The sequence below is a fragment of the Benincasa hispida genome, chromosome 1 (genome assembly GCF_009727055.1).
Source record: "Benincasa hispida cultivar B227 chromosome 1, ASM972705v1, whole genome shotgun sequence".
In the NCBI taxonomy this organism is placed as follows: domain Eukaryota; kingdom Viridiplantae; phylum Streptophyta; class Magnoliopsida; order Cucurbitales; family Cucurbitaceae; genus Benincasa; species Benincasa hispida.
The window spans coordinates 68,881,241-68,953,329 of record NC_052349.1 but is presented as its reverse complement, the minus strand read 5'-3'; the positions used below and the strand labels follow the sequence as shown (position 1 = coordinate 68,953,329).

General features: G+C 34.7%; 1 protein-coding gene across 6 annotated transcripts; it reads left to right on the top strand.

Annotated features, from left to right (window-relative positions):
* The first annotated feature begins 29,402 nt into the window (after window positions 1-29,402).
* Window positions 29,403-37,158, top strand: LOC120084039 (polyadenylate-binding protein-interacting protein 3-like). 6 transcript variants are annotated; one of them, XM_039039945.1, is made up of 17 exons: window positions 29,403-29,692; window positions 29,890-29,951; window positions 30,112-30,224; window positions 31,110-31,267; window positions 31,344-31,505; window positions 31,640-31,776; window positions 32,017-32,204; window positions 33,151-33,328; window positions 33,441-33,674; window positions 34,486-34,613; window positions 34,771-34,828; window positions 34,922-34,958; window positions 35,199-35,503; window positions 35,658-35,810; window positions 36,013-36,111; window positions 36,299-36,361; window positions 36,533-37,158. In XM_039039945.1, the coding sequence occupies exons 4-17, from the start codon at window positions 31,129-31,131 to the stop codon at window positions 36,560-36,562; spliced, it is 1,911 nt and encodes a 636-aa protein (XP_038895873.1). In that variant the 5' UTR covers window positions 29,403-29,692; window positions 29,890-29,951; window positions 30,112-30,224; window positions 31,110-31,128; the 3' UTR covers window positions 36,563-37,158. The 6 variants fall into 6 exon arrangements, with proteins under 6 accessions (XP_038895873.1, XP_038895878.1, XP_038895887.1 ...); XM_039039950.1 differs by lacking the exon at window positions 29,890-29,951 and having other exon boundaries at window positions 30,142-30,224; XM_039039959.1 differs by lacking the exon at window positions 29,890-29,951 and having other exon boundaries at window positions 34,925-34,958.
* The last annotated feature ends 34,931 nt before the right edge of the window (window positions 37,159-72,089 follow it).

Sequence of the window (72,089 nt, the reverse complement as noted above, 5' to 3'; positions counted from 1 at the left end):
AGAAGTGGTAAGGAGCTTCCATCAGCCAAGACCTCCTCTGATGATCCTTCTTCAATCGGTAAGACAAATGAAGAAACTGGAAAAAAATGATGGTGATTCTGAGAAACAACCACCTAAGGTAAGTACCTCTCCTACGCCTTCTCAATTCGTGGTCCGATCTTGTACAAACCCTTTTGCACAAGGAAACCCCCACTCCTCATGTCCAACATGAACGAATTAGGATCATTTCGTTTGTAGCACTTTACAACTCCTTGTAATAACTACAGAGCGGGCCATATCCAATAGTGTTACTAGAATAAGGTACCCAACCTTATTCATATACTATAGATCATTTTGACTATTTACTAGAACCTGATCCACCTTTATGTCTCCACATAAAGTTCAAGTACTCATCTAATAGACAAAGGAATTTTAGGTTTATTGGATTTCTATTCAAGCAATAGATCTATACAATAACACCTTTATTGAATTTTCAGAATAAGTTCTATTGTTTACATACCACGAGTTTTAGGACATAAAACCCAACAATTTTATCATTAAAAATCCTAATTATTCCAACTTTTGAGAGACAATAACTTGTATTTCTACAAGTTATCAGATACATAGATGAGTAATCTCTTAAATAAAATGCAATACAACAACTAAAGAATTGAAGAGATAAGGTAAGGGATGTTGTTAGTAATTTCTTGCTTCCTACAAATGAATGTCAAGGTTGTTGATGATATAATGGTTGGGTGAATGGAGAAGGCCCTCTCAGATTCTTGCTCCAACAAAGCTCCAATGAAAAATCAAGTTGAAGTATGGAAGTGGAATTTTCTCTCGTAAAAATCTCTCTCTCTCCATCTATAGATTCCCTTTCTTCATGGCATTAAGGCCCTACTTACAAGTCATGAGCTAACAATTGGTGGGATTCCCACTCTGATAAATCATTGTCATCTGACGTGGTAGGTGAGAATGTCAGCACTGCTATCATAGTCAATCTTCTGAATACTTATCAGGCAATCTACTGGTGCTGGCTCAGAGATCCCTAGCCATGCAACCAATTGTTTATTCATTGGATGGGGTTCCACGTATGCGACGAAGTTCTGCGATTTGTCTGTAAAATAGACACTTTGGCACAATATAACTCATGATATGTGATCAACGAGTGTTTATGAGATACTTCAGCGCAAGTTTAATATGTAGCATGAATTCTTAAAAAAATTGACGCATATTCTTTTTATCTATCCTCATTATTCTAAGTAAAAGACTATAATAACTTGTCTTTCTACAAGTTATCACAAAACCTAATACTCAAAGCTCAATAAATCCACTATTAAACCAAAGAAACTATAATTATAAACTTAAGTGCATAAGAATTCCAACGATTCAACCAAATTCCTTTAATAACCCAACAAAAACAAAGTCAAATCAAACAAAACCCAGAAACACAAAAGGGAAAAAAATCATATCTTAACCCCCGAAAATGCCAAAACTCCAAAATTCAGTTTAACTATCATTTCATAGTTTCTAGATATTTACCTTGCTTTTCTCAGCATCATAATCATCATTAGTTTTCTCTACATTTTCACCTTTAATCTTCTACAACAAAACAATTTGTTATTGTTTTTTGTCTAAGATAGACACTGATAAAAGTCTATCAGTGTCTATCAATGATAGATGGTGATGGACTTCTATCAATGTCTATCAATGATAGAAATTGATAGAAATCTATCATTGTCCATAAACATTAGAGGAAACAAGTATTTTAATAAAAGAATCAAACCTTTTCTTTTTCTATTGTTGGTATCTAACCATCCTCCAACACTTGTTTTTCAGAATTTCTAAATCAATTGTTGGAATAGGTTCCAACTCTTGTGTTTCAAGTTGTTGAGTTTGGATGTTAGATTCCTAGAACAGGATGTCAGATTCCTAGGACAAAAATAAAAAAATCAAACACAAAGTTAATGAAACGATAATATTCCTATAACAAAAAAACCCAAATCAAACAGAAAGATAATAATGACAAGGAGAAACAATAGGCAGTGATTGACACATATTTGTTAAGGTTTATGCCTTAAATATGAAGTCTTGTAGTTTATAGACTTTATTGATACAAATAAATTATTTATTTAATAAAATAAGTATTATTTTATTTGATATGTGGTAGCATTAACCCAAAACTAGTCAACTAAGATTTAAGACTATTTGATGAAGCTTAAACATGTAAGTGTTATTTAATAAAATAAGTGTTATTTTATTTGATATTTGGTAGCATTAACCCAAAACTAGTCAACTAAGATTTAAGACTATTTGATGAAGCTTAAACATGTAAGTGTTATTTAATAAAATAAGTGTTATTCGATTTGATATTTAGTTGCATTAACCCAAAACCAATAAACTAAGATCTAAGGTTATTTGATGAAGCTTAAACATGTATGTGGAGACATACAGGTGGATCATGTTTAAGTAATAACCTGAACGATCTGTAGTAAATGGATAAGGTTGGGTACCTTATCCTGGTGACACTATGGATACGACCTGCTTTATAATTATTAACAATTGTTGTAAAGTATTATAAATGATCTTATCCTGATCATTTATGTGGAGACATATGAGTGAGGGTATCCTATATAAAGAGTTGTATAAGACTGGACCACAAAATGAATATTCTCTCTTTATAACATCGTTGCTAAAAGAGATGTACATTTCACCAGGATGACCATAAGTGACTTGATCATAATCCTAAGTGAGTTGTGAACTTCTGCCTATGAAGGTAGTCGTTTTATCTACATGGGTGAGAGTCACCAATTTCGCCAACTCAATAAGCCTACATTTTTTTAGATTCGTATGATTGAGGAGCTAGGAACACAACTACATAAGAAAGAATTCACTCTTTCCCATTGTTAGGGTAAGTAGATAAATTGCTCTCCTAAGGGCTGATTCCGGATCTTGAACAATGTGGTGCCACACACTCTCCTGGCCTGAAAGGGGTTGACTTATAGTTGGACTATGATTAATTATTCATGAGAGGGATTAGTGGTACTTAGGAAGTTATGTAGGATTATATCAATTGCAGCGGAAGCACAAGGATCATCTAAGCATTCAAATTCACTAATTTTGGCATAACATAAAGCATGCTTCTGCAGAAAAATGAGTTTCAAGACATACCTCTTGTATAACTTCTTCAAAGCTCCTTATCCACGTGCAATNCAAGATATACCTCTTGTAGAACTTCTTCAAAGCTCCTTCTCCAGCTGCAATCTTCTCCAAATCTTGTTGTAGACCACCTCAAGTTCTTCCCCACTATTCTCTTGGTGCTCTAGATTAATTTGTATGACTCAAAACAAGCTTGAATCAAGGGATGAAGGAGAAAAGCTCATTGTAGCAATCTTTGTTGAAGAACCATTCTTCAAACTGAATTTTCTCTCAAAATTCTGTAGATTGCATGCCCGATTTTCACTCCAATCTTCTCATTTTATTGCAGATCAACATGCAAAGAGAAGAGCTACATGAGTTGTAGCTCATGCTTAGAGAAGACAAGGCAAATGGTTGCTTCATGTGTAAGTTACTTCAAAGATGGATAATGGAAAAACCCATTTTTCCATTTGTGTTTTAGTTTTCTTTTCCTTTTTCAATTTTATCTAAAAATCAAATTTTGATTTAAAAAATCTATTTGATTTTAAAAATGAAAAATTAATTAATTTCATAAATTAATTATTAAATAAAACTTAATTAATTTAATATCAAATATTAAATTAATTTTAATACATATCTATCTTTATATATTTAAATCATATTTAAATATATAAACTCTCCTATTCCGTTTAGTTCTAAAATTAAACATATAATTATATTTCATATAATTACTAATTCCCTTAATTCTAATTTCAACGTTTCAAATTAACTTATCACGCTATTCTAGAGCTAGTCTGTTATGAGCTAGTAGAGGGACCTCACGGACCTATAAATCATGGGCTCTAACGATCCGAGATTGATTGGCTAAACTCATTAGATCAAATTAATCTCTATTCGTTAACTAATGGGTCACTCCACTAAAGCCCATAGTTGCACTCCCCTCACTGTAGATATATTATGTCCACATGATTTAACCATAATCAGCAAGTCGACCCTTCACAGATTGTTCGTAATAACGGTTGGGTCAAATATCTGTTTTACCCTCGAGATTACGTCTTATTCCTCAAGTCCCAACTGATCCTCTAATGAACAACTAATTTGTGATCCAATCACTAAACCAAACTCTCTCAGCCCAGTGAGAGGGTGGGAGCCCTTGTTCAAGACCTAGATTCAGTACTTGAGAAAACAACCTTTCTCCTATCCCTAAATCGAGTAGGCATGAACTCCGTCTTACACCCTATGTCCCTAGCTATCTATCTGGTCTTACCCCTGAAATAGGAGTCTTATTGAGCTAGCGCTATTGAGCCAACCCTCAACTATGCAAATCTAAAGACAATCCCAAATAAACAGGAGTACATAGATAGCTCAAGATTAAGATCGAGTTACCTAGGTTATCTAGGTGAAATAGTCAGTCTTAAACAGTACACAATGTTATAAAGTAAGAGTGACTTATTTCTTGGTCCTGATCTTATGCAAACTCATTGCATAGGACGCCCCCACTCCTCATGTCATAACATGTACAAATTAGGATCACATCGTATGTAGCACTTTATAACTCTTTGTAACAACTACAGAGTAGGCGCATCTAATGGTGTTACCAAAATAAGGTACCCAACCTTATTCATGTACCATAGATCATTTTGACTATTTACTCGAACCCGATCCATTCTTATATCTCGACATAAAATTCAAGTACTCATACAATAGTCATGGGTCTTAGTTTATTGGATTTAGACTTTCATACAATTTATGAGATCAATAACAAGTATATTGATAATAGAAAATGTTTATCATTTTACAAACTGCGAGTTTTTAGGACATAAAATCCAACAAGTTAGATGTGACTACAATGGTAAAACGGTCATTTTAACCCAACTGTATTTACGAGCAATTTGTGAAGGGTCAACGTACTGTTGATTGGTTATATCTAATGGACACAGAAATATATCTATAGTTTGAAAAGTGTAGTTGTCGGTCTTTAGTGGATGACCGATAATTAATGAAAGGGTATCAATTTAATTAAAAATATTAATTAATTAATCTCATACCATTGGAGCTTTAATCTATAGGTTCATATGTTGAGTTTTGTGCCCTAAAACTCGTAGATAGTAAATGTAAATAATTGATTGTCATCAATAAAGAGTTATTGACGCTATGTCAATAAGTGTTATTGATTTTGTTGTATGCACTTTGTCTTAATAACCCTAAATCCGATAAACTAATATCCTAGGTTGTCTTATGAGTCTTGAATTGTATGTAGAGAGATACGAGGATCAATGTTCAAGATACAGCCTAAAAGGCCTATAGTACAGGGATAAGAATGGCTACCGTATCCTGGTGACACTATTCAAGTCCTGGAAACACCACTTAAAGGAACACCCATCTACTTATTCTAAAGTAGAAAATGAGTGAAATCCATCTTGTATAATTATGTTCCTAGCTCCCCACTCGGCCTTGTCCACAAAATGATAGGCTTATTGAGTCGATGAACTGGCCACTCTCACCCATACAAATCAAAAGATAATCCCTCTGTCCATGATTCCCTACAATACAGTAACAAACATTTTCAGTAATACTGACTTTTTATTATTTCCCTGTGCCTAAGAACATACTAACCTCTCAATGCATTCCTAATGCATTGTACTCCTTGAACTTTAGCCTGTAGATTTCACCTGAAACTCGTAACTCTATTCTTGTGACTAATCCCTGGATTTCATAAGCCATTTAACTTCCTAAGTCCCTTTCTGACTCAATTGACTCTTACATCTCCCAATTTTTTCATAAACCATTGACCTCTCTCTTTGTTTTACTCATCAGGTTTCCCTTGAACACATGATCTTAGGCCTTCCCTAAGCTTAAACCCCTCAGGTTCCCCATGAACACATGATCTTAGGCCTTCCCTAAGCTTAAACCCCTCAGGTTCCCCATGAACATCTAACTTTTAGACCTTTATTGAGCGTATAACTCTTCAAGTTTTCCTAAACCTGGCTTTGATACCAACTTGTCACACCCACTCCCAGACTTATCTCCTTCTCTAGGAGGAAGATGTAATAACAGTAGATATCAATCCTCTTATTGTTGGGTTTTATGCCCTAAAACTCGTAGGTAGTAAATGTTATTAATTGTCGTCATCAATAAAGTATTATAGATGTTAAATCAATAAATGTTATTGTTTGTATTGTTGTCTATTTTGTCTTAATAACCCTAAATCCAATAAACTAACATTCAAGGCTATCTTATGAGTCTGGAACTGTATATGGAGACAAACAGGGATCAATGTTCAAGATACAACCTAAAGGGTATATAGTATAAGGATAAGGTTGGGTACCTTATCCTGGTAACATTATGAATACAATTAACTTTGTATTTGATACAAATGTAATGATCCAACGCGTTCATGTAGGTGATATATGAGTGGGGGTATCTTATGCAATGAGTTTGTGTAAGATTAGACCGTGAAATTGTAACCACTACATGTAACACCATTGACTAGTTTGGCTCCTATTTCAATAGGATGACCTACTAGGCGACTTAGTCTCAATCCCAAGTATATTATGAACACTTTTTCAGGAGGGATTTTCCTTTGATTTGCATGGGTGAGGGTGGCTAGATCGCCGACCTAATATGCCTATCATTTTGAGGACAAGACCAAGTGAGGAGCTGGAAACGTAATAATGCAAGATGGAATTCACTCTTCCCTCCTTGAGGGTAAGTAGATGAGTGTTCCCTTTAGTGGTGTCTCCGGGACTTGAATAAAGGGCCTACCTCTCATTGGCCTGAGAAGGTTTTTGTTTATTGGTTGGACCATAAACAGGTTGTTCATTAAAGGAGCATTGGTACTTAAGGAGCCAGAGGTAACCCAAGGGTAAAACGGTACTTTGACCTAGTTGGAGTTATGAACACTCATAAAAGACTAACTTACTGGTATTGGTTTATATTTGTGGACACAGAAATATATTTGTAGTGAGAAGAATGCACATGTGGGTCTTTAATGGAGTGTATCCACAGTTAACGAATATTGATTAACTTGGTTAATGAGTTTAACCAATTAATCTCATATTGTTGAAGCTTCTGATCTACAGGTCCACAGGTCCCCTCGTTAGCTCGCTAGAGGATACTTAAAAGGGACAATTTGAATTTTTCAAATTAATTTGAGGAAACTATATATTAACGAGATTAATATATAATTAATTATGAATATGATATATAATTAAATTGGAGAGCAATATTTGAATAAGATTCAAATTAACTCAAGTGAATTAGAGTCACAAAGAATTAATGTGAATTAGAGTCACAAAGAATTAATTAAATAGAGAGGTTTTGCACATATACATGAGATATATATGATAACTAAATGTATACATTAAATGGCTTTGATGTATAAGTAGTTATTTAATTATTGTACAAATTAGAATTAAATAAATGTTATTTAATTGGGCTAATTAATTGAATAAGTGTTATTTAATTAAATTGACTAATTAATTAAATAAATGATATTTAATTAATTATAGAAAAGAAAAATATATTGGGAAAGATCATTGGTCATTCTCTATATAAAGACCTCCCCATGGCTCTTTGGGAATGCACAACACTGAATACACAATTCTCATTGCAGAGAAACTCTGATAATACACAACTCCTTAGTGTTATTGTGCAAAATTTTCTCTAAACCATAAATCCTTTCTGCTCTCCAAACCTTATTCTCCTCTCCCTCTCCTAATAGTTGGATACCATTTATCTCTATATTGGAATCCCAGAGAATAATGAAGTAACTCTCGTGGTAGTGTTCGAGATCACTCAATGAGTTGTTCTTAATCAAGATTGTTTGGAGATCCGTTCATTGGAACCTTGGAGATGATTGTTCGTGGCACTTTGGGAATCTACAAAAGTAAGAATCGTTCTAACCCTTTCCCCTATAGCATGCTAGTTTATGTGTTTATCTATTCTATCTAGTGTTACGATTTTGTTAATTGTAAAAATTGAATCGCGGGACGCAAGGCGATCTCTAACGAGAGAACCCTTCCGCTGCTAGATTCGATACCTTCAATTGGTATTAGAGCCAATTCCTTGCATCTTCATTCTTCTTATTTTTAAAAACAAAATCATTTAAAGGTGGGTTTATTTTGCATTATTGAATGTTTGAATGGTTGGTTTGCAAAATTGGATGTTTTCAATTTTGGCCCTAGATTACTTTTTAATTTGATTAAATTATAAGGGTATGTTGTATTTTGAGCATTTTAATTCTTGTTTCAAGTCTATAAGTTCGTGTTGATCGATAGAACAACGGTTGCAAAAGAGATCAGGATCAAATAGAGGTGTTCAGGACAAGTTCGGAGCCAAAAACGAGGAGAATTCAGTGTCAAGACATTGCAATCGCAGTGTTGCAACGCTGTAAGACATAGGCATTAGGCTGCAGTCGCAACGTTTCAACGCTGCCTACAACATTGCTTCGCTCCAAACATGGACGGAGCGTGACAGCGCACGCAAGGCTAAAGATTGGATGCTGTGACGTTTAACTTATTTTCCTTCATATGTATTTTTCAATTATTTATTTATTAATTAATTTATTAATTATATTAATTTAATCAATTAATTTTACATTATGGTATCAAAAAGTGGTCCAATTAGTGTTGTTTAATTTAATTATGCATTGAATGTATACTTTAAATTATTTATTGAATTCATATTACATATGGTAGGTCATATAGATTAAAAAAATACCCACCTTAGGATAAACATGTACATGCATCATGATTAAATATAAAGAGTTATATTTTATAAATGCATGATTTAATTAGTATGCTCATGCATCATAATATAAGAGTTATGTTAGTGATGTACGATTAGCCTAAGCATGTCGATGCATCATACTATATATTAAAATTATTCTATTAAATAATGGAATGATGTATGTAAATGCTTGATGTGTTTATAGATTTAAAGACTTCACATTAATTATAAATTACCAAAGGGGCATATTTGCAAAGGAGATGTGTGTTTCGTTAACACCTTTCTCCTAGTCAAAGACTTATCGGAAGAAGTGATCTTAGGAACACCCTTCCTTACTCAATTATACCCTTTTCATGTTTTTGAGAAAGGCCTACTAACAATTCCATAAGTAGCACCGTTCTCAACCCTCAATGACATCAGAGCCTTCAAGCTCAACTTTTCTTCTATTTCTCTCTCTATGGAGTAGTCGCTCTCTCTAGAGCCTTGGGGAAAATGAAGCATGAAAGTTAAGGTTGTCTTCAAAGGTATGGCTTTTAGTCATGATCTTAAACTAACATTCCAAGAAATTTGAATCAGAAGTCTCTCTTATCCTTGAAAGTCTAGAAGGTATATCATATTTAGTGATTAATTTGTATTATATCCGAAAGAAGGCGTAGTTAACCTTGATGGAAGAATACAAATTATCACAAAATGTGATGTATTCGTTTAAGTCTTACAAAGATTAAAGATCGATCGATTGAAGATTCTAATTTGTTTCAACGTTAGCTTAATATCATTACTTTTGTCACACTTTTGAAGAAAGTTTTGACAGATTGCTTCAAAACTCCCAAGGTTCGCTCTCTCTCTCCCCATGCTATCTAAACTTCTCTCTAAAATCTCTCGCCCCTAGATGATTCTCGACAATACTGCCTCTTCCTCTCAATCCAAAGAACCTTAAAGTATTGATGATCCGCTAAACATCATTCAAAAATACAATACAGCTGAAGCAGAAATTGCTAAGGTTGAAGATCGTCTAAAAAATTGGACCACTCCTAAGTTGGATCAAGATTGATCTACAAGATCAACAACTTTAATTTTTCTCAAACTGACATAATTGTCATCACCGAGAAAAATCTCACAATGAAGGATGAGTTTATCAAAATCAGCCTTCTTCCAAGAGAATCTATAGAGCAAGCTATAGATAAATACAAATACCTATACATCGGATGTGTTCAAGTTGCCCTTAAACCCCTATTCAGAGAAGGATTAGACGTCCCAATCTATCTTGCTCTCAGAGATAAGCGGCATCTTCGATTCTCACACTCTATTTTGGGAATCGTCCAATCAAACCTTGAGAGAGGTCCGATTTACTTCACATGCAAACCAGGATTTACTATTTCTCTTCAAGACGCAAATCTCCGAGATACCCTTAGTCTCGATGTCCATTCTTAAGGCCTTGAATTAAAAGATGGATCTTTGGCATTTGCCATCTAATATCATTTTTATTTCAAATCGATGCATACAAATGTATCACCAAGAGCCTTAGGAATATCTCCTAAGGGAAGCACTATGCTTACGGAAGTCAATATAAGTAAATCCTCTATACTGTCCCAAAGCTTCTACAATGGAATGAACTCATGCAAAAACCAGTTTGGAGAATTCCAGGAGCAAATACTTCTGTTACAAAGCAAAGTGAGGATGCTACGATCACTGATCACCATAATGGGGATGTTGAAATTCAGTTATATTCAGAACCAAGATATCCCAGAATTCAAGAAATTATGAGTAGTAGGCCAAGAACTTCTTCCGAAACACGACCAACTAGCAACACTTCCAGATCTATCCCTAGATCTAGGTCAATGAGAACGTCTGTGGATTTTGATAGATCTATTCCGAACATTCATTATGAAAGGGACGAAGGTTTCTTATCTCCTACCCAATTCGACATGGAAAGAAGATTGGAGCCAATTTACAACCAAATTAATGTACTATCGACGTATGAAACTCCTAAGAAAAGATACGAGCGAAAGTACAGTCAATATATAGATCTCTATATATCTCTGCCAAAGGAGACCAGAGGAGTTTTCATTCTAAAAGGAGATTTCTTCAAAAGAATGAAAGAAAGAGATGAAATGGCAGAACGTTGTTGTCTCACTCTCAAGTAAAATACCACTTGGATTACAAGTAGTGGAAAACAGATAGTTGCAGATTATCCTCCTGAGGAAGAATCTTATTTTCCCCATCCGGTAGTCTCAGCCATCAAGATGGTATCTTCTCCGTACAAAACCATCGATGAAGAAAAGGTCTCGAAGGTTGGAGTACGAGAAATCAAAAACATTCAGCATCAACTGAATTATTCAAACAAGATGTTAACAACCCTCTCTCAGACAATTGAGAAAATAAAAGATCAAAAGGCAGCCCCAAGTCCAAGTTCAAGCCTAAAGGGTATACCAAAGATTGATCCAGACCGACCAATCTTCCAACCAAATACCTTTCCTATTGTAGACTTGAAAGGAAATCCAGAGGAACTTCTAGCTAAGATTAACAAGAAATTATCAGCATTCAAGATTGACAAAGGAGAAGCAAATTCTTCAAAGAAGACTAAAGTCTCAAAAGCTGATAATATGATAAGGGAGTCCAAAGAGACTTCTACATCTTATACAAAACTCCTTCCCGTAGTCTCTTATAGCATGGAAATGAAGAATCATTATGCGAAACTCTCTCCTCCAGATCTACGATGGGATGATTTTCGTCCAGATCAAAAGACTTATGATGGAACCTCCATTATAAGCTGGAATATTAACGGTTGATCCGATCAACAAATGATGAATATTTTCCAAGAGATGCTTTTAGCTGCTACCGCATATAGCACTAGAAAATCTGTCTTAAGAACAGCTCACATACTGGTTTCAGGATTCACAAGAAATCTGAGGAGCTGGTGGCATAATCAACTTTCTGAACAAGAAAGGCAGACTATCCTAACTGTCACAAAAACGGTTACGTTAAAACAAGAAGGAAATCCAGGAGCAAGAATGGCGCCAATGGAGATAATGCAAAATGAACCAAATATGGTTAACTCATTAGTATATACTACAATGAAACATTTTGTAGGACGAACAGTCATCTACAGTAATCAAGCCACTGAAGCACTTCTCAAGATGCGCTGCAAGAAGATGAGCGATTTCAAATGGTACAAAGACGTTTTTATGGCACGTCTTTACAACCTTACATCTTGTGGAGACGAAATCTGGAAACGAAAGTTCGTAGAAAGATTACCTCCTTATATCGCTGAAGAATTTTATCAGAAGATGTTTGAAATCTTCGAAGGAAATCAAATCAACTGGAATTCTCTCACTTATGGAGATATTACTAGTAACATTCAAGCTTTATGCTTAAGTCTTTGCAAAGACAACAAGCATAATTAAAGAATCATCAAAGATGTAGATTATCAAAAGGAACTAGGGACTTTCTGCAAACAATACGGTGTTGAACAAGATCTACCACCTTCAAAGAAAAAGAAGAAATTTTCAAAAAAAAAAAAACCTTACAACAAAGGTCAGAGAACAAAGGACGAGGAAAAACCTCGAAAGAGGAAGTACTACAATAGAAACAAGAAGTATTCCAAGAAGAAAGGAACTACTTGTTTTCGCTGCAACAAATAGGGACACTATGCTAACAAATGCCCCTTGATAAAGAAGATAAATAACCTAAAGATTGACGATGACCTAAAACAATCTCTTCTCTTTGCCATTCGGTCTGAAGATGAAACCTTTATTTCAGAAGAATCATCTTCCGAGGGAATAATCAATGAAGTTATTGGAGATTCCTTCTCTGAAGGATACTCTTCTGATTCCTCTCAATTTTCTGAAGCAGTTGTCCCTTGCACGGGATGTATCAATGTTCTAACAAGAGATCAAGAAATCCTACTTGATCTGATAGAAGAGCTTCCCGATGAAATATCTCGGAAAACGATCCTTCTAAAGCTCCGGGAGTCTCTAGAAGAACAAAGCTCGAAGCCTCAAGTCTTGAAACCAATTCATTATTCCTTTCAGGAAATACTCAATCGGGTCAATAATGAATCATTCCAAGAACCCGCAAGAGCTTCTAACCTCCACATGGAAGTCAAGAAACTCAAAAGGTAAATTGCAATCAATAAGCAACAACTATCAATTCTGGAAGATGCATAAAGCAATTTCCAACAGAAGTCCTCAAACGTAATTCCTCTAGAAGAAACCTCGGGAGTTCAAAAGGATGATATAGAAGGAATTAACTATATCAGTAAGGTCTACAATAAAAAATGGTTATCTAAGGTCACTGATTAAGGTCCAGGATTTCAAGTTCGAAGAGCCTTACTGGATTCTAGAGCAGACCAAAACTTCATTCAAGAAGGATTAATACCATCAAGGTATTTTGAAAAAACAATGGAAGTCCTGAGAGGAGCCAACAACCAGAGACTTCACATTAATTATAAATTGCCAAAGGCACATATTTGCAAAGGAGATGTGTGTTTCGTTAACACCTTTCTCTTAGTCAAAGACTTATTGGAAGAAGTGATCTTAGGAACACTCTTCCTTACTCAATTATACCCTTTTCATGTTTTTGAGAAAGGATTATCATCTCAGAAATTTGGAAAAGTAATGACTTTTGAGTTCTATCATCCGATAACTCCTAAGTACATTTCAAATATTGAAGAAGAAATCCAGCAGTTTATCAATAGGATTTCTAAGAAAAAAAAGCAAATCGAATTTCTTCAAGATGACATTTAGAACAAGAAGGTTGCTGACCAAATTACTAGACCTTTAGTCCAGAAGAAAATCCAGCATTTTCTAAAGAAAATGGAAGCCGAAATTTGCTCGGACATTCCAAATGCATTTTGGGCTCGCAAAAGGCATATAGTTGAGCTCCCATATGTTGATGGATTTGACGAAACGTAAATTCCCATAAAGGCCAGGCCCATTCAAATGTCGAAAGATCTAATCAAAATCTGCAAAGCAAAAATTGATGAGCTCCTCCGAAAAGGGCTTATTAGCCCATCAAAAGATCCATGGTCATGTGCGGCCTTTTACGTCAATAATCAAGCCGAGAAGGAATGAGGAGTTCCAAGATTGGTGATCAACTATAAGCCCCTTAACAAGGCTCTTAAATGGATTAGGTAACCAATTCCTAATCGACAAGATTTATTAAAGAGAATAACCTCAGCAAAGGTTTTCTCAAAGTTCGATATGAAGTCTGGATTTTGGAAAATCCAAGTATCTACAAAGGACATATATAAAACAACTTTCAACGTCCCCTTTGGGCAATACCAATGGAATGTCATGCCCTTTGGACTAAAGAATGCTACTTCGGAATTCCAAAATGTCATGAATGACATATTCAATAAATATCAGGATTTCACCATCGTCTATATCGATGATGTCTTGGTCTTCTCAAATACAGTTGAACAACACTTTAAGCACTTGTAAGTGTTTTTCAACATCATTAAGACAAATGACCTTGTGGAATCTTTACCAAAGATCAATTTTTTTCAAACAAAATTAGATTTCTTGGTTATGATATTAATCAAGGAATAATCAAACAAATCCAACGATCGTTAGACTTTGTGGATAAGTTTCCAGACACTATTCAAGACAAGACACAGCTCCAACGCTTTCTTGGATGTGTAAATTATATTGGAGACTTTATTAAAGACCTCCGTATTATCTGTCTCCCCCTTTATACCAGACTGAAAAAGAATCCAAAGCCATGGACGGACGAGCATACTCGAGCGGTCCAATCAATAAAAGCTTTAGCAAAAGGCATCCCATGCTTGTCATTAATGGATGAAAAAGCTTATCCAATTGTGGAAACCGATGCATCTGACATTGGTTACGGCGGCATTCTCAAACAAGAAATTAACAGAAAAGAAACAGTAGTCTGTTACTATTCTGGAGTCTGGAACGATACTCAAAAGAACTATTCCACTGTGAAAAAGGAGATTCTCGCAATAGTAAATTGCGTTCAAAAGTTCCAAGGAGATCTTATCAACAAAGATTTTCTGGTGAGAACAAATTCAAAGGTCAGTAAATACATCTTTGAAAAAGATGTAAAGAATCTTGTGTCAAAATAAATCTTTGCAAGGTGGCAAGCGATCTTATCTTGCTTTGATTTCAAAATTGAGCCTATAAAAGGCACAGAGAACTCTCTTGCAGACTATCTAAGCAGAGAGCACCTCTCAAGCAAAAATATTCCTAGAAAAGAAAAACACATCCCCTGTAATTTCCTAGAAACCCATGGAACCCCTCGGCCGTCTGCGACCACCAAGGCGGCCTCCTCCATCACAGAACATCTAAGCTAGCTCCTCTAAAGCTAGTAGCTCAAAGGGCAAATAGTTCGTATCTCAATCTTTTACACCATCTCCCATGAGTGCAGAAAACTACGCCATGGACACTGACTTTGAATTCGTGTCCAGAAGACGTCAAAGCAATGCCCAAAAGGCACTATCAATACAGTCAGGCTCATTAAGCCTACCTCCACAACCCTCATAGACACTGTTACGTCCCTCGGGGGTAAGTAGTTCAAATAAGAGACCTACAAGGTCATCTTCAACCTTAATCCCAAAAAATCCGTCAACATTCTCCTAGGTGGTGAAGCCAAAGGTTTTCCAACCAAGGCCACCAATTTTGGGATACTTCACAAAGACAACAATAGTCGATCTAACGAGCCAGAATTCGATGGACCATCCATTCAGGAAGTCTGCTCTCAAATATTCCCCCATGGATTCAATTATCTTCCGGAGAATGTATCAAAAACAAAAACCTTCTACGAATTCATCTTGGTAGATACCAAGTCAATAGCAATTACTCATGTTCCGGATCGCTTGGATCCTTCAAAAATTGTATACTCAAAGCTGAGAATTTTCAAAGTGCTAACACCATCCTATTGGAATCAAGGGATGTTTGTGGCAAATAAATTCTCGAAACCTTTCAAACCACAAACGTATACATACCGTGACTATATGCGTGCATGGTATAATGTTTTTTCGTTTCAAGCTTACAACCATTCCTGGTTTGTGACATTTTGTAAGCAAGCTTACAAAAGGCACTTTCCGAATTGGTTTCAATCTTGGTGGAACTACTTTGGATTATCTGAAGACATCTTTCCTGTGGAAATCCAAAGGTCTTACCACCTCTTTCAAACCAGCATCTATGCATCGCCTCTCTCAAAGACGTTTAGATTTGCACTATACTTTCAAATTCCGTGGATCTTTTGTTGGAATTTCCAACTAGAACCATATGGAAACTTTAAAGCCTTAAGCAAGGCATTAGGAATCAAGTGGTGGGAAAAGTTTGATTACTCCCACCTAGAAGCGTCAAAGTTGAAGGATTGGTTCAAAGCCAATGTTCATCTACAGGACTTATCTCGCCAAGAAGATGAACAATTAACTTTGACAAAAAATTCAATTATGAGTTCTCTAGCTGGAGTAGGATCACATGCTGATTTTACTTTAGTCCTCAATACAGTCGTCGGGCAATTATCAGACCCTGACGAAACTCAAGAAGATGCAAATTCTTCTGCATCTATGAACAATGAAGTCGAAGACGATGAAGACGACTACGACCCCTTTGCCAATTACAACATCAATGACCCGTTTTTAGACTCACAACCAAATTAGTCTAAAAATGGTTACTCAAATTATTATTTAAATTTATGTAAATTATTTAAATGTTTTTGTACATAGGTGTGTAACCAGTCTGCAATTATCATCGCCATTTATGAGAGACCTACATTTGAGATGAAGGTGGAGATAGTATGTTCGAGTGGACTAACCAACCACTGGCCACAACGGTTAGCTAAAGATTGGAAAGCTCAGACAGATCACTATAAGAGAAATGACTATAATATCCCATTACCTCATAAGGATTACATTGGGTAGTCAAAAGTAGGCGAGGTAGCCGAAGAAGTAAGACCCTGGATCATAGTCCCAAAAGAGTTGATACGGTAGATATATGTAATAGTCGTTTCAATCCAGGCCATTCAGGAGAAACTGGGTGACATCATCAATAGTTATCACTTGAAGATCAGGCATGCTTGAGGATATTTCAGACATATTCCATCTATCTTTATCTAATGTTTGCATTATTGCTTTACTGTTTGTTTGTATTATTGCATTATTTCTTTTAAGATAAGATAAAGTCAAGTGGGGGTCCTGTCCCACCGAGAAAATCTTATTGTAATCTTTTCTTTTTAAAAAGAAAGATTCCAAAAGATATTTTGCCAGTCAGGGGTCCTATCCTGTCGGCCATATTTTGGAATTTTTCAATCATGTAATCTTTATTTGTTGGGACGCATGTCAAAATCTTATCGAAATTGTTAGTAAGCAGAAGGCCTAACAACAATTCTATAAGTAGCACCATTCTCGACCCTCATTTTGCATTATCTCTATAAGGGCCATTCCTGGTTTGTGACATTTTGTAAGCAAGCTTACAAAATGCACTTTCCGAATTGGTTTCAATCTTGGTGGAACTACTTTGGATTATCTGAAGACATCTTTCCTATGGAAGTCCAAAGGTCTTACCACCTCTTTCAAACCAACATCTATGCGTCTCCTCTCTCAAAGACGTTTAGATTTGCACTATACTTTCAAATTCCGTGGATCTTTTGTTGGAATTTCCAACTAGGATCATATGGAAACTTCAAAGCCTTAAGCAAGGCATTAAGAATCAAGTGGTGGGAAAAGTTTGATTACTCCCACCTAGAAGCGTCAAAGTTGAAGGATTGGTTCAAAGCCAATGTTCATCTACAGGACTTATCTCGCCAAGAAGATGAACAATTCACTTTGACAAAAAATTCAATTATGAGTTCTCTTGCTGGAGCAAGATCACATGCTGATTTTACTTTAGTCCTCAATACAGTCGTTAGGCAATTATCAGACCCTGATGAAACTCAAGAAGATGCAAATTCTTCTGCATCTGTGAACAATGAAGTCGAAGACGACGAAGACGATTACGACCCCTTCGTCGATTACGACATCAATGACCCGTTTTTAGACTCACAACCAAATTAGTCTAAAAATGGTTACTCAAATTATTATTTAAATGCTTTTGTACATAGGTGTGTAACCAGTCTGCAATTATCATCGTCGTTTATGAGAGACCTACATTTGAGACGAAAATGGTGGAGATAGTATGTTCCTGGAGTGGACTAACCAACCACCGGCCACAGCGGTTAGCTAAAGATTGGAAAGCTCAGACAGATCATTGTAAGAGAAATGATTATAATATCCCATTAACTCATAAGGATTACGTTGGGCAGTCAAAAGTAGGCGGGGTAGCCGAAGAAGTAAGACCCTGGATCGTAGTCCCAAAAGAGTTGATACGATAGATATATGTAATAGACGTTTCAATCCAGGCCATTCAGGAGAAACTGGGTGACATCATCGATAGTTATCACTTGAAGATCTTATCAGGCGTGCTTGAGGATATTGCAGACATATCCCATCTATCTTTATCTATTGTTTGCATTATTACTTTACTGTTTGTTTGTATTATTGCATTATTTCTTTTAAGATAAGATAAGGTCAAGTGGGGTCCTGTCCCACCGAGAAAATCTTATCGTAATCTTTTCTTTTTAAAAAGAAAGATTCTAAAAGATATTTTTCCAGTCAGGGGTCCTGTCCTGTCGGCCATATTTTGGAATTTTTCAATCATGTAATCTTTATTTGTTGGGACGCGTGTCAAAATCTTATCGGAATTGTTAGTAGGTAGAAGGCCTAACAACAATTCTATAAGCAGCATCGTTCTTGACCCTCATTATTTTTAAATTTTTTTAAAATTGATTTGTCTTATTTCTAATGAGATTAGGAATAGATCAATCTTTTTAATTTGTTTTAATAGGATTAAAAGGAATTTTAATAAAAGATTAAATTTATAAAATAATTGCCCATAAGGGACCTTTGTCTAAGGAATGATGTATGTGAATGTTTGATGTGTTTATGGATTTAATAATTCATTAATTTATAAAGAGTTATAGTATTAATAAAATTGATTGAAATCTATAATCTAGATTTCATGCAAACATTGGTCAAATTTTTTTAAATTGTTTAAAATTGATTTATGTTATTTCTAATGAGATTATGAATAGATTAATCTTTTTAATTTGTTTTAATAGGATTAAAAGAATTTTTAATAAAAGATTAAATTTATAAAATAATTTCCCATAAGGAACATTTGTCTAATGAAGGTTCTATCTAGAAGGGGTATTTAAGCTGAAGAAAATGAAACATCTCCACCTGGGAACTGACCTGGAAGGTGAATTAGACAAATATTTTATAAACATGCAATAAATGATTGATTTTATTAAAAGATTTTAATTAATAAAATCAAGTATTGTTAAACTATTCAACATAAATGTTATATTGAGCAAATGTAAAGGACTTAGAAAAATTCATTAGTTGGGGTTTTAACTAAGTAAAATAAAATCCTAATAAAAGATTAGAATACTTCAGTGGGAGGATGTTGGTATATATGATATATCAAATTTCAGCTCTCACGTCCCCAAGAGTTGACTATGTGAGATCCATGCTCGGCTTCGTTTGCCCTGGGAGTGGCCTCCCTTCGAGAGTGTTTATATGAGTCAATAACAAGATGAATGGGGAAGTATTCATAGTATGTGGCTGAGGGACGCCTGTCAACATACCCCGGGCTCCACCATTAAGTTGCACCATGAGATTCCTATGGTCTACCTGCGTGTCGTTTTAGAGTGACCATCCCTTCGGAGGGCCTTGTCATAGGGGTCGGAACAACGCAAACTTCAATAATGGACATGGTTTCTTAGGTTAATCTTCAACAGTTGTTTGTTGAGATTGTCTCAATTTAGGGGAGGAATAGCTGATCACCCTTCGGTAGTTGTTGCTCTAAGCATTTGAAGTATCATGGTAAAAACTGAAATCAATAGTTTAATTAGGGTTATATGATTGCATGTGTTTTTGCTAAATTGATTGGATAATTAAGTAATGGGTAATAACAAAGATAACTAATAAAGTCAATTAATTGTTATATGTTTCAGCATGTCTTTCACAATCATATCTTTGCTTAAAAAAGAGAAATTAACCGATGAAAACTATGCAATGTGGAAATCTAATTTGAATATGATTCTGGTTGTTGATGATTTGTGGTTTTTCTTGATGAATGAATGTCTCCAGTCCCCGCTCGAAATGCATCTCAAGTGTTAAAGGATGCTTATGACCGTTGGACAAAGGCTAATGACAAGGCTGGAGTCTACATCTTGGCAAGTTTGTCTGGCGTTCTTACCAAAAAGTATAAGGTCATGATGACAACATGTGAGATCATGGAGTCCCTCCAGAAGATGTTCAGACAACTGTTCACTCAGACCCAGCACGAGGCCCTCAAGTACATTTATAATGTGCATATGAAAGAGAGCCAATCAGTGAAAGAACATGTTCTCGATCTAATGGTCCATTTTAATGTCGTCGAAATGAACGGTGCGGTCATAGACGAGCAGATTTAGGTGCCTTTTATTTTGGAATCTCTTCCAGAATTTTCTTTAGTTCCACAGCAATGCGACAATGAACAAAATACAGTACAATCTGACTACCCTTCTGAACGAGTTACAGACTTTTCAATCTCTTATGAAAGATAAAAGACCATTAATAGGAGAGGCAAATGTTGCCCATTCCAAAAAGTTCCATAAGGGTTTATCCTTTGGAACTAAGTTTGTTCCTTCAACTTCTAGTACTAAGAAGATCCAAAAACAAGAAATGAGGGAAGGGGAAGCCTCCCAATGCTAGAAAAAGCAAGGGCAAAGCTAAGGTTGACAAGAAGAAATGCTTCCATTATAATGTGAATGGTCACTGCAAACACAATTGTCCAAAGTACCTTACTGAAAAGAAGAAAGAGAAGGTAAGGTAAATATGATTTATTAGTCCTAGAAACTTGTTTAGTGGAAAATGACCATGATGCATGGATACTTGATTCAGGAGCCACTAATCATGTTTATTCATCTTTATAGGGAATTAGTTCCTTCCAGTAGCTAGAAGAGGGTGAAATGATGTTCAAGGTTAGAACAGAGATGTCATTTCAGCTCTTGCAGTGGAAGTTGTTAAGTTATCTTTTGGAAATTGATTTTTGTTTTCAGAAAACTAATACATTGTTCCCAAGATGAAGAGGAACCTTGTTTCTATTTCTTGTTTAATTGAACAATCATACTCAATTTCTTTTAATTAAAATGAAGCGTTAGTTATGAAAAATGGTGTGATTATTTGATCAGCTAAACTAGAAGACAACTTATACGTGTTAGGACCAATTGGGTTGAAAGCACTTTTAAATCATGAGATGTTTAAAACTGCTAATACTCAAACTAAAAGGCGAAGATTTTCTCCAGTTAACAATGATACATATCTTTGGCATTTGAGATTAGGCCACATAAATCTCAATAGGATCGGAAGATTGGTAAAGAATGGACTTTTAAGCAAATTAGAAGGTGATTCATTACCTCCATGTGAATCATGTTTTGAAGGGAAAATGACTAAAATACCTTTTAGTGGAAAAAGTTATAGAGCCAAAGAGCCCTTAGAGCTCTAACGAGCTCAAAACTTACGTCATTAATAAGCTTCAAACTTGATAAAAAAAAAATTGTATATAACGAACTACTCCTATTACTACTAAAATGTAGCAACAGTAGTAAGTCCAAGTCGATCCGCATGAAAGTTCAATTTGTTTCGTTAAGTTAATTTCCTAACTAGAGCGGTGAATGAGGGATTTTGGTGTGAAAAAGATAAATGTGTGAAATTAAAATAAAAGGGGTAAATATAATCTAGAATAGGAGTCTATCTAATTTCTAAAGCAAGAGAGAGAATCCTATGTAATTTCTTTCAGTAGGTACCAATTAATTGCATTGAACCTGTCAACCCCTAAACCTATTAGAAGATCTAACAGCCCAATTAGTCAAATTCAATATTAAACCAAATTAGCCCTAATTCAATCTACAACTCTTCATTCTTAGCGACATACAAATTAAAATTGAATTGCATTACAAAAGGGTTCAATTGTTGAGACATACTACAAGTCGAAAAAGCCAATCTTATAGCATGATTTATTTGGAAAAGATTATATTAGGGCATACATGTATTTGGACAGAAAAAATCTAGACTTTACACATGTGATCCTAATATGCGCAACTAAATCAATCAATATATATATAGGCTATGACGATTTTGCAAACAAGAATTTCAATAAACTAATTTGTCAGATCAATTTATAAAAATTTCATTAAGATTCAATCAAATCATCCCAAAGAGTTCACAACAATTCAGTTAAATTAACTAAAAATCCTTCAAGAAATTAGACATAGGGCTCTTGCTCAAAGAAATTAGATAGGAGTTACCTCTTAATTCATAGACAAATCCGAGATACACATCCAATTCGTTGATTACAATCCCAAAATAAAAAGAAAAACTAACCTAAAGATACTAAAATTTGAAGGAAAAGGAAGAAGATTAAAGTTTACTTCGGCCTCCATTAGCTCAGTCCCCAAAATTCAACATTTTTTTTATCTAAAGACGAAGGGATGTATTTATAGAAATCTTCGTAGGAAATAACATTGCAACGCTTGACAAAAAAGGCTATGAGTGTCAGGGAAATGTTGCAACGCTGGCGTTATTGCCAACTCGGAGCATTGCAATGCTCCCTTGCACACCAGGCTACTGCCTCTCAGCATTAGGCAAGTGTCGGGGCTTCGTATAAGGTGAACGTTGCGACGCTGAAGTAGGGGATTTTGGTCTTTTGTACTCCTCTGAAGTCTGAATGCTCAAATCAACTCCAAATTGCTCCAAATTAACCCTGTTCTTCACCAAATTGCCAATTTTACCTCTTGATTGCTCGATACCTACAAAATAGGAAAAAAGAAACATAAAATCCAATAATAAGCCCAAATTAAGTTAAGAATAATAGCTCTTTTTGAGAGCTATCAAGCTCATACATTCAGATCTATGTGGTCCAATGAATGTAAAGGCTAGATGATGGTACAAATGCTTCATCTCTTTTATAGATGGTTATTCGAGGTATGCTTACTTATACCTAATGGAACATAAGTCTGAAACCTTTAAAAAGTTCAAATTGTATAAGGTTGAAGTTAAAAACCTATTAGGTAAAATAGTTAAAACACTTCGATCTGATTGGGATGGAGAGTATATGAATTTAGAATTCCAAGACTATTTGATAGAACATGGAATTCAATCCCAACTCTCAGAACCTGGTACACCTCAGTAGAACGGTGTATCAGAAAGGAGAAATAGAACCTTATTAGATATCGTTCGTTTTATGGTGAGCTATGTTCAATTGCCTTACTTGTTTTGGGAGCAGGTAGTAGAGACTGTAGTTCACATCTTGGACAATGTTCCCTTGAAGAGTGTTTCTAAAACACCTTTCGATTATGAAGGAGGCGTAAAGCGAGTTTACGTTACTTCAAAATTTGGGGTTGGCCTGTACATGTATCAGTGACAAATCCTAAGAAGTTGAAATCTCGTTCAAAATTGTGCCAATTTGTTGGTTAACCTAAGGAGATGAGAGGTGGTTTGTTCTATAACCCTCAAGAAAATAAAGTGTTTGTATCGACAAACACTACATTTTTAGAGGAAGACCACATGAAAGATCATAAACTACATTGCAAAGTAGTATTAAATGAAACTACTGAAGAGCTAACAAGGGTTGTTGATGAAGTTGGTCCTTCATCAAGAGTTAATGAAGAAGCTAGCACTTCAAGTCAGTCTTGTCATTCTCAATCGTTGAGAGAGTCTCGACGTAGTGGAAGGGTTGTGATACAACCTGAATGTTACTTGGGTTTAACAGAAACTCAGTTTGTCATATCAGATCATGGTGTTGAGGATCCATTGTCCAATAAACAGGCAATGAATGACGTAGATAAGGATCAATGGGTCAAAGCCATGGACCTTAAAATTGATTCCATGTACTCTAATTCAGTATAGGAGCTTATAGATTTATCGAAAGGGGTCAAGCCCATAGGATGTAAATGGATCTACAAAAGGCCAACAAAAGTGAAAAGTAACATTGTACGTCAAATTTGAGAAACATTTGAAAGATAAAACAACAATAACTATATTATTGTCGTTAATTTTACATTGAAACTTATTCGTATTTGATAATGTAGATTTTTTATAATTATTATTTGCATTTGATAATGTAAGTGTTTTATAATTAATTTTTTTATTTTTTAATGCATGTATATATTTTTATTTTACACAAGTAAATTATATTTAAACTATAAAATAAGAGAAAATGTAAGGAAAAAATGCAAGAAAAGAGAAACAAAAAATGGTTATCAAACAAGTTTCTGTTTTCGTTTCTTTTCTCAAGAAACATGAAATAAAAATAGTTATTAATGAAGGAACTCTTATACAAGAGTACCTATGAGCGGAAGTGGATCATTCCAATTCATTGTGATAAAATTTCTACATATACATTCAAACATACAGATATGCATTCACAACGTTAAATTACTAGCATGCTTAAAGGATAAACAAACAAAAGACTAAGAAAACATACCAGTTGAAGAATTTTCTTCACTTGAAATCTTACTCTCTCTCCATGAACGACCAACTATCGTTCAACAATACCCAATCTTCTACCACGAACAGTTTCCACACGAACAAATGAAGAAAAGGGACGACACCACCACTTGGAACCCTCAGTATTCTCGGAGTGAGAATCCAAAGAGTGGGCTCTATTCGGATTTGGTAGAGGGGAGGAGGAAAAGAGATCGTATACAACAATCAAGCAAGTGGGAGAAAGACTCGTCTATCGTATAGACAAAATGCTTGATCGTTTAGGTGAAGTATACGATTGAGTAGGAAAAGCTAAGTGATTGTCTATACGATCGTGTAGGAAAAGCTAAGCGATCATCTATATGATCGTTTAGTAAAGCTCGGGCGCGAGCTAAACAATCGTTTAGTAAAAGATAAGCGATTGTTTAGTAAATAGCACACGCGGGTGTAAACGATTGTTTAGTAAGTAGCACTATCGTATAGGCTCTAATTTACTAAGCAATGACCTTCTCAAACACTATATCACCAAATGCTTAACACACCGTGAGCTATTTAAGCGTCTCAAAATGATTCTTCATCTTACTCATCAGTTACGAAAACAGAAGAGATGCCGACTAATTATCCCATATTTGTCCAATTAATAAATAATAAATATAATCACATTATATTCGTAACCTATGGATTAATATCATATATTAATCATAGTATTTTTCCTCCACTAGACATAAATCATATTTATATCCAATTTCCTCCAAATTAATGTATCTCATACATAAAGTCAATTATATCATATATAATTTACTAGTTCAATTATATCATATATAATCGAATTCCCTCTTGTCAATTTGAACATTTCAAACTAACCCAAAAACTGATTCTCAACTTGTATCCAAACTACCAAGGGGACCTTATGGACCTATGGCTCGAAGCTCCAACGGTACGTGAATAACTGACTAAACTCTTTAGTCACGATATCCACCATCCGTTAACTGTCAGACATTCCACTAAAGACCGACAACTGAACTTTTCTTATCACAGATATATTTTTGTGTCTATCAGATATAACCAATCATCAGTACGATGACCCTTCACAGATGCTCGTAAGTACAGCTGGGTCAATTTACCATTTTGCCCCTGTAGTTACATCTTATTTCTTAAGTACCACTGATCCCTCTAATGAACAATACACGGGCCATAAGAAGGTGTGTGGCGCCACATTGTTCAAGCCCCGGGATCAACCCTTAAGGGAACAATCTATCTACTTACCCCTGCTTCAAGGAAGAAGTTAACTCCATCTTGTGTAGCTGAGTTCCCAGCTCCCAAATCAGACGAATCCCCAAAATGGTAGGTTTGAGTCGACGCTCTAGCCACTCGCACCCATGTAAATCAAAGGACCGTCCTTAATGGCAGAACTTCCCAACTCACTCAGGATTGAGATCATGTTACCTATGGTCATCCTAGTGAAGTGAAGTCTCTATCATGAATAGGGTTATATGACGAGACGTTAACACTTCATGGTCAGGTCTTATACAAACTCTTTGGATAGGACGCCCCCGCTCGCATGTCCCCTACACGAATGATCAGGATCAGACCATCTATGACAAGTCACAACACTTGTAACTATTCCACAAAGCGGGCCACATCCATAGCATTACCAGGATAAGGTTTCCCTTCTATATCCATATACTATAGACCATTTTGGTTATCACTTAAGACGTGATCCACTTGTATGTCACCACATACATGCTTAAGTTGCATAAAGACAACCAGGGATTTTAAGTTTATTGGTTTGTGGTAAAGCAAATAAAACATCCAAATGTACAAAGTCAAGAAGTGAAGTAAATATCATATATTATACATCACAAGCGTTCGTACAAACTGTTTACAAACTATAGGACACGAGACTTTAGGGCATCAACCCCAACAACTAAACATATTCCTATTTCTAGTTCTTAAAAAATAAGAAACAAGAAACAAGAACAAAAAATAGAAAACGAGAAATGGGAATGTTATCAAACTGATCATTAGGTTTTTATAACCAAATAAGTTCCATAAATGAGAATTATCACTAATATGAGTGTAGCTCAATACATAATTAACATGATCTCATTCCTTAAAATCAATACATAAAGATTAATTTTAAAAAAAAATACATGTTGGAGTAAAATATATTTAGCCTTATAGTTTTAGAATACTAGTCCATAACACGTGAGATGTCTGTGATATTTATAGTTTATTTTAATGCATATAAAAAATTAAAAATTAAAAAAAGTTTATAATTAATATATCAAATATTTTTTTTAACCTTATATGACTCGAATAGTTGTAACTATTTGAAGAGAAAAGACAAAATAGAACTTTATAAAAGTTTAAAGGGGAGAAGACTTGATTATTCCAAACATATCTCCATTATTAGATATTAGGAGACGTTTGATGCGCGATAAAAGCAGAGAGTTGAGTTGAGTTGAGTTGGTAATTATTATCTGGAGAGTTACATTGTTTGTGTTTAGTGTGTAGAGGTGAGTTGAGTTGGTAATTATTGTCTGTGTTTGGATGCAGAGTTGAGTTGAGTTGAGTTAAATTGGGGTATCTGGTGCTATTTTTGTAAATGGAAAATTGATTTTGTCTTTTTTTTTTTTTTTTTTTTTTTTTTATACACTATTGTTGATTTTAATTTTCAACTATAACACATATTTTTCTAACTTTCTAAGATAAAAAAAAAAAAAAAAACTTCCAATTCTTTTCCAATTCTCAAAATATAACAAATTATCTACAAAGTATTCATATACAAAACACAAAATTTTGAATTCAATATTTTAAACACTCAAATAGAAGTGATTATTCAATTAAAAAACCCAACTTAATCGCCATGGATCAAGAAGACAGGGGATGCCCATACACTGCAAGTAGTACCATTCAATCATTAATTACCATAAAAATTAAAAAGAACTGAAAGGATTAGTGCCATCAAAAGAAACTATTAACATTGTTTTAGATAGAAGGGATGACACTTAAATGTCAATCTTGAAAAAAACCAAATCTTACAATTTAAATCATAAAACCAACTATAGATAGTCTTTTTTGACCAACTTGTGGAATATGAATTTATCATTTTCTAAACTCGGTGAAATGATTTTAGAAATATCGATGTCTATTTTTTATACTATTATATTGCATCAGTGTACAAACTATCTTTATAGAAAAAAGAAAAAAAAACTTGGGCCATAATTTTAAATTCCACTATTTCATTAGAATTATGTAATATTTGAAAACATCAAGGGATTGGTTGTTTAAAACATATTGTTGAACTTTTGTTTAGTGAAACAATAATAGGACGTCGTATGTAATATTTTTTAGATCTTATAAGAAAAAAATGAAATAGAAGAAGAATAATTAGATCTAAAAGAACAGCTATAGAAAGAAAAAAAAAAGAGAGAAACGAGGAGTTGAGAAAGAAAGGGGAAAATAAAACCCATATGAGCCAAACAGAGAAAGAAGAGAGAAAATGAGAAAGACGAACCAGACGGCGAAAGAAGAGAGAAGATGAGAGAAGGGGGTAAATGTGAAGAGAGCATGTGATAGAGAGAAACGACAAAGTAATTGAGGGAGTTGGGAGAATAACGAAAATATATGGGGAAACGGGTGAGAGTGAGAGTGCTAAAATGGTAGATAATTAAACTCGTCGTTTTATTTTTATTAGAGGCCGTTGAAGTTGGGCACACGAAGGTGGTAAGTAGAGTATGTCGCCAAAGTTTCTTGTGTGAAGGTAGTCATTGGAGTTAGTCACTAGAGTTATCGTTGGGGGTGGTTGGTGGAGCCTAGAGTTCTTTGTCAAAGTTGGTCGTGTGAATGTGGAAGTCAGAGTTTTTTTTTTTTTTTTTTTTTTACCAAGGTGGTTGTTGGAATTGGTTGCCAAAGTGTCATCGGAGGTGATTGTCGGAGCTCGGAGTTGATCGTCAGAGTTGGTCACCCAAAGGTGGTCATCAAAGTATGTCGTCGGAGTGTGGTAGCAATAATCGCCAACGGAGACCGATGGGTGAAACCATTAAAAACATTGGAGAGAGAGAGAATTGGGGAGAGTTGGGGTGAGTTAGTAAAATAATCAACGTTGGTTGTCAAACATTGAGTTGGTAAAAAATACCAACTCAACCCAACTCTCCTTGGTTGTTAAACACCCCCATTAATGTTTCATATCTTTGATATAAATCATACTCATACATGTGATACACCACCTCAACCTAAATAGTTGTAATTTGGAAAGGATGTGACTTTCGTTATTCAAACATGTTTTTATCGTTTGATCGTGATATTTCATATTTATGGTTCAGATCACCCACGTACATTAAAGAATACACTACTTTGCATGTAACCACCTTGACCTGAATAGGTGTGGCAAACCACGAAATAAGAATGGAAGTTGTAAAGGCAAAATGTGGATGTAAAAATTCTCTCATCATAGTCACCTTTATATAAAGTCAATTTCCACCAATAAAGTTTTGATCATAGGTCGATAGGTCCATCCCTACAATCCTAAATATTGATAGTTCGATCTTCTATCGGCAAAAGTAATTATTGTAATAAAAGTTGTTTTAGCTTGTATGATTATACAATAAAATCATACCATAAAATCTTAAGATCATATGACACAATTAAAATCAAGATATTGATGTTTTGAATTATATGATTTTCACGATAGCACAAGTTATAGTAATTAAAAACTATTTTAAAGAGATGGTATTTCTCTGTTTTGACCTTTTTTTTTCTATGGAGAAAAAAGCTATTTAATGAGACATCCTTAAAATTTTATAGAGGAGATAATGTATCGAACCTGGTTAATGATAATATTAAATTAAAATTAAATTTAACAAAAAAAAACAACTGGTTGAAAAATGGGAAAGAAAATAATTAATAGAGATAAAAAGAAAGAACAAAATTGAATCTCTTAGCTTAATAATAGTTTATTTCCATCCGGAAACAAATTTAGTCCGCTAAAGAATCCATAAATAGAGCGCAGTTTACCCATATCCGCCCTTTCTCACACCCGAAGATATTTGGTGCCCATCACTTCGAGACCGCATCGACCCTCTCTTTCTACCCTTTCCCTCTCCTCTATACGGTTGTTCTGTTCCTGATCGCCATCTTTGATCTCTCTGCATTCTTCGCATCATAAAGAAACCCTAATTTTTCGACAAGGAAGCACCCCCTTCCTCGCTCCGTTCCCTAAACCCTAACGGAATCCACCTTCCCTGTATCCATCTGCGACTCGCCGCTTTTCTTAGCTAATTTTATCGATTCCTCGGGTCTATCCAGGTAAGGATCATGTTTAGAATGCTGTAGTTTCAGTTTCATTTTTGTCATGCTTTTTCTTTCTGCTCTGGAGCTATCGATATTTTCAGTTTTCTCTCTTGGAGCTACAATTTCCAGGGGCTTTGGTTTTTAGTGCCTTGGCATCTTCTGGATGATAGAAAACGGACGATAAAATTGATAAATTTTTTTATTGAAATTAGGTTTGAGGTTCACTTTCACGGGCTTGCTTGAGAAAGTTTTTCAATTTACCATCCGCCATTTGGTAGATTTTTTTTTTCAAGTTTTCAATTGTTAATGTTTCTTAATTCGCTTGCATTTTCGTGCGGAAACTTGATTTGATTTGGTTTGATTTGAATTTCTCTTTACTTTTCTTCTCCCTACAATATAATGCTACTATTCTTGTTTTTCTGCTGTGGTATCAGTAATACGATTTTTTACGATCCTGCTGCTAGACGTCGTTTAATTTGTTCATTGTCTTCGATATTGGTGTTTCGAAGTCTGGGAGACATTGCATGCGTGGACAGTAAACTTTACTGTAAGTTCGGTAATTTAAGCGATTTCACATTTTCACGTAGTTTCCGAATGATGTTATTGAGCCTGATATTGTCACCCTTGACTTGGTTAGGGTGGAAAAGTCAGGCCTTGCTATTTCTCTCTGTTAACACGTGCTTGTTATCACATGAGGATCAGCATTACGGAAAAAGTGGATTATAAATTTGTAATCTAACTTCTGATCCGATGTCAAAATCTTCAAATGTGTCTACTTTGTTCCATTTATTTATGCTCAATATTTTGTACGAGATATCCTCCTCAAAACTTCTATTGACTTTTAATAAATAGTGTAGTTTGCTGTCATAATGACATAAATAACAACTGCTTTGCTATTTTCACTTTGATAGCACCTAATGGTCGACTGGTCGTAGTAACCATTTTTAAAGTAAGACGAGGGGTTTCATTGATTCTACAGAAGTTAGGAGAAAGGAATACTAATTTCAACCTTACAAGGTTACAGAAAACCGCTCCACAAGAAATCACTTACTGTTTTTTTTTTTGATAGTGTACACTGAAAATTTAGTAAGTCCCTCGATTTCCTTCCAATTCCATAAGAATGCTATTATTTTGCTACTTCCACCGTTGCGATAGTTGAACTTAATCAGATGATTTTCATCTGCCTCCTCACCATAGCACTAGGAAATCATAGTAGTTCTGAAAAACATTCCCCTTAGTAGCATGTTTCATTGCTTTTCAAGGGCTAATAACTTTCCTGTATATTTTTCTGTATTGTCTCGTTTTAGACTGGTAGGCATGTATTCTCCTTCTGTTGCATGTTACTTGTGCGTGGAAAGCATGATATTTTATTCAAACACATCAGTAGTTGGCAGAATGATGATCCCATTTATTTATGACCTTTTCTCAATAGGTTCTGGATTGCAACTGATATGAATCTACAACAATCCATACATTCCAAGCCTTCTGCTAATGGTTTTGGACGTCGTAGAGGCGATAGGGATGTAGGAACTAAGTTTGAGAATAAATTTCAGCCTGGAAAGTCAAACACCAACAGATTAACTAATACAAGTGAGTTTCATTACTCATTTTCCCCCTGAAATCGTGTTCTACTTGATATTCTTTCCCCTAATATTTGTTTATGCAGGAGCACTGGCTGGCAGCAAAGATGGAAGTTTTGGGAGTTCCTCACATGATCGATTAGTATATTTAACTGCATGTTTTATTGGACAACATGTAGACGTCCAGGTTAAAAATGGATCTATATACAGTGGAATATTCCACTCAAGCAATACTGAAAAAGATTTTGGTGTGTTTTCTTTCCACTATTCTTATGTCAAATTTATTTGACAAGCAGCCTTGTAATTAATATTTATCCTTACATCGTTTGGAATTCTATAATTTGGTGTCTCTAGTAGTGTTTATTTGATTCTCATTTTTCAGGAATTATATTAAAAATGGCACGCTTGACGAAGGACACTTCTTCAAGGGGGCAGAAAACCATTGGAGACTCTTCAATTAAGGCACCTTCCAAGACTTTAGTTATACCGGCTAAAGATCTTGTGCAAGTTATAGCCAAGGTTTTAATTTTGCTATTTAATAGTTAACACATTTTTTAGTTTTTGTGGTATTATCAAGCAGTCATGTGGTCCCTCCTCCAGTGTGGTTTCTTTTCTAGTATTTTAACGGAAGGCTATGTTAGTAATTGTCTGATTGATGACCATGAAAGATTGTCTTTTATTGTGTGGTTTCTCATGTCCATCTTTCGTTCTCAATTTATCTTCAGTAATCTGACCAATCTTCTAAACAATTGATTCCAGGACGTGACTGTTTCAAAGGATGGACTGTCAAATGAAGCTCATAATGAAAATAATGAACTTCTGATAGACTGCATTATTTCACAGTCTCGTCAACATGACGCAGAAAGAGAATTGAAACCATGGATACCTGATGATGATGATCCTCAATTTCCTGAACTGGATAACATATTTGATGGTCCATGGAATAGGTTGTTATGCACTTCCCCCAAACCTTGTTTCTTTCTTTCGATTCTTCCCCTCTTTTGAGGTCCTGGGCTTTTGATTGTTTGGCATGTGGCTAAAGAAAATTGGCCTATCTTTTGGATTTCTCTTCTTAACGAGTGAGGGTATTCTGGTATATGATTATTGTAATTTTTTTTGGTTAGATAATTTATATAGTCTTTCACTCGTCCATGTAATTTCTCTTTATGAACTTCTTTGTCCTTTTTCATTTTTCAACTATAAACTATTATTTTAAAAAAGAACTGCTCACGAGGTAATACTTATAAATGTTGAATGCCATTTCTCTTTCTATCCACCATCTAATAATTGCTCTGATACGTTTCTTTGAAACCATCACTGTTTTGGGTAAAACATTGTCACTATTTGCAGGAAAAGAATGAGTATTGTTGGCATGTTGTGGTTGAACATGGTCATGGTTAACAAAGTGATTGCTAGAATTAATTGCATTTATCGGGCTTGAGTTTAAGATATTTATATTTATCTATCAATTTCTATATTTTTTTTATTTTTAAGCTTTTGGTGATCGATGGACATCTGAGGTTTCTTTAATTTATTAATATGTGCTTATTCTCATTGGTTGCTTGAATCCCGAAGGCTATAATTGCAGGTAATCTTATATTCTTAATATCTTACAGGGGTATCACATTAGTTTTAATATGGGACGTCAGTTCCTGAAGCAGTTCATATAACTTCATTTTTACATTGTGCTTCAGATCTTTTTTTTTGTCTTCCATTGGTTTATTTGATATCTTTTGAGCATTAGTCCCTCTTTTCCGTTTTTCAATGCAATTTTTTGTTTCCTTTTCAAACAAAACTTCTGTTATAACTTATATGTTTCTTTCAAGGCTTTCAAATTACTTCTATTACATTCACATACACATTTGTGAATGTGCTTCATGTTGCTTCTTTTAGGAGTTGGGATCAGTTTGAAGTTAATGAAAAACTCTTTGGAGTTAAAAGCACTTTTGATGAAGAACTTTATACCACAAAGCTTGAGAGAGGCCCTCAAACAAGAGAGTTGGAAAAGGAAGCTTCAAGGATAGCCAGAGAAATAGAGGGCGAGGACACGGAAGATCTTCATTTAGCAGAGGTAATTTACGGAATCTGATTTCATTTCTCAAGCTGCATTTCTCATGCCATAGAATTTTGGGAACTTTTCTGGAGCTTAATATTCTTCCTTTTATTTTATTTTATATGAACAGGAAAGAGGCATTGATATCCACGATAAGTTTGATATTGATGAGGAAACCAGATTTTCTTCTGTATTTCGTGGGAAGGTGGCTGATGATAGTGGATTTGATGAGAATGAAGACATGTCATTCAATTCACGTAACATGGAAACCTTTGGGGGGCCTTCTGGCTCTGACATTAGGTTTGCAGATACATTCTCCGGAAAATGCAGTGATGTAGTTTCTGTGTCAAGCTCTTCATCCTTGGTATTTCTTCAATTCTCTCTCTCCCTCTCCCCCCCCCTCTCTCTCTCTCTCCCCTCTTCTTTTTTCTTTTTGTTTTTTTTTGGGGGTTTGTTTTGTTTTTATTTTTAATTTTTTTTTTTAATAAATACTCTCATGATTTTAATTCTTCAGTATGCTGATAAAGTATTTTTAGGAAAATATTGGTGGCCGTTTTAATCTGTTCAAGTGTTAACCTAGTCTGGTTTACCTTTGTCCGGGATCATTTATGCATTAGCTGGAATGCATGAAGTCTTAATTAGTTCTTATCAGTGGCATGATATTATTAATTTATACTTTTCAGTTTTCCCTATGGAAAGCATGCAGTCCCACATCGTCTAGTATAAGCATTTTATTATTATATGTTAATCAGACCAGTTTTTCAAATTAAATTTTCTGGATTAAGACTAGGAATATCTTGATATTTAGTCTTATGTGTATCTAGCTGCATGTTATTAGTTTTTATTTTCTTCTAAAAGTAAATATATAGTAATGTTGGTATAAGCATTTAAAATTCTAAAAACTCACTCTGTTATGGACAACTTAGGTTTATTATAAATTTGCCCTTGTGTTACGTTCTGTATTTCTATGATTAATAAAATTCATTATCCTTTTGAACACTAATAAAGCTCATCAGAACTTGATAAGTTGTCTCAAGTTGGTGCTGTTGAGTGTTGTTTTGGTTATTAAGGTCTTTTTCCTCTTACCAAAAAATGAAAAGAAAAAAAGGTTTCTATCTAGCTGTTCTTTTATTGCTTCTAGAGATGAACGAAGGCTAACATGTCCTGATTTGCAGGATCAAGCACAACCCTCCCAGACAAATATTGGTGTAGATCTATCCAGATCCACTCCTATTAATTATGCCAGACAACTGGCATCTGAAACTTCGTGCAAAAGTTGCCCTACTTTGGAAGTTGAAAGCAGGTTTGTACGTTTACTATATTTTATAATTTTTTGGGAGGAGAATGCTTTTATCTCAGTAAGAAATGTTGTTTTAAAGACCACATGATTCATCTTGTTAAAAAAAACCACATGATTAATAATTGTGGTTGATTTTCTGGTTTGAACCTATGAAATATAGGGTCCAGGACAAACATCATGGGGAGAATGATGCGGATGTGTCTGTAGAAAAGGACAGGGTAGGTTTCTAAAATAGTATTTCTAGAATCAGCTTTGTTGCTTGTTATATTGTTTTCCTGGACTTACTCATTCTAATTTTCCTATCATTGCAGCAGGCAGTTAATGACTCTCATTTTGCTAAATGTGATGGTGAGCCATTTTCTGCTTTATTCTTCGCTTCTAATTTATTAAAATTCTATTATTCTTTTGATTTGAAGAGTTAAAAGTGACATGCATCAGATGCTACTAGTAGGCCACAGTCAATCGTCCTACAAGATTTATGCATATATAATCTGTGTGTGTGTGTGTATTTGGGTGATAATTCCTCTCTTGCTGGTTTATGTGTGTGTTTCTTATGTTCTAATCGAAATTTGGTGATGGAAACCATAGATCTGCAGCCATTGAAGAAAGATGGATCTGATGAAGAGATATTGCCTAATATTGCCTCACATGCTCCATCTTGTGCTCCGTCAAAGCCTAGTGAGAAGTTAAATCCTCCTGAACTCTCTGATGAACCAGGATCTGGAAAATCTCGGGGAGAAGTTCAAACGTTGAACACTAGTGGGCGACCTGGTAGTTCCATATCACTGAATTCAGATGGTGCTGCTGGTACTTCTAGTGGTCCTGTATTATCTCCTAGCTCATCGGTGGGATCCCTGTCCTCCGAAAAATCAACACTAAATCCTCGTGCTAAGGTATCTTTATTTTTATTTATTTTTTCTGGATGCTTTCAGCAAGCCTAAAACGATGGGGCTTATAACTATGTTGACCATGAAGATTTTTCGTTTTTATGAGTTAAAAAGTAGTATCTTCTGCCTTCTTTTATGTTTTACCTTCTGTTGTGAACAGGAATTCAAACTCAATCCTAATGCAAAGAGTTTCACTCCATCTCAAGCACCTGTTAGGCCACCTTCTCCAGCGTCCTCATCTGATGGTTCGTTCTACTATCAGAGCAACTTACCTGCACTGCCCCATATGCATGGGATGCCTTATGGTGTTGGAGTAAGTACATGTACATTGTCTTTTGCTATTTCTCTAAATAAATTAAGCTTCTATTGAAAGATAATTGTGTATACATTTTTGTGGATGGCCTGGCAGTGGCAAACAAATTCGACTTCTTAGCTGTTGATCTATCGTATCTGCTAGAATCTACTAGATCTAGATCATCTGAAATAATTTCCAACTTTTCATGGTTGTTGTGCAGATTGGACCTTCATTTGCAGGTCACCAGCCTGTTGTTTTTAATCCAATGGTTGCACCGATGCAGTCACCACATGGATATGTTCAGCCAAATGGACCTCAAGTATGGTTTGCTGAAAATATATCTTTTTGATAAGAAACAATTTTATTGATCAAATGAAATATCCAAAGATATACAAAATGATCCCAAACTAAAGGGTTTACTGAAAATATGAAGTTATGGCATTCTTAATTTTCTTTTCATAAATTCAAAGTTCTGTACATTACAAATTGAATTCCTTTGAGTGCAGTACGTGCAACCCATGCTTCTTGGCCACCCGAGGCATGCCATGTACATGCCGGGCTACCAACCTGTAAGCATCCTCAGATTGTCTTGATGCTTTTAAGTTTTATTATTTTCTTCAGAATATTTTTCCTCATCAGCACCTAGAATGGATAATACACGTTGGTAAACTGTTGCATTTATGTCTCATTCCCATTCCTCGTGCTGGCCTTATGGATTCCGAGTCTCTTTGTACTAACAGGAAATGCCATACAAGGGGCGCGAGTACTAAACAGTCCCTCTGATGCTGCTCTGCAGCTTAACTGCTTCGCACTGCATTATAAGCTCTTTGGAGGCATTGCTTCAGACAGAACTCGCAAGGAAGATGAAAGGGGAAAGAGAGAGNGGGGGGGGGGGGGGGGGGGTGTTGGTTCTGGAGTCGCTTGGGATGGGGAGGAGTTTATGGCTTTCAGTTCAATCACTTTTTCCCTCATCCCATGAATTTGGTAGCTTTGAAATTTCTCAAAATAACCACCAATCACATCACATTGTTTCCCGATCCTTTATTTATCAATCAACAGTTAAAATGTTTGGGGGGGTTTGGTTTGGTTTGTTTGTTTGTTTTGTCTGCCTACGGCATTTTGCACTATATACTTATATGTCCACTATGCAACATCGTAGGCTTTTTAATGTAAAACTGATAACAATTGGAATATCTTAATACTGATTTTTAGGTGTGCAATAAATAGGAAGGGTTGGGCGAGGCAGGACATTGAATTGAAATCATGACAACTCTTCTCTCACTTTGTTATATCGTGGTGAAGATGCTATGGTCTATTCGATTTTGCTTTGGATTTTTTACTTTATATATATATTCGATTGCTTGTAGAGGTGTGTTATCAAATTGGGTGGTTAGTCGGACATCATTTGCCATCACATTTGAGTATTGACGATGAGCTTGTTAATTCTGTTTCAATGTTCTGTTCTTCAAATTTTGACAATAATCTTGTTTAATTTATTTGTTCTTTTTTGAAATTTGTTTAGGTCTTCAGTATTTTTTGTAAGGACTGATGTGACAATTTGTGGCATTGATTATTGAAGATACAATAATGTTATATTTTGAGAAACAAACAAGAATTTGAACATGCAAATGTTTGGAGAAGGCATCAACATTGATGAAAGAACTCAAAACAGATAAAAATGAAGATACAATATCAAGTGTCGGAAGATGATTACATCCGAAAGTACAAAATTTTGCCTAAAGTCTTTGGCTGTCGAGGCTTCTTTTGCTTGAATCCAAGGGCTTGATAGACTTAAGAAAAAAATGTTTTTCAAAAAACTCATTTTTATTTAAACACTTTTAATAAAAATTGGTTAAAATATATTTGAAAATAACAAGTTATTTTAAGTTGTTAAAATTTTTCAATTTCTTTTAAAATTTCTTATTTTTTAAAATAAATATTTGAATATGTATTTCAAATACACCTTAATTTGGTAACGTGTAGCGAAACTCGAAAGAAGGTGGTGAATAGAGAAAATACTACCATGTGGCTCTTCGTAATAATATCAAAATGGATATTATTGATATTATTATTTTCTATAGCTATACCATTCAACAAAGCAGTAATCTGGTCTGGTCTAACCCCAGGTAACAATCCAAAGCCCAATCATGTAACTGAAATACAAGAATAAAACAGCAGCACACATAGCAAGAGTAAACAAACAACCAAGGATCATACTGCCTAGAGGGCGTCGAAGGAGATTGAAAAAGACTTACAAGCACTAAAGCACCAAATGAAAGAGTATTGCAGATGAAGTAACTAGGGAAAAGGCTTCTTCCTGTAGCATGGTGCACCATAACCGCAGTCCCTCTTGTGAAAACCATGTTGTTTGGAATGCTCATGTTGTTGATTCTTAGTTCTTGCAATACTCCTCCAGGAGGGTTTTACACTTTGGTAAGTTATTGTCGCAATCACTGTTGCCACCAACATCAAATTCACTTGCACGTTTTCCGGCCATTTTCTCATATTATTGATAAAATCATACAACCTCGTTTTGTCTTTATGTTCTGCTGGCTCTAGTATCTCACCTTTTTTTCGTTTATTTTTGGGCATTCCTTGTTTTTGGAAACTTTAAATTAGATGATAAATTTGTTCATGTTGTTTCTAATCCTAGAATACTGAGTAAATATCGTTCTATTTGTATAAATACTTGACTACGTTAGAAGAATTATTAGATATACAATTAAAACTTTAGAGGGAACTAAAGTTAATGTTTACCTCAATTTGTTGATGTAACATTGACAAATCCAAAATAGCGCTTTCATTATTGTCCACTGTATTAAAAAGTCTTTATTATCAATCGTAGATTGAACCAACAAGCTCATAGCCTCCAATTGATTCTCTTTAACACAAATATAAAATAGTTTGGGCATCCCCAAGCTTTGTATGAACAGACTGTGGTCTTGCATTGATCAAGTCTTGCATGACTTGAATATGGCCTTTGGTCATCGAATAATGAAGAGGAATCATTCCATACAAATCTCAGATCAAGCAACCACTTGTGTTCTTCTCCAATAAGGCTCAAACCTATTGAGGACGAGCCTAATCAGCACCATGACCGGTCCCAAGTTGACGAGGCGCCACGACATTGCTGAGATGGTTTTCCCTCTGCCACTCTGGTTTCCCTTTAGAATATCTTTCTGTTGCAATCGTTTTTCTCTACCCTTCATACGTAGCCCTAAAACCGATTCTTTCATTTTTGTCCTTATTCACCCTCAATTGTGTATAAAATCATTCTTTCACCTTTTTGTCAAATGTGAGGAAATATACAAAAATTAATATACAGAGGCTTTTAAGCTCCCTCTCTGTCTCTCACTCTCAAATCTTCTTCTTTCGTTTTCTAACTTGGTATCAAAGCCAACGATGGTGAACACTGAGTCATCCTTATCGTCTTCAGGTCTGCCTCATGTCATCACCAACACTGGGAGTATGACAGGACCTCCTCTAAATCAGCTCCTAAATTAGGTGACATCTATTAAAATGGACAGATTGAACTTTCTTCTTTGACAAAACCTTGCCTAGCCCATTCTTAGGAGCTACAGGCTGGAAGGATATCTAATAGGAGGAGACTCCATGCCCTAGTAGGTTTATTACAAAAAGTGTGAATGCCAGTGGAAGCTCCAGCAAGAGCTCAAGTTTCGAACCAACTACTTTGCAGGAAAAAGAACAGAACCAAATTCGGCCTATGACGTTTGGATAGCAGTGGATTAGCTCCTGTTAGGCTGGCTTTACAACTCAATGTCACAAGATGTTGCAACCCAAGTGATGGGATTTCAAACTTCCAAGGATTTGTGGGAAGCTGTTCAGGAACTGGTGGGCATCCAGTCTAGGGATGAAACTGATTACCTCAAGCGTTTATTTCAACAAACACGCAAGAGGGCCTTAAAAATGAGTGAGTACTTAACCTTAATGAAAAAAAATACTCTGATGGGCTTGCCCTTACTGGGAGCCATGTGTTTGCTTTTAATCTTGCTTCTCAGGTACTATCGGGGCTGGATGAGGAATATAATCTGGTAGTAGTAGCTATTCAAGGCAAAGGTACAGTATGTTGGTTAGATATGCAGTTGGATATTCTTTCATATGAAAAATGCCTCAAATATTAGCTTGTAGTCAAATCAGGAGTATTTGGAATGTCTGGCTTATCCCTCTTCCCTAACCCTATCTCTGTGAATGTGGTGCACGAAAGTACTCAGACCAACCAAAATCAGTATTGAAACTCACAAGGGAGCATCCAGTTCTCGAACTCCAGGGGAGGTGGAAGTCGAAACAGAGGAAGAGGCCGCTGGAACAATGACTCAACAAATTTGCCTACATGTCAAACCTGTGGAAAGCTAGGACATACAACCATTATTTGATTTTTTTCGCTACAACAAAGAGTTCAACAATCCTCACCAAACACACAATCGAGCTGAATCCACCCAACTACCCGCCAACCGAACTCAGGATCAAAATCCTTCAACCTTGGTTGCCAATTCTAGCATCACCTCCCCTGAAACCGTGGCTGACCCAAACTGGTACGCTGATAGTGAGGCTACCAACCATGTCACCAGCAACCTTAACTTTCTAACCTCTGCTACATACTACACAAGTATGGATAAGGTGATTATTGGAGATGGTACTCCATTGAAAATTTCTCAGCAGGGTATTTCCACTATTCGTTCTAAATTAGGATCTCTTTCCTTGCTAAATATTCTATATGTTCCTGATATAGTTAAGAATTTAGTAAGTGTTTCTAAGCTGGCCAAGGATAACAATATTTTTGTTGAGTTTCATGTTGATTTTTGTGTGATCAAGGACAAGGACTCGGGGGAGAAGCTACTGAGAGGCACACTTAAGGATGGTCTTTACCTGATGGAATGCACAAGCCCATTGATAAATAATTTGTCTAACACTCAGATAAATGGGAGTGCTAGCTTGGCTGCTCACACTTCTTCTTCTTTGCATATCTTTCACACAAATGTATCAGTGTCTAAATCTTTACTACACAAATGTCTTAGACACCCATCCCTTATAATTTTGAACAAATTAATTAGTGGATGTAATCTCAAAATCTCCGATAATGTGAAAAACGAGTTTTGTGAAGCTTATCAGTTCGAAAAAATGCACAACATGCCCTTTCCCCTTTCCCCTTCTCACGCATAGTCCCCTTTCGATTTCATTCATACTGGTCTATGGGGGCCTGCCCTAGTGCTGTCAGTCGATGTTTTTTGGTACTACACTCTATTCATTGATGACTTCAGTAGATTCACATGGCTATACCCCTCAAAATAGAAGAGTGATACTGCTTCTACCTTCAATGACTTCAGTCTCTTGTGCATACTCAATTTGGTAAAGTTATAAAAAACATACAAATGGATGGTGGTGGTGAATTAAAAAATGTTACTCATATCTGTAAACACATGGGCATTCAAATTCGAGTCTCTTGTCCTTACACATCTACCCAAAATAGCTGTGCTGAGTGCAAACACCGTCATCTTGTCGAAAACGACCTCATAATCCTTGCTCAGGCCTCTATGCCACTTAACTTTTAGTGGTATGCCTTTCAAACTGCAACTTTACTTATTAACAGTTTCCCTTCTTCTGTTCTTTAGGATAAAAGCTCCATGGAGATTCTCCTTCACAAAAGTTGGATATCTCCTCCTTATGTGTCTTTGGCTGTGCCTGTTACCTCGATTGTACCAAGCTCACAAGTTTGACCTACACAACCGACGATGTGTTTGTCTTGGGCCTTCACTGATCCATAAAGGTTCTTGATGTCTCACTGAAGATGGAAAAATAATCATCTCTCGACATGTCCGATTCAATGAAGAAGACTTTCCTTTTAAATTGGGCTTTGGATCCCCTCCAGCCCAAATACCCACACCATCTCCAACATAACCAATAACATCATGGTTTCCCTAACCACCAATAGAACCCCTTCCCAGCCCATCTGTCATGGCCCAACAAACACTGCCTCTCCAACCCACTCTATTTATCTAGGCCCAAAAGGCCCAACCCAAGTCCCTATAACCCACCCAATGAATGAGCCCATCTTTCCTTGCCTTGACTCATTTTTCCAACGCCCATTCTGCCAACAGACTCCTCTATCCACTTCCTCTCCTTCCTCGAGTCCCTTATCTCCTGACTCTCCCACATCAATAACATGCAATGGAAGTATCAAGAATCCATAAGCATTCAAATTCACTAATTTTGGCAGAAACTAAAGCATGCTTTTCTAAAAAGAGGGTTTTAAGATCATACCTTTGAAGGATTCTTCAAGAATCCGATTGAACAGGGGTTGTCTTCACCAGAAATCACCGTGAACCACCTCAAAGCCTTCCTTACTATCCTCTTGGAGCTTTAAGTAGAGTTGTGGGACTCAATAACAGCTTGAAAAGGTGAAGAACAATGAAGAACACACAGCAGCCAGATAAGAAGAACGGTTTCTTCTTACAGAGGTTTTTTTCTCAAAATTTCTGTATCTCTCCTTCTCAAATGACTCCAAACTTTTTTATATATTACAGATGAACATGCAAAGAAGTGAAATGCATAGATTGTAGCTCATGCTTGGAGATTTAATGAAGAAAAGATAATGGCTTTTGTATGAGCATGAAGATGAAGATAATGGAAAAAGTGCATTTTCCATTTTGTGCAACATGCATAAACGATTTTCATTTTTCTTTTAAAGCAAAAAATGATTTCAAAACCATTTTGATTGAAAAATGATTTTCTAATATTAATTTCATAAATTATTTTAAAAATAATAATTAATTTAATATCAAATATTAAATTATTTTTGCACAATAACCATCTTCATATATTTAAATATATATTCTCTTGTTCCATTTAATTTGAACGTTTCAAATTAATTTCTCAATCTACTTTAAAGCTTATCCATTTACGAACTAGTAGAGGGACCTCACAGACCTACAAATTATGGGTTCTAATGATTCGAGATCAATCAACTAAACTCATTAGTCCGATCTAACCCCATTCGTCAACTAATGGGACACTCCACGATAACCCATAGTTGAACTTCCCTCACTATAGATATATTATATCCACTTAATAACCATAATCAGTAAGTCGATCCTTCACAAGTTGTTCATAATCACAACTAGGTTAAAATTATCGTTTTACCCCTGTGAATACATCTTGTTCCTTAAGTTTCTATTGATCCTCTAATGAACAATTCTGATTCATAATCTCTATGAATAAAATTCTTTCTCTATCATGAGAAGGCGGGACCCCGATTATTCAAGACCTAGAATCAGTACTTAAGAGAACAACCTATTTGCTAACCCTAAATAGGGTAGGTGTGAATTCTATCTTGCAAGGCTATGTCCCCAGCTATTCATCCAATTTTATCCCCAAAATGATAAGCTTATTGAGCAGTGCTGTTGGACTACTCTCACTATTTGCAGATCAAAGGATAATCCCAAACAAACAGGAGTTATAGCTAGCTCAAGATTAAGATCGAGTTAACCTAGGTTACATATTAAATGAAATAGTTAGTTTTAATAGTAAACGGTCGTTATAAAGAAAAGTGACTATCTCTGTGGTTTAGTCTATATGCAAACTCATTGCATAGGATGCCTCCACTCTCATGTCTCAACATGAACGATTTGTGGATCACATCGTTTGTAGCACCTTACAACTTCTTGTAAAAACTACAGAGTGGGCCGCATCCAATAGTGTTACCAGGATGAGATACCCAATTTCATCCATATACTTATTAGACCATTTAGGTTATATATTGTCAACTTGATCCTGTTTATGTCATTACATAAAGTTACAACATTCAAACTATAGCCAAGGATGCGTTTATTGGATTTTCATACTAAGATGCAAAATTAACAATTTATTGATAAAATAGAATGTTTAACACGAATTGCGAGTTCTAGGACATTCCCAACAATCTTCCACTTGGACTAAAACTCCAGTGAGAACAAATATATACAATATAATGTAGAGATACATAAATACAATAAACTAGGGCATCTATAATACCATAGACATTCTCTCACTTATCCTAGATTACACTACTCGGAGTCCTAGTCCAACTAGGTGACCCTCGAAAACTTTAGCCGAGAGGGCCTTGGTGAATGAATCAGCAAGGTTGTCTTCAGAGGCTATCTTTGTGACGAGCATGTCTCCTTTGTATACGATCTCCTGGATGAGATGGTACTTTCTTTCAATGTGTTTTCCACGCTTGTGACTTCTGGGTTCCTTTGAGTTAGCAACTGCACCACTGTTATCACAATACAGTGTGATAGGCAGGTGCATATTTGGAACGATTTCCAAATCAGCTAAGAATTTGCGTAGCCATACTGCTTCCTTAGCAGCTTCGCATGTAGCCACGTATTCCGCTTCCATGGTGGAGTAAATGATACAACTTTGCTTGATACTTCTCCAAACTATAGCTCCTCCATTAAGAGTGAAAATTGATCCTGAGGTAGATTTCCTGGAATCTACGTTAGTCTGAAAATCAGAACTAGTGTATCCTGTAAGGATCAAATCCATAGGTCCATACATAAGCATATAGTCCCTTGTTCAAAACTTTTTGATTTGTAGATGAGTTGGGTGATAGACGACATTCCTCTGTTAAAACAAATTTCGAATTATCATAAGCTAGTATGTTTGATTTGCATTTTGAATGATTCAAACCATTAACTAAATTGGAAGCGTGTAATTTTAAAGAATTTGACATACTGAAATTTTAAACAAATTCTAATCAGTAAATTGTAATTAAACCCAACTCAATTTTAGCAAAAGTAATAATGTACCAAAATTTCATTATTTATTGGCAACAATACTATTGTGAGTAAGAATAAGTGCTACCGAGAGGCAGTCAAATACTCTTTCACTAAAGCAAGAAATTCTTGACTAATTACTATCTCCATAATAACTCTTATTCCTATAATCATTTAGTTAACATTTCCAGTCAGAAATTACCAACACTTAGTAATTCTGTAAATGTAACCCTCCATTTTGAGACATCAGAGATCGACCCTAATGATTCTACCGAATTGGAGAGTCAAGGTTGGGAATGGACCTAAGAAATCCTAGCCATTTATGGAGTTTGAGTTGTTCCAAATCCCATGTTACAACCCTTCGAAAGGATAGCCTTCGTTAAATGACTAGCAAAGGTTGCCTAAAGTCAACAAGTTGACGAGGAATGTCATAGTCCGAACCAATGGAAAAGCGCGCAGGACACGTTGACACATATCCTTCACCCACTTACTATGAACTACTTCCCTAATTCACCTTGATCTTGACCCATGCAAACACTTTCCGAATGGAGGTCACTCCCAGGGTGACACGAAGCGAAGCATGAATCTTACGGTGTGAACTCTTAGGGACATGAGAGCTAAAATCAATATATCGTATATATTTAATTTTACTATGAACTACTTCCCTTATTCACCTTGATCTTGACCCATGCAAATACTTTTCGAATGGAGGTCACTTCGATGGTGACACGAAGCGAAGCATGAATCTCATAGTGTGAACTCTTAGGGCGTTAGAGCTATGAACAATATATCCTATATGTTATTAATCTCCCACTAAAGTGTTCTAACAACATATCATATATGTTATTATTCTCCTACTGAAGTGTTCTACTTGTTTGGGTATACTTTTACTTAGGTTTATTCCGGCTAATTAAACAACCTAAGTCTATGTTGTTTATCCAAGTATAACGTTTATAAATAGATTTAACCTACGATGTCTAGGTGATGAACCGATTTTATTACCTCACATCGCTCACGCATGCTTATAAAACCAATTAATAACGCTCAATAATTCGGCCATAATCCCCAGGTAGAAAGTGTTCCGTAGATCGTCAACTTAAATACCTCCAGCCTTAGACAGGATTATATAGCGATTGAGTTTGTAAGTATATTTCATAAGATAATGACGTATTTTAACTATTAAAACAAGTGGTTAACCTACGTGGGTATGCAACTTATCTTTGTTATAGATTTTAATGTTTAATTCAATTTTATAACAACTTATAAAATAATAGATATGGTTTGCATCCATAACTTTTACCAAATGCATTCAAACTTTAATATAACACTTATATTAAACTTTAGAAACCCTAAACATGCATACTATATATTATAACTTTTTATAACATATATCCAATGCATGTAACATGTTTCCTATGGTGGGATTTTAAATTTACATGGCATACAATATGCACATACATGTTTCATTTTAAATATAACATACATAACATGCATAAATATTTAAACAACACTGAAATGGTTCAACTTTGGCATCCTAAGCAAGCAATAATAACTAATTATTACAAATAAAGGCAAAAAACTACTCCAAAACCATTCTGGACAGCTCGACTCAACCCGAACCAGACCTGAACTGCCCGAACTGGTTCTTTAAGGCTCTAAATGAGGTTGAACCCGTCCAATTTGTGCTGAACCAGACCAGGAGTCGACCAAACCGGTCGAACGGGATTAACCCCATGCGAACTGGCTCACGAGCGCGTGCCTTGCTGGGACAGGATGAGCAGCACTGCAACGCTCCATCCCAGCATTGCAACGCCATGGGCTTCATCAAGAGCAGTGTTGCAACGCTGGCTGGCAGTAGCTGCTCCTCTAGGTTTCTACTATGGACCTCGCTTCCTTCAATCTTCATTTACAACCTAATTTTAACTCTATTGACTCCAAAAAAATTACAAAATCTAGAGCACACATATAAGCTCATCATCAACAACCAACTACAAATTTAACAACTGAATCAAAGAGAAATCTAATGCCAAAATTGAATTTCAACCATATCAGTCAACCAAACATGCATCCATAGAAATTCACCCACCAAACTCAAATAAATGTTAATTGAGTGCTTAAATCAAAATCTTATACCAATTAATAGAATATACAAGCATGCAACGGAAGCAATCAGAATCAATAAGAACTCTAATTACACCTAATTTGAGTTCTACAAGCATGCATGAAAACATTTTTCATAGAAGAGGGTTTCAGAACTTTTACCTTTGAAGAATTCCATGAAATTCAAGCTGCTCTTCATGAATTTGACCTTCAAATCAACACTAGACCACCAAGAGTGTCTTTTCTACTATTCTCAGCCTTGGATTTGAGTGGTGGAACCCAAAATTGAAGTGAATTGAGTGAGGTAATAAAAAGGGTTTTAAAGAGAAAAAGAGTTTCAATAGATTTTTACCAAATTCCAGCAGTCATCTCCATCAATTTGAGATATTTGGGTTTTTATGGAACAATTACATGCAAGCACTCATACTCCAACAACTTTGACACTTCAAAGGGCACTCAATTGAAGGGCTAGGTATTGTTGTTGAGATTAATCCACCTAATCACTCAAAATTATGGATTTCGCCACTAACACAATTTAATTTTCAATCTTATTTTGATTTAATTCAAAATTAAATCAATTTCTAAAATTGAATTGCAAATCAAAAAATTAATTTTGATTTTAATTATCAAGGTAATTTTAATTAATTAAATAATAATTTAATATCAAATATTAAATTAATCAAATACCTAATTTTAAACATGAATCCTATTCATGTAACCAATATTTAAGTATTTTAAACTCTCCAATTTCGTTTAATTTCAATAAAATTAAACGTTAATTATATCGAATATAATGATCCAAATCTTAATTGCAATTGGAACACTTCAAATTGAAATCCTAATTGGAAATTTGAACACTTCAAAATTAGATCATGATTTGCAATATCAACACTTCAAATTGAAAACCTAAATTCAATTTGAACACTTAAAATAAAAAAATTAATTTCGATTTTGAACATTTCAAAATCACTCAATTCACTAATCCAAGGTGTTAACGTTTTACGAGCTAGTAGAGGGACCTTATGGGCCTATAAATCATGAGCTCCAACGATTTGGGATTGATTGGCTAAATTTTTTAGACCAAATTAATCAATATTCGTTAACTATGGTGACACACCACTATAGCTCGATAGTTGCACTCTCCTTACTGTAGATATATTTCTGTCCACTTGATTAATCATAATTAGTAAGTTAACCCTTCATAGGTTGTTCATAATAACGGCTGGGTCAAATGATGTTTTACCCCCGAAATTACATCTTGTTCCTTAAGTTTCACTGATCCTCTAATGAACAATTGGTTTGTGATCCAATCACTAAACCGAGTCCCTCTCGGGTCAATGAAAGGGCGGGACCCCTTGTTCAAGACCTGAATTCAACACTTAAGAGAACAACCTTTCTACTATCCCTAAATCGAGTAGGTGTGAATTCCATCTTGCACCCTATATCCCCAGCTATCCAACCGGTGTTACCCCTGAAATGGGAGGCTTATTGAGCCAGTGCTGTTGAGTCAACCCTTACCTATGCAAATCTAAGGATAATCCCAAATAAATAGGAGTTCATAGTTAGCTCAGGATTAAGGTTGAGTTACTAAGGTCATCTACTCGAAATAATCAGTCTTAAATAGTAAACAATGTTATAAAGTAAGAGTGACTTATTTCTTGTTCCGATCTTATTCAAACTCATTGCATAGGATGCACCCACTTCTCATGTCTCCACATTAACGATCTAGGATCACATCGTTTGTACTATCTACAAAGCAAACCGCATCCGATAGTGTTATCAGAATAAGGTATCCAACCTTATTCATTTACTACAAACCATTTTGGTTATTTACTCGAAATTGATCCATCTTTATGTCTCTAGATAAAGTTCAAGTATTCATGTAATAGCCATGGATCTTAGTTTAATGGATTTAGTCTCTACAAGTGCAATTTACATATTCAATAACAATTTTATTGAATAAATGTCAATAACATCTTTATTGATAATATGAAATGTTTAACATTAGAAACTATGAGTTTTAGGACATACAACCCAACACGTGATACTCCCCACAAAAATAAGCTCAATGCTAGCTTGACGCTGCAGGACAGAATGCACCATTTTGCTGCAAAACAGGGCAACGTCATAATGCTCTACCTAGCGTTGCAATGCTCCGAAAGTAAACAAAAAAATAAAAACGCGCGCGCGAGTGCCTGTGCAATGCAATATTGGACTTCTTATTCGCAGTGTCGCAATGCTGCGACCCTCTTCAGAACAAAAAGACTTTAGTTTTAGACTTCACTAGGAGGAGAAAAATCATTTTTTTTTTATTGATAAAGAGAGCTTAGATTGAAATTTGAGAGAGAATTTCACAAATTTGATCTTGTATTGAGAGATTTCTTGAAATTTCACAAGTCTTCTTTGTGAAATTATTCATGGATTGCATTAAATTTTCAAGAATTTCTTTCAAAACTTCTCAATTCTATGGCTAGATAATTGTATTTCTTGGGAAATCTTAATTCTAGGTTTAAATTTTTGAGTTCTTTTGTATATTTTCTTGAATTTTCTACATTCTTGAATGTTCTTGGGCTAAATTTGAATAGAAATTAATGGAGGATAATTGACGCTTTGATTCCATTGAATTCTTGTATGTAATTCTTACTTGGCACTATTGCATAATGGTGAGATAGGTTACAAAAATAAAGTTTTCTTGTGTTAACTAGGACTTTTTCCCAATTTAAATCTTGAATTTCTTAATTTAGAACATTCATTCAACAACTCTCTAAATTTATTGTAATGTGTTTCTTGAGTGTCATAATCCTAATAACCATGTCTTTAAAGCAAATCTAAGAAAGAACATGATAAATGCTATATGGAAGTGTCTTTGACTTAGATTAGGCTAATTGATATGATTCATGTTAATCGGCTATATGGGTCTTTAAGGGTCTTTCCGTATTGGATTATGGGATGTTGAGTTTTCAAGTAATTGTTCAAGAACAATGATAGGATTAAACCTAGTAACTTGATTTCCCAAGAATCTTTTTCTATCAATTCTCTTCTAAAAAAAATAGTAAGATTGAGATAGAAGGTTATTTTTAGTCAATTAATAGAGGTTCACTTGGGATCGACCTCCTACTTCCACTTTAACTACATTTTAGTTTTAATAGTTGTTCAAGCATTATAAATTTCATTTGCTTGGTTAAGATAGAATTAACGACACCTATTTTGCACCAATCAAAGTGACGCCGTTGCCAGGGAGCCGTGCAATTGGTCTTTTAGAATCTTTGAATTCCTTTTTAAAATAACAAAAACATAAATGAAATAAAAAAATAGTTAGTTTGATTAAACTTTCCTTTTGTGCATGAACCGCTTCTCTCGGAGTGCCTTTTGTGATTTTGTTATAGATATTGTTCGTGAGGAAAGGAAACTACGTAAGGAAAGAACAATAAGAGAAGAAGGAGAATTTAAAGAATCGAGTCAAGAAGAGGAACCAACACAAACAAACACAATGGGTGAAATAAGGGAGCAAACGTTAAGAAAGCTTGCCGAACTGGATTACACTCAACAACCTTTATGTATAGTATATCCGGAGATGATGTATGACAAATGCATAATCTATGGTGGGATTTAAAACTATATGGCATACTATAAGATATATAATTTAAACATACATCTCATGTACATTCACCAAAATTAATGGACCAGGATGATTAACCTAAAAAACCAGAAATAAAATACTAACTATTACATAAACCATCGAATAAACCGGTTTAAATAGGCGAATTGGGTCTTGAACCGCCCAGGCGAAGCCTCGCGTCCTGATCGTGTAGCTTTCTTTGTGATTGTCTACCTCTATCGTTTACACGATCGGGTAGCCAACGCAAACTGATTGAGTAAAGACTTTACTCGTTCGTTTAGCATCAACCAAACGATTGTTTAGTAAATGTTACACGATCGAGTTAGAACTTTTCTACTTGATCGTTTAGCCAAATCTAAACAATCATTTAGCCTTGGCTACACAATCTAACCAACTCTTGGTTTTCTTCTTCCTCGAAGGAAACAACATCTCCATGCCTTGAAGCTTCATCATGAGCAACTCTTACAGACTCAAACTCTTTGAATTACAGACTCGATAGCAAGTTAGTATGCCCAAAAACACAGGGGTTCTTACAATTAACTTTGAAATGTAAAAGAAAGCAAAAACTAGAGGCAATCATCCCAGAAACTTCATTAATCCACATCCACAAATACATTTAACACTTAAACATAAGGTAGACATGCTTAAAACCCACCAAGAATGTAAATGCAATTCAATACATTAATGGATTTGGAATATCAGAACAACCTGGCTCTAATACCAATTGAAGGATCTCTTATTCAAGAGAATCAGTTAGTGGAAGCAAGATCTTTTGAAGCCCGTTGTGAAAGAATAAACGTATTCACAAACATACAAGAACAATTATGCATTATAGAGAAAATTATAGCATGCTTTGTTACTAAAACGAAGGGAATCAAGAGACATACCTTTGAAGAACTCTTCTTTAGCGAAGTCTCAACAATCACGAACGCAAAGAAACGAGGAGCAATCATTTGGAAAACTCTTGCTCTTGTTTCAATCACGAACTATCCTCTCGCTCTCATTGCAATCACAAACTTTTTGATCCTCGAGTGGAAACCCTTGACACTACCACTTGGTAACCTTGGTATTCTCGGAGTGAGAATCCAAGAGGTGTGGGCTCTATGTGAATTTGGTAGAGGGAAGGGGGATGTATATGATCAAGCTACACGATTGAGTAAGTGGGAGAAAAGTTTAATCTATCGTATAGATAGTGGGTACTTGATCGTCTAGTAATCTCTCGCTCTCGTGAGCAATCGTCTTGCAATCTATTGCTCTTGTGAGCAATCATCAAGCCAATCGTCTAGCAATCTATCGATCTCATGAGCAATTGTCTAGCAATCTCTCGCTCTCGTGAGCATTCGTCTAGCAACCTCTTACTCTCGTGAGCAATCGTCTAGCCAATCTCTCGCTCTATCATTTAGTCTCTTGAAAGTGCTATCGTATAGTTTTTTTTTGCTTGATCGATTAGTAATCTGATAATTAAATGATTGTCCATAAAATGAAAACTCTTTTCATTTTATTTTTCAGTTATTAAAACTGAAATTAATATTCATTAATATTGTTATAAATATAAATGATAACTAACTTACCATAATATATTTATAACCTATAGTTTTAATATTTCATCTCATGAAACATATAAACCATAGCTCTTTTTCTATTCCATGACACTTAATGTAAATCTCATTTACGTTAATCCTCCACTGACTGTTATCTCATACACCCATACCAATCATATCATATATAATTGAATTACCTCTTGTCAATTTGAACATTTCAAATCAACACCAAGAATTGATCCTCAACTTGAATCCATTGAGCTACCAAGGGGACCTTCTGGACTTGTAGCTCGAAGCTCCAACGGTACGTGAATAACTGACTAAACTCTTTAGTTACGGGATCCACCATCCGTTAACTACCAGACACTCTACTAAAAACCGACAACTGAACTCTCCTTATACAAGATATTATATGTGTCCATCTTAACCAATCAACAGTGCGATAACTCTTCACAGATCGTTCGTAAGTACAACTCGGCAATAACCGTTATGCCCTATAGTTACATATAAACTCCTTAAGTACCACTGATCCCTCTAATGAACATAAGTCATAGTCCTACTATGACTGAGTCATCTTTTCCAAAGAAAAGTTATGGCCACTATATTCAAGCCCCAGAATCAGCCTTTAAGGGAGCAATCTTCTCTTACCCCTGCTTTGGGAAAGGAGTGAATTTCATCTTGTGTAAGTGAGTTCCCAACTCCCAGATTAGACAAATCCCCAAAATGGTAGACATGTTGAGTTAGCAATTTGGCCACTCTCACCCATACTAATCAAAGGACCGTCTTCAAAGGCAAAAGTTCCCAAAACACTCAGGGTTGAGGTTCGTATCACCTATGGTCATTTAGGTGAGATGTAAGTCTCCAGTATCAACGGTGTTATATACAGAGTCTAGTCATCTCGTGGTTCGGTCTTATACAAACTCTTTGTATAGGACACCCCCACTTACATGTCTCCACATGAATGGCCAGGATCTACCATCTGTAGTAGTTTACAACACTTACAAACCTCTACAAAGCGAGTTGTATCCGTGGTGTCACCAGGATCAGGTATCCCACCTCACATATACATGCTTAAGTTTACATAAGATAACCATGGAGCTTTGTTTATTGGATATAGGTAAATGCTAGAATGAAATAACAATTATTTTATTCATAAAACAATGTGCATAATTAAAACAACGAGACTCCGGGAGAATTAGGACACCAATCCCAACACCTTATATTATAACATTTATAATATAAAGATGCTGCATGAATATGCTTAATGCATGCATAAATATAACTTTTATATTATATGATGCATGAGCCTGCTTTAAAGTAATTTAATCATGCAAACTATTATATCATAACTCTTACAATATAGAGATGATGCATGACAAATTCATAACCTATGGTGGGATTTAAAACTATATGGCATACTATATGACATATAATTTAAACATACATCTCATGTACATTCACCAAAATTAATGGATCGGGATGATTAGCCTAAAAAAACCAAAAATAAAAAACTAACTATTACATAAACCATCGAGTAAACCGGTTCAAACTGGCGAACCGGGTCTTGAACTGTCCAGGTAAAGCCTCATGTCCTGATCATGTAGCTTTCTTTGTGATCGTCTACCCCCATCGTTTACAGGATTGAGTAGCCAACACAAACCGATTGAGTAAACACTTTACTCATTCATTTAGCATAAGCCAAACGATCATTTAGTAAATGTTACATGATCGAGGTAGAACTTCTTTACTCGATCGTTTAGCCAAATCTAAACGACTGTTTAGCCTGGGCCACACGATCTGACCAACTCTTGGTCTTCTTCTTCCTCGAAGGAAACTACATCTCCATGCCTTGAAGCTTTATCACGAGTGACTCTTACAGACTCAAACTCTTTGAATTACAGGCTTGATAGCAAGTTAATATGCCCAAAAACACAGGGGCCTTTACAATTAAATTTGAAATATAAAAGAAAGCAATAACCAAAGGCAATCATCCCAGAAACTTCATTAATCCACATCCACAAATACATTTAACATTTAAACATAATGTAGACATGCTTAAAACCCACCAAGAATATAAATGCAATTTAATACATCAATGGATTTGGAATATCAGAATAACCTGGCTCTGATACCAATTGAAAGATCTCTTATTCAAGAATCAGTGAGCGGAAGCAAGATCTTTCCAAGCCCATTGTAAAAGAATAAATGCATTCACAAACATACAAGAATAATTATGCATTATAGAGAAAATTATAGCATGCTTTGTTACTAAAACGAATGGCATCAAGAGACATACCTTTGAGGAACTCTTCTTCAACGAAATCTCAACGATCACCAACGCAAAGAAACGATGAGCAATCATTTGGAAAACTCTCGCTTTTGTTGCAATCACGAACTGTTCTCTCGCTCTCGTTGCAATCACGAACTGTCTGATCCTCGAACAACAACCCTTGACACTATGACTCGATAACCTTGGTATTCTTGGAGTGAGAATCCAAGAGGTGTGGGCTCTGTGTGAATTTGGTAGAGGGAAAGAGGATGTATACTATCAAGCTACACGATCGACTAAGTGGGAGAAAGGTTTAGTCTATCATATAGACAATAGGTACTCGATCGTCTAGTAATCTCTCGCTCTTGTCAGCAATCATCTAGCCAATCGTCTAGCAATCTCTTACTCTCATGAGCAATCGTCTAGCCAATCGTGTAGCAATCTCTCGCTCTTGTGAGCAATTGTCTAACAATATCTCGCTCTCGTGAGCAATCGTCTAGCATCGTCTCGTTCTCATGAGAAATCGTCTAGCAATTTCTCGCTCTCGTGAGCAATCGTCTAGCCAATCTCTCGCTCTATCGTTTAGTCTCTCGAAAGGGCTATCGTATAACTTTCTTACACTTGATCGATTAGTAATTTGATAATTAAGCGATTGTCCATAAAATGAAAACTCTTTTCATTTTATTCTTCAGTTATTAAAACTTAAATTAACCTCCCACTTGCATGGTTAATAGAGAAAAAAAATAACCAACTAAACAATTATCTCATAATTTTTTTATTATATAACTTATCATATTATATTTATAACCTATAGTTTTAATATCACATCATATGTAATATTTAAACCATAGTTCTTTTCTCCTTTATTTAATATAAATCAAATTTATATCAATTCCTCCAATTAATGTATCTAATACATCAAATCAATTATATCACATATAATTGAACCAATTTAATTATATCATATATAATTAAATTTCCTCCTGTTAATTCAAACACTTCAAACTAACCCAAAGATTGATTCTCAACTTGAATCCATTGAGCTTCCAAGGGGACCTTATGAGCCTGTAGCTTGAAGCTCCAACGGTATGTGAATAACTGAGTAAACTCTTTAATCACAATATCCACCATTTGTTAACTGTCAGGCACTCCATCAAAGACCGATAGCTACACTCTTTGTACTATATATATATTTCTGTGTCCATTGGATATAACCAAACAACCGTTATTCACAGATCGCTCGTAACTACAGCTGGGCCAATTTACCATTTTGCCCCGTATTTACATCTAACTTCTTAAGTGCCAATGATTCTTCTAATGAACAATACGTCATAGTTCTACTATGAGTGATCACTTCTGAGGCCATGAGAAAGTGTGTGGCACCACACTGTTCAAGCTCCAGAATTAGCCCTTAAGGGAGCAATCTATCTACTTACCCCTACTTTGGGGAAGGAGTGAATTCCATCTCGTGTAGCTGAGTTCCCAGCTTCCCAATCAAACGAATCTCTAAAGTGGTAGGTTTGAGTCGGCAATCTTGCCACTCGCACCCATGCAAATCAAAGGACCGCTCTCACAGGCAGAAGTTCCCAACTCACTCGGATTAAGGTTATGTTACCTATTGTCATCCTAGTGAAATGAAAGTCTCTGTCATGAACGACGTTAAATAACGAGAATAAACATTTCGTGGTCCGGTCTTATACAAACTCCTTTATATAGGATACCTCCACTTGCATGTCTCCATATGAAAGATTAGGATCAGACCACCTGTACTACTTTACAATACTTGTAACATCTACAAAGCGGGCTGTATTCGTAATGTCACCAAGATAAGGTTTCCCTCTTTTATCCATATACTACAGACCATTTAGGTTATCACTTAAGGCACGATCCACTTATATGTCTCCACATACATGCTTAAGTTACAATGATAACCATGGATCTTAGTTTATTGGTTTGTGGTTAATGTAATTAAAATATCCCATATTTCATAGACATCAGTGAAAAAAATATCTCATATTATTATATCACAAATGTTTGTTCATACATGTGTTTACCAACTATAAGACCCTATGAGATTTAGGGCATCAACCCCAATAGACAAAACGCCCACTGAAGCTAGTGAACTAATATCAACCATGGCGAAGAATTCACAGAATTTTTGATCAAGGACCCTTAAATACGATGTTGTTCAAGCTAAAGAGGACTCCCCCAAATTAAAACTTGTGGAACATGTGGTGTTGTTGGACATGCTTCCAAAGCTTTCCCGCAAGGTCAACCTCAAATGAATGTAATAGGAGGTTTCCAAAGAAAGTACGACCCCCACGGGAAAACTTATAACCAAAGGTGGCAAGATCATCCCAATTTCAAATGGGGATCTCAAGGGCAATACGAGAATCAGAATCAATTTTCTTCAAGCTCGTCAGGTATGTCTTTTGAGGATGTAGTGAAATCCCTTGCTGACCACTCTTTTAAATTTCAATAGGAACTCCATAATTTGCAAAAGGACATCATACAACTTCAACAAGAAACCAAACAACTTCAACAAGACACCAAATCCTTTCAACAAGAGACTAGACAAGGCTTTTGAAATTTGGGCTCACAAATCACGCAACTTGCAACTGTGGTAAGTAAGCTTAAGAGTAAATCATCCGGAAAGCTCCCTGTCAATTGGAGCATGCAAATGTAAGCGCAATCACTCTCTGAAGTGGTAAGGAAATCCTCTCCTCCTCCCAAGATGCAAATATAGTTCAATCCCCTCCTAAAGTAGAGCTGTATGTACGTAAGGCATCATTCCCTAGTACAAGACCTAAGGTAGAAGATACCGACTTAGAGCTTGTTGAAATGTCCAAAAAGGTACAAATTAACACCCCTTTGCTTAATGCTATTGAACAAATACCTAGGTATGCTAAATTTTTAAAAGATTTGTGTACTGAGAAAAGAAAAGGGAAGGAAGAGGAGAGATTAACAGTTAGCAAGAATGTCTTTGCTTCGATAAAAAAGGATATGCCCAAAAAATGTAGAGATCTGGGAATGTTTACCTTGCCATGCAAAATAGGAGATAGAATTATTACTCATGCTATGCTAGATTTAGGTGTTTAATAAACGTTATGCCTTTTCATGTTTATGAAGACCTGAAATTGAATGGCCTACAAAAAACGATTGCTTGCATACAACTAGCTGATAGGTCATACATACAACCCCTAGGCATAATAGAGGATGTTTTATTGAGAATTGGTGAAATAATCTTTCCAGTTGATTTTTATATTTTGAAAATGGATGAACCATACTCTACTTCTTCTTCTAATATTTTACTTGGTAGACCCTTCATGAAAACAACAAAAACTAGAATTGATGTAAATAAGAGGTCTTTTTCAGTAGAATTTGATGGAGAGGTAAAGTCCTTCAACATTTATGATGCCATGAAATTTCTAGAGGAGTATTTATCTCTTTGGTCCATAGATACATGCGACATGTTTGATGAATTATTGTTTCTATTGATGAAAATTTGGATTGTTTCTTGCCCCCTCCATTGATCTTGATGATGATGACTCTTCGATTGACTCTTTGTTTACTTTTGGTGATTTTTGTTTGAATGATAATTCTTCTAATAATGATATTGTGGAATCTCAAGTACAAAGGATCGAGCTTAAGACTCTCCCTTCTCCCTCAGCTTTCCTAGGAGAAGAGAGCCTTTCCTATGATTATATCTAGGAACTCACATCTTCTCAAGAATGCTCACTAGTAGAAACATTGAATGTAAACCCCGAATTCTAAATTTTCTATATAAGTATGTTTAGCCATGAGGATATTATGTTAATTAGTTGATAAGTGAAAATCTATGGTTCAATTATGAAGGAGGGAAAAAAAAGAAGAGATTGAAGAGATTTATTAATTGAATTTTGCCGAAAAGCACTAAGTTATTACTGGGTGAGGTGGCGGTTTGATACTCATTCATGGGAGGCGACCAAAAGTATAAAAGGGAGGATGAAATTCAGAAGCTCGGTTTTGGCAAATGACTCCAGCGAATTAAGTGAGACCAGTGCCATTTAAAACCTGGGAGAATCTAGTTTTTGAGGTTGGTCTATCAGGGAAAGATCTCACAGGAAGAAGGATGAAAAGTAAAGAATTTGAAGAAGGGTTAGGTTCTCAAATTAATCAAGGCCAGGGGTGAAGATTGGAAGCTCCAGGCCAAATTACAAAGAATTTAGGGCTGAAATTTGTAGGTAAAAAAAGTTAACTCAATTATAAACAAGTTTTTATAAGGAAGTTTCTTGAGAAAAGTTCTATAGAGTTATGAATTTTTGAAGTTGAAATTGGAATTCGGTGCGTAAACAGGTAGCTGCTTGGGAAGATCAAGCAAGCAGCTCACCATAGAGAGTGAGAACGAGACAAGGAAGATGTGAATCTCGCTCAGGATGATAATCTAACTAATTTTGTGCTAAATCTCGTTCAAGAAGAGAATCTCGCTGGTGTTGATATAAATCTTGCTAGTATTAGTAAGTCTCGCTATGATGACATCTTGCTAGTGAAATGCTTGATCTCGCTCATGAGGATCTCGCTCATGAGGAGGATCTCGCTCATGGAGAAGGTCTCTCTATGATGACAATCTCGCTAGTAATGATGATCTTATTGATGAAGGTTTCACTAGTAAACAAATTACTTGAAGCATCTTGACAGGAATTCTAAGGAATCTAACCAAGAATTACGTCGTTCCAGGCCAAGAGGAGCTAGGAGAAGCTTACAAACCATTAAGAGCCCCGACGAGTAGTGAGTGACTAAAATGAACTTAATGTTTTCAATGTTTGTGTATAAAAGACCATGCAATTTTTAGTAATGTTGATGATGAGTTTATACGTTCTCAAGCAACAAATGTTTTATGAATTCCATAGCATTTTTTCTCCAGCTTGTATATGTTTTATCGCATGTCAAAGTATAATGTAAATTCATTACAAAAGTTAAGTTTCTATGATGAAGCATGCATTTCTAGAGAAAGGCTATGATAGGATGATTCTTAATGTAAACGTTTTATTATTAAAGCTTGATTTGATGCTAGAGAAGAACCCAGTACTGAAGGACAAGGAGAAGGTACTTGGGTAATAGTACTTAGGTGTTGATGGTACTTAGAAAACTCCACGTGCACGTAGGTAGTTCTAAATGAGAGGCCGAAGTATGGGTCTGGGAGGGGGTTGTGACATTGAAGATGATAAGTGCAGGCAACGGGGTTAGTAACTGCTACCGTCACATCTTTTTCCAGATTAAGAGGATAATCTGGGAGGAGGTTGTGACATTGAAGGACCATAAGAAAGAAATTGGTTGGAATTTGGATATCAAAGGGATAAGCCATTCCCTTTGCATGCATAGAGTCGTTCTAGAGGATGGAGCAAAGGCAACCGTTCAACCTCAAAGAAGACTAAATCCAACCATGAAATAAATTGTTCACAAGAAATCCTCAAGCTACTTGAAGTCAAAATAATATACCCAATTCCAGATAGCCAATGGGTAAGTCTGATACATGTGGTACCGAAGAAAACCGGAATGTCCATTGTAAAAAAATGAAAAAGATGAGATGATTCGAGTGAGTGTGCAAAACGTTTGGAGAACCTGTATAGATTTTAGAAAACTCAACGAGGTAACAAAAAAAGATCACTTTCCTATACATTTTATTGACCAAATGGTTGAACGGCTTGCCAGGAGGCCATATTTTTATTTTCTTGACGGTTTTTCTGGATTTTATGAAATATCAATAGCACATAGAGATCAAGAAAAGACTACTTTTACTTGCACTTATGGTATATGCATTTAGGAGAATGTCATTTGGGCTATGTAATGCCCCAGATACATTTCAACAATGCATGATGAGCATTTTCTCCGACTACGTAGAAAAGTGCATAGAAATTTTCATAGATGACTTCACTGTGTATGATAATTCTTTTGAAGATTGTTTGCACAATTTGAGTTTGATTTTGAATAGATGCATAGAAACAAATTTAGATTTGAATTATGAAAAATGTCACTTCATGGCTTCTCACGGAATAGTTTTAAGATACCTTGTATCTTCTAAAGGCATAGAAGTTGATAAAGCAAAAATAAATGTCATAGCTAACCTTCCCTATCCTAAAAATATTAGGAAAGTATGCTCTTTTCTTGGTAGTACAGGATTCTACAAGAGGTTCATTAAGGACTTTTGTCAAGCCTACTTTAAAAAGATGCCACATTTGATTTCAATAAGGAATGCAAGGAAGCCTTTGACACACTAAAAAAGAAGTTGACATCAACTCCAATCCTTCAACCACCAATGGGACTTGCCATTTGAGATCATGTGCGACACTAGCAATCTAGCAGTAGGGGCGGTATTAGGACAAAGAGTTAAGAAGTGCCACGTGATCTGTATTGCATCTAGAATGCTCAATTCATCTAAAATCAATTATTCAACCACGAAAAAAGAATTTCTTTCCAATATTTTTGCTATAGATAAATTTAGATCTTACATTCTCAGTTTTCTAATAATTGTTTACACTGATCACGCTGCTCTTAGGTACTTCATGACGAAGAAAGAATCAAAGCCCAGACTTGTAAGATGGATCCTTCTTTTGCAAGAATTCAACTTGACCATCAAGACAGAAAATGATCTGAGAATTCAGTGGTCGACCATCAAAGTCGAATCATGTAAGAAGAAGAGTTAATTCTAATTAGAGAAGACTTTCCTGATGAACATCTTTTCAAGTTAACTACTTTCCTATCGTGGTACGACGACATGGTAAATTACCTTATGACGGGTAAATTTTCCTTTAACACGTCTTCATCTAGAAGCTCTAAACTAAAAAGTGACTCTAATTAATTTGTATGGGATTCTCCTTATCTGTGGAAATTTTTTTCAGATCAAATCATTAGGAGATGTGTCCCTAACAAAGAATTTGAGTCTGTTTTGTCGTTTTGTTATGAGCATGCATGTGAAGGTCATTTTAGTCCATAACGAACTACTAGAAAAATTTTAGATTCAAGACCATTTTGGAAATCTCTTTTTGCTGATTCGTATGCATATTGAAAATCTTGTGAAAAGTGTCAAAAATATGAATCTTTGTCTAAATGAAATGAAATACCTCTCAATTCCATTCTTGTTTGTGAAATATTGACGTGTGGGGCTTAGATTTCATGGGTCCATTTTCTTCTTTGTTTGATTATCTGTACATTTTGTTTGGAGTAGATTATGTTTCTAAGTGGGTTGAGGTAATCCCCACTAGAACAAATGATTCTTCTATTGTTCCAAAATTCCTAAAAAATAGCATATTTTCTAGATTTAGAATTCTTAAGGCCATTATAAGCGACTAAGGAACACATTTTTGCAATAGGATCATAGAGACATTATTGAGGAAATACAGAGTTCATCACTGTGTTGCAACTCTGTATCATCCTCAAACAAATGGCCAAGCGAAAATTTCCAATAGAGAAGTGAAAAATATTTTAGAAAAGACTGTAAACCTGAAAAGAAAAGATTGGAGTTCCATAATGATGCACTTTGGGCTTATAGAACTGCTTTTAAGATGCCTATAGGAACAACCCCGTACATAATTGTATATGGCAAGGCATGCCATCTTCTAGTAGATTTTGAACCCAAAGCGTATTGGGTGGTAAAACAATGTAATTTGAATATAGCACAAGCTGGAAAGGAAAGAATCTTAGAGTTACAACAAGTAGAAGAAATAAAACAAGATGCTTATGACAATTCAAAAATTTATAAAGAGAAAACCAAAAATTTTCATGCCAAAGGATTAATAAGAAAGGACTTCAAAATTGAACAAAAAGTTTTGCTTTACAAGCCTAGATTACAATTGATGGTTGGAAAACTCAAGTCCAAATGGCTAGGTCCTTTTGAAATTACTAATGTTTTCTCTTATGGCACAGTCGAAATAAAAAGTCTTGAAATAGCAAAAATCTTCAAGGCAAACAGGCACAGACTCAAAATCTATAATGAAGGGCATGTAAACCAAGTTTATTTTGACTTGTATTTGACTAATCCCTCATACACATGACATATCTCTTCACCAATCGATCAACCGACGCTAAAAATTTGCAAGGACAAGACAAATTTTATGTTTTTCTTTTTCATTTTTTTTCTTCTTTTCTCTTTCTTTCTTTCTTATTTTTGCATATTTTTTATTAATAAAAAGAACAATTGATTCTTTTTCTGTTCTTTGTAGGTTATCAATAAAAAAAAAAAGGAGCTCTCAAGGAAAAACAAAACAAAAGCAAGGAATTCTTTCTCAAGCAAATAAATGATGAACCACAAAAACTAGGAAAATTTTTCTCTACATTCCTTACTTTTTGTTTCTTGAACTCATTTGCTTATTCTAAACATTGAGAAAAATGTTCCATATTTAAGTTGGGAGTAGGAAACATTGCATTTTTTTGGTATTCTTTTTAGGATTCTTTGATGAGCTTTAAAAATGAGCTTTACTAAAATTTTTTACACATAAATGCATGTCTTGAACCTTTGAACATCTGAGCTCGGGTTAACAGATTGTTGATTAGTTAGACTGATTACATAGATTTTGCGACTCTGATCTAACATATCTAGATAAATTTGAGGACCTGATTCATTTTGATAGCGTAATTTTGATTCTTTGAAAAACATGACTATTGAATTCTTTATGCTCCAAAAGACCATTTTTCCTTGAATGCAATAAATTCATGAATGATTGAATGCATGAAAATACATAAAAAAAATCTCATTCACTTCGTTTTATTCATCATTTGATTTTTCTCGATTCTTATCAATGAAATTTTGATGACACACTTTCAAGGAAGGATGCAAACAAAATTTTAGACCTCTCAGAATTTTCTAACAAAAATTTGAAGCTAATTTTTCCAAAGAAAAAAATATTTTCCTTTTAATTTCATAAAAAAAATTGAATATTTAGTTTTTTAGATTTATTTAGAATCTTAAAATTTTTAGAAATGTCACATCTACTTAGTTTTTTTAGATTTCTTTTATTACCTCGATAGGACAAACTTTGGTATGAGAACAACCATCTTGTTAGAGTAGCAAGTCTAGACAAAGAGGAATAAAATGGGCCTTAAAAAGAAGGTTGCTAGTATATATATATATAGAAATAAAAAGCAAATTTGCAGAATTAACATAAAAAAAATTAACATAATTATCACTAATGTGTGTGTATGTGTGTGCATGGATAGAAGTGAAAAGAGATGCCTTCATCATGTCTAGTTAGGGCTTGCAAGAAAAGAGCGATAGGTTCCTGGCGGTGTGAGTGTGAAAGCTATCTTTGTAGTTAAAAGAAATGCCAATTACATTTTATGTGCATGAGTTCTTAAAAGACACCCTTGTATTAGAATTGCCTCTCTCCAATGCAAGTTAGGTATATCTTAAACCGATATCTGGGCCAATATAGGGCGAAGAGGAATTGAGAGTTGGATGTCACATTTCTACTAGTTTTGGCCTTTGAGTAAACTAAAACTTAGTAGTCTTTTCTTTTATGATTTTGCAAGAAAAACACTTTTTCTTTTCAAAATAAGCTTCACCTTTTTATTAGAAAAACTTTAAATTTCTAAATGCTTTCTTTGTATCCTTACTTCCTTGATTGTTGAGAAAAGAGATGAGAATCAATTAATTATGTAAGACAATTGAATGTATAGACCATTTAAATGAGTAGATGAAAATGTGCCAACTTGAATAAATCAATTTGAATAAATGAATGAAACTTTGAATAAACAATAAAACAATTCATATTTGCTTGAATGAATGCATACTTCAATTTTCAACTTGTTCGGGATGACCAAGAGCTAAGTTAGGGGTATTTTGATAGGTCTTGTAAAGAGTTATCTTATTAGTACTAACTCCCTCAATTATTCTTCAATTTGTTGCTTAAAATGTCTATTTTATAGGTAAATTCCAATCCCGATACAAATGAAGTTATTTCAAAGAATTTAGAGCTAAAATGAGCCAAACGGCACTAAAGAATCATTTTAGAATAAAAACCAAGACAAATTACCACATTTCCCCTTAAAAGGATCAATTCAACACACTTCAACAATGCTCGGAGCGTCGCAACACTCCCCTCAACACTAAGCTCAATGCTAGCTCGACGCTGAAGGAAAAATGCACCATTTTGCTACAAAATAGGGCAACGTCGCAATGCTTTGAAAGTTGATGGAAAAATAAAAACGTGCGCGTGCGTGCCTACACAATGTAGCGTTAGACTTCTTATTTGCAGCGTCGCAATATTGCGACCCTCTTCAGAACAAAAAGGCATCAATTTCAAACTTCATTTGGAGGAGAAAATTCATTTTTCTTTTGGTTTTAAAGAGAGCTTAGATCGAAATGTGAGAGAAATGATCATAAATTTATTTTTGTATTGAGAGATTTTTTGCAATTTCACAAATCTTCTTTGTGAAATTATTCATGGATTGCATAAGTTTTTCAAGGATTTATTTCAAGACTTCTCAATTCTATGGCTAGGTAATTATATTTCTTGAAAAATCCTAATTCTAGGTTTGAATTCTTGAAATCTTTTGTATATTTTCTTGAATTTTCTGCATTCTTGAATGTTTTTGGGCTGAATTTGAATAGAAATTAATGGAGGATAACTGACACTTTGATTCCATTGAATTCTTGTATATAATTCTTGATTGGAACTATTGCATAATGGTGAGATAGGTTACACAAATTAAGTTATCTTGTGTCAATTAGGACTTTTTCCGAATTTAACTCTTGGATTTCTTAATTTAGAACATTCATTCAACCATTCTTCAAATTTATTCTAATGTATTTCTTGAATGTCATAATCATGATAACCTATGTCTTTAAAGCAATCTAAGAAAAGAACATGATATATGCTATATGGAAGTGTTTTTTACTTAGATTAGGGCTAATTGATATGATTCATGTTAATTGGCTATATGGATCTTTAAGGGTCTTTCCCTTTTGGATTATGGGATGTTGAGTTTTCAAGTAATTATTCAAGAACAATGATAGGATTAAACCTAGTAACACGATTTCCCAAGAATCTTTTTCTATCAGTTCTCTTCTAAAAAAATAGTAAGATTGAGCTACAAATTGTTTTCATCTTCATTCTAGTTAATTTTTTCTAGTTTCTTTACAAACAACCCTCAAAATTGTTATATTTTTTAATTCAAAGGTTATTTTTTTTTGCCAATTAATAGAGGTTCACTTGGGATCGACCTCCTACTTCCACTTTAACTACATATTAGTTTTAGTAGTTGTTCGAGCATTATACATTTCATTTTCTTGAGTAAGATAGAATTAATGACACCTATTTTGCACGGATCATCGATCCACAGAGAACCTCTATTAATTGGCAAAATTGAACTTTGAATTCAAAAAGTTAACAATTGGGGGAGGTTTGTTTGTAAATAAACTAACAAAAATAAAAGTAAAGGCAAGAATTGATAGGAAAATTTTAGTAATGATAGAAATGAGAGAGATTATTTTATAAATTTCAATGGGAAAATGAATATGGGGATTTTATAGTAGATTTAGAAAATTCTATCATGGATTTAACAAAATTCATGCAATTAAGTTGTTCCATAGTTCATTAAGGAAGTACCCTAATGCCTAATTAGTCAAGTAAACAATTAACTCTAATTTAGTTCTTAATTGATCCTTAAAGACATTCCACAATTAATCCCTAAATAGCATTAAACTCGTGAGTTTTCTTAACTATGACAATTCTTGAAATCAAAATAATTGATTGTATGAATGCTCTGAATTAGTAGGTCCTTCAAGAAAATAGGAAAAGAAGTCCAAGTTTTCTATCAAGATTATTAATTCTTGCAATCTAGTTATAATTTTGTTATAGAACCATGTAATTTTGCATACAAAAATTGATCAAAATTGAGTTGTCAATTCGTTTTTAATCAATTTTATTCAAAATCTCAGCAAGAACATTCAAGAACAAGTAATTACATGAAGAAATTCAAAGAAAAGTTTCAATTCAAGAAAATGATAATCTACATAATTCCCCAAGAAAAATACTTATCTTCTCATAGAGATGTAAATTCTTCCAGATATCCATTGAGAATTGCATAATTGGTACAAAGAATGAAATAATTTTGATAGAATCTAAAATTTACAAAGAATAGCTCTTAGTGTTTGTGGGAATCGAAATCTCTGTAAAAAAAATATGACGTTCTTCCTCTTTAAAGTTTGAAAACTGAAGAATTTTTATTGAAGAGGGTTGCAACATTGGTTTGAGCAGGCAGGCACGTGCATGCACGTTTTTATTTTTCGGTCATTCTCTGGAGCATTGCAACGCTGCACCCTATTTTGTAGCAAAATGATGCATTCTATCTTGTAGCGTTGGAGTAGCGCTGACCTATGTTGTTCTGGAAGCGTTGCGACGCTCCGAGTATTGCTGAACTGTGCTTATTTGCTTTAGCTGAGGGGCAGATTGGTAATTTAGCTTTGATCTTCTTAGTTATCCTTTTGGTCTATTTTGGCTTGATTTAGCTTCAAATTCGTTGTGATGACTCCATTGTTGTCGGGATTGGATTTTACCTATAAAATAGACATTTTAAGAAAATAAATGAAGTAGAATTGAGGGAATTAACATAGAAAACATAGCTCTTTTCAAGACCTAACAAATAGCTTTTAAGATTTGCTGTGGTGATCGGTCAGATGATTAATGTTGATTATATGGGTGTAAGTATTCTTTGTATACAAATTCAAATTCATAATTTAAAGGGTGGTTTGATAACATATACTCATTTTCTTTTCATAATTTTCGTTTATCATTTTTTTTAGAGATAGGCTTCTTTAGGACCTATCCAATTTTCCTTTCCAAAATTTTACAAAGGTTTCTAAAATTGAAGATGAAATTTAGGCAAAATAAAAGATAGTTTGTTACAATTCCGTTTCCGTTTTGTTGCTTTATTATATAGAAACTTTTTTAAAATCAAATGCCACACTTGCTTCATATGTTAAGATGATGAGTTTGTTATTATTGTTGTACCTTGAATCCTCAAATTTTATGTAATTGTTAAAATTAGGCTCTTAAACTTGTAAACTTGTAAACTTGTAGAAATCGAACCATCAATAGGTCTACTAGAAATCATGTCACAACATTAATCAAAAGTACCGAAAAACAAATGCAATGGTTATAGATTAAAAAGTTACCTTGCCACAAAAATATATCATTCTACCATGGAAAGAAAAACATACAATCAAACATAAATCAAATGGAAAAGAAAATTTTTGAAATGGACTAGAAAATAAAAAATCCAATTGCATAACCTGAGAAACCTTAGAAAGGATCTTCACATGGTGACCACATTAGTGAAGAAAATTCAACAAAAGGAAAAGTTTGAGATCTCACAGCATCGTTATGCTGTCGAAAATTTTCCATCATCTTTATAGTTCACATCCAGATAACTGAGTTTCTCTTCTTCAACATCTTAAAAAATGAAGATTCTCTTAACTCAATTTCCAAGAATTCCCTAAATAATACACCAAACTCTCCAATATCATCACTTACTTTTCAAAGATCTGTAAAAACCATCATCATCGTTGTCGCCATCATCATATAAAAACTTATGGTTTCAACATATTAACCAAGTACGAAAGTGAATGTTATTATTATCATTTATTGGAACTAACGTATGCATCATGTCTCATACTTTGATGGTCATGAGTGAATGATTAATTTCTCTCTTGACTGCTAGACTTAGTTCCACTTTTCATCCATATGGCCATCAATTTCTTAAAGTAGAAAGATATACAATTTCAACCTTTGCAAGACCCATCCAAGTGAGGTCTATCTTTGATTTTTTTAGGGCTTAGAAATTTGGTCTATACTTTTCTTATGGGTTGTCTTCCATTTATTAAACTATTGAGCTTTCTTGTTTTGCAGGTGCAACAAAGGAGTAAAGATTTGGTATTGCAGCCTCTTTATGCTTTTTCTCGGGGTACTTTAGATCCAACACATTATGTATTTGAGCTTTGTGGTATTTTTTTTTTCTTTGTGTCTCAAATCGAGACCTTTTTTCTTTTTTCTTTTTTCTTTTTTAAATGTCAAACTAGAGTTTTGATCTTTGAAAAATCTATGACTTGTGAAAGATTGTTGGTTGTAGGTTTCTACTAATTCGAACCCTCCAAAGTAGACAACCAGCTCTCTCCAAACTTTAGACTTTCGAGCTCTATGTATCAATAACAATGTAACTTAGTTAAACAATTTATCATTTTCTCTGTTGTGAATTAGTTAATTTTTGTTTATTGAAAGCTAAATTGTATACATACAAACAATTAAGATTTTATTTTGTGCATATACAGAAAAAATTCTATTGATTTGCACGTGTTCAAGCAAAAAAAGAAAAATATTTTTTATTTTTTTAATGATAAATCGATGACAAACATTTAATATCAAACAACTAATGACAAAAAGTAGGTGAAAACACGACATTGAAGATAATGTTAAATGTCGGTTGAAAACCGACGTTGAAAACAATATTCAATGTCGGTTGAAAACTGCCATTGAAGATATAACTGGTATTGAAATCTTGATCATCTATAATTTCGAATTAAAACGACATTAAAGACAACTAACATTGATGACATTTTATAACACGATCTTTGATAACATCAAGGTTAATTTAAAAAAAAAAAAAATAGGCAAGGACATCTAGGGTCGGACACAAAATAATAATAATTGTAATAAATAAATAAATAAATAAATATAATATAATAATAGCAGCGTACGAAATACTTAATTAAATATTAAATTCATTTAAAAATAAAATAAATTGTATTATAATATATTTTTCTTAAGCAACAAATAAAAGAGAAAAAAAAATGAAAATCGAAAAAATAAAACAAAACATTGGCTAATATAAAGTCGTTTATGAGTTTTGCCTATGCGTACTGTCCAATTAGTTGTATATATGCTTTTGTGTTAAATAGAGAAATAATAAATTGGAGTTCTTCGGCCTTTTCATTCTTTTATACATCACACAATTGTTTTTAATTTCCTTAATTGTTGTTTTGTGTTGTTTCATCACCCAATATGAAACAGTGGGTGGTTCGGTGTTGTTTATATTCCCAACGCACTCTCTCAGGGTTGCTTTTCTTACTTTACTTATTAGGATCTCAAAGCACATAATCGATGAGAACATTTACAAACATTCAATCATAATTCTAAGGTCCATTTATAAGGTTTGAAGATCTCCAAGTTCCACAGTTTATCATAATTATTAGACTAGTTTTAGTTTTTGTGTAACTGAGTAGTGGAGTGGATATCAAAATTTACCAAAATATAAAGAGATAGAAGAAAAATAGTGACTAAGAGAAGAGTTCATAATATTTAAGAGTTAGATAAAGATCTTCATTCGAAAAAGATATAGAGATGGTTCTAATAAAAATAGAGCTACATGCCTCCTCTCTAATACAAACGTCAACAAATGCACCAAAAGAAACAAGTGTTAAATCCATCAACACTATAATAATTCAAATATTAAATTTAAATAACTAGATTGGTTACATTGGCATAAAGCCCTCCTTCTCCCCCTTGCCTTTCTTGAAATTTTAATATAATTTAAGACTTTCTTGTGTGGATTTGTTGATGTGTGTATTAGAGAGAAGAGATGTGTTGGGAATTTATATTAAGACATAAATAAATGTGAAATAACAAAACTATATCTAAAATTCTCACTTCTGCAAGTTAGAGCAAAAAAGGTTTAGGATCATAAAATAGCAAATAATTAAGAGAAGGAAAAAAGATAATGATATCGAAAATACACTGGTCTACTCCAAATTCGAGACTATATATGTCTAGTCCATCGCATGCATATTAAATAAAAAGAATAGATAATTTTTTTGGGCGGAAGAGTTTATGGGTGCCACAAAAAGGTTACGTCTACAAAATTTTATCCCACTGCAACGAAAGTTATCATCTTGGAAAACTTCAAGACTTAATTCTCACTATAATTGTAACATCTGAAGGTCTCATAAGATTTCATGATTTGAAGGGTGGATGCATACTTGAGGCCTTAGAGGTAAAATTTGGCTAAGTATTCAAGCTACGCTTTGAAAGAAGTAATGGTACTTAGGAATTCTAAGTGTTGGGAGCATGTGATTGAACTTAGGAGTAGAGTATGCATTGGAATCTAGGAAAAAAAAAAGGAGAAAATATTGGTTAAATATTGGAAGCAAAAGGTGGGAAAGCAAAAGTTAGAAGCATAGTAGTTTGAAGTCAGAATTTTGGTGGGAAAGCAAAAGTTAGAAGCATAGTAGTTTGAAGTCAGAATTTTGGCTAAGTATGAAAACTATGTTATAGCTGTTAGATTAATGAAGTAAGCAACAGAAGAAAACAGGATCATTAAGCATTCTAATTCATTAATTTTTGCTTTAAATTCAACATGTTCATGAATTAAAAAGAGGGTTTCATACTAATCTTTGAAGATCCTCTCTAATCACGAGATCCAACTTCAATTTCCTCTTTCTTTGGTTGTGAACCACCACAAGGTCTTTCTTACTATCCCCTTGGAGCCTTAGATTGAGTTGTGGGACACAAAATAAGCTTGAATTGAAGGGAATCAGAGAGGAGGTTACTGGTTTTACATAGTGTGAAGAACACTTCTTCAAACTCTTTTCTCAGCAAAACTTCAACAGTTACATGACTAATTTCCACTCAGAAATCAAGCTATATATTGCATAACATTCATGCAAAGTGATTTGCTGCATGAATTCCAGCAGCTACTTCGAATTTTGTTGAGAATTAGGGAGTGAAAGATGAGTGAGCTACTTGATTAGAAAGTGGAGAAATCCAACTTTCTCCAATTTTTCCAATTTTTTTCTTTTTCCTTTCTAATTTTGACTTTCAAAGTTAAAAACTTTTCAAATTTTAATTCTTTAATTAAATTTGAGATGTTATTAATTTTATGAAAATTAATTCAATAATTAATTAAATAATTTAATTAATTCTCATTAATTTAATAAAAAATATTAAATTAATTTATCACCAATTCCACTTTCATGAATTCCTATTCATGGAATTAATATTTAAATCATATTTAAATATTAATTGATTCTCTAATTTCGTTTAATTTTCAAAACTAGACGTGTAATTATATCACATATAATTACTAATTTTCTTAATTCGAATTTAAATGTTTCAAATCAACTTATCACGCTATTCTAAGGCTTATCTGTTTGTGAGCTAGTAGAGAGACCTAATGGACCTACAGATCATGAGCTCCAACAATCCGAGATTAATTGCCTAAACACTTTACACCAAATTAACTCCCATTCATTAATAACCTGGTCACTCCACTAAAACCTCGTAGTTGTACTCCCCTCACTGTAGATATATTGTGTCCACTCGATTTAACCATGATTAGTAAGTTAACCCTTCACAGGTTGTTTGTAATAACGATTGGGTCAAATGACTATTTTACTCCCGAGATTACCTCTTGTTCCTTAAGTCCCATTGATCCTTTAATGAACAATTGGTTTATGATCCGATCGTTAAACCGAGTCCCTCTCGGGCAAATGAGAGAGTGGGGCCCCTTATTCAAGACCCAGAATTAGTACTTAAGGGAACAACCTTTCTACTATCTCTAAAAGCGGGTAGGAATGAATTCCATCTTACACCCTATGTCCCCAGCTATCTACCTGGTCTTACCACTGAAATGGGAGGCTTATTGAGTCAACCTTCACCTATGCAAATCTAAGGGTAATCTCGAATAAACATGAGTTCATAGTTAGCTCAGGATTAAGGTTAAATTATCTAGGTCATCATTTGTGAAATAGTCAGTCTTAAACAGTAAACAATGTTATAAAGTAAGAGTGACTTATTTCGTGGTCCGATCTTGTGCAAATTCATTGCACAGGACGCCCATACTCCTCATGTCACCACATGTACGAATCATGATCACTTCGTTTGTAACACTTTACAACTCCTTGTAACAACTATAGAGCGAGCCGCATCCGATAGTGTTACCAGAATAAGGCATCCAACCTTATTCGTATAC

Excerpts from the sequence above, each read along its gene's own strand:
- LOC120084039 (XM_039039947.1), top strand. The coding sequence starts at position 31,129 with ATGAATCTACAACAATCCATACATTCCAAGCCTTCTGCTAATGGTTTT. Across the intron at positions 31,777-32,016 it reads TTGTGCAAGTTATAGCCAAG|GACGTGACTGTTTCAAAGGA; the intron begins GTTTTAATTTTG and ends AATTGATTCCAG. Across the intron at positions 35,504-35,657 it reads CACTAAATCCTCGTGCTAAG|GAATTCAAACTCAATCCTAA; the intron begins GTATCTTTATTT and ends TGTTGTGAACAG.